At 47.0% G+C, this 72,089-nt stretch overlaps 1 protein-coding gene across 1 annotated transcript; it reads left to right on the top strand.

The window, feature by feature from the left end:
• Positions 1-15,748: 15,748 nt before the first annotated feature.
• LOC144150171 (protein arginine N-methyltransferase 5-like) lies at positions 15,749-71,476 on the top strand. The gene is made up of 17 exons (XM_077682011.1): positions 15,749-15,880; positions 19,200-19,309; positions 19,996-20,081; positions 23,160-23,291; positions 27,883-28,076; positions 30,829-31,042; positions 38,617-38,700; positions 45,822-45,893; positions 48,210-48,287; positions 51,972-52,027; positions 53,495-53,617; positions 56,943-57,118; positions 59,360-59,469; positions 63,407-63,500; positions 65,979-66,095; positions 67,562-67,626; positions 71,102-71,476. Exons 1-17 carry the CDS (start codon positions 15,792-15,794, stop codon positions 71,252-71,254), a joined length of 1,953 nt encoding a protein of 650 aa, XP_077538137.1. The 5' UTR covers positions 15,749-15,791; the 3' UTR covers positions 71,255-71,476.
• Positions 71,477-72,089: the final 613 nt, after the last annotated feature.

Raw genomic sequence — 72,089 nt, 5'->3', positions numbered from 1 at the left:
AAGGGAACGCGGTAAATTTAAAATGATTTAAGCAAACCTTTGGTGTCTTTACCTTTGGAGGAGCGCGACGCAAGCGGAACATGAGACGTGAGCGGGAAAGTGAAGGGAGGCATTTACGTGGCCAAAATCGATAATGACTGTCGTCTTTTGTCGGCATTTGCAACGAAAAGAGCAGATACGCGGCCAATTTTTTCACTCTGTCACGTTACCGTCACTTCACCGTCTTCCGTCATGGGCGATGGTTTCTCTGGCGATTTCTCTCCGAAAACGGTGCGGCGGTGACGGGAAGCCGAGCTCTCCGTTTCCGTTCCGTCAGCGCCACGGGACCACGCTCCGTAATAAACCAGGCAATCCGAAAACTATTTTTTACGGTTAAATTCAGCGACAAGTGAGCACACGTAAAAATCTAAGCCATTTTCTATACTTTTTAGATTAAGCACAGTCAATTCTAGGCTAAACTGATCACTAGGCACACGACCCTGTACACTGACGGAGAGCTCCAATACGAACGCTACCCGTTTACGTCTCCGTCGCGGTTTCTTGACGTGACGTTGCCGTTACGGAGAAGGTGAAGGCTGTGTGAATGATGGTTAATGCGTAACAAAAAGCTGAATGCTATCGTCTTCATGAAAGGGTCTGGAGAGGTGGGTTGCAGTGGTTTGCGGAAATATAAAGGAAAAGAGGCTTTCAAATACGCACCTGAAGAACTCCGGTGAATACGGACTTTAAATCAGAACAGTGCACTTCCACAAGACGAACTGCAGGCGGTTAGTTAGTTGAGAAAACTGCAGGTACAACGGAAGGCCGTGCAAACCACACGAGGGCACTTCGCAGAAATATGTATTACTCCGAAGCGAATACACGGCATGACATGCGTAAATGTATAATGCTAACGTGAATGCCTACGTAAGTGTCTTTATGCTATACTGTGATCCAAAATTTGCTAAAAATAATTTTCGTGTGTTTTGTAACGTGGTTCTTTAAACATTTTTACAAAAATCGCGCGGGAAATCATTCAATATTGTGTGTTCTGATAAAGAATAACCGGGCTATAAAGGAGGCTTTCTATTACCTTAGAGAAAAACCATGAAATCGAAGTAGGCACATTTTTTCGGTCAAATGTTTGCCACCGCCTGACCAAAACGTCACTTTGCGATTCTCCATCTTTACATAAAATAATAAAATCTTATTACGCCCAATAAGAATCGCTCATAAGCAGGTCTTCGCAAATTTCATTGATATGCCAGCAGAAAATCATGACATCTTAACCACTCACAAATCTCGGAAATATAAAGAATTTGCCAAAAGTACCGCGGTGTCTCAACGCAGAGAACATTTGCACCGCACTTTATCCAGCTGATGTCGTTTTAAGAGAAAATACAAACAGATACTTTAATTGGTGTTTTTAAATATACGACTGCCGGTCGACAGTGCAGTCACGCTCTATTAACAGATTCAGTTAATCCTATTCCCTCTTAATTCATCGTAATCCAACTCTATATACGGTATTACCGCATTATCCCATCTATCCTACTTACATCCTAACCAATGATAGGCCACATTATTTCCGGTTAATCAAGCCTTTACCAATTTCCATGAATTTTAAACCGCGTCAATTCATTTTGAGTCTTACAAATCCACCTTATTTCCGTATTATTACACATTATATAGATTGGGATATTTCATTGATTAACCTTTTCATAGTTTCAGCATCAATATTGTACTATAAGCGCGGATAGCGTGCTTTGGTGCGCTTATTGCATGTCATTAGTTTTCATACCCGAAGAATCAATGACGGTGTCATTCAAGGATATCGGTGAGGCATATAGAGTTGGGACTACAGCTGTGCACGGGCCGAAAATTTGGGCCCGAGCCCAGCCCGGGCCCACTCCTTACCGCAGTAGGCCCGACCCGACCCGACGAAGAAGGCCGACGGGCCGGCCCGGCCCGGCCCGAGACTTTAACCTTATAACCCGGGCACGGCCCGGCCCTTCTACGTGTTTCCAACCCAAATACTGCAGGTGCCCATGCCTGATTTGGGCACGTTTGGAAGCGAAAACTACGTAAAGGCAGTAAAATGCATCTTAAGGAAAATGATAACAGGCAAAACCAACGTTAAACGGGCAAAACAACCCCAAATAAACATAACAATCATGCACATATCCCTACCGCAGCTGTCCTTCGCTCAGCTAAATACGAAAGAATTGAAATCGACATAAAGGTGACCGAACCGCCCAACCTAAAAAAAAGATGAACCAAAAACCCACCAACCACGGACAAATTCATGGTAATAGTGAAAAATATTCAAGAAAAGTAGCCGAAACCGAAATGGCCCAAACCACTGAATAGTAAAAAAAAAAGAGCTGCAGCTCACCCACCGGGAAAAAAAACCACCCGGCATTTTGGGTAGAATTACATAATGTTCCATACATGAATTAAAACAAGCAATTAAAAATAGAATGGCACCTTGGGTATTTGAACCTGATTCTTGCGATTGCTATCCTGAAATGGAACCTGTATGCCAGGGGACCAGCCGGTTCATGTTTAGTCAGTTTATGATTCCTTTTCTCAAGAGTATGGGGGGCTGTCGGACTCGGTCCCTTCCTTTTATCGATGCGCAAAGTACATGCGTGCATTTATCCACATTTTATCGTTGCCGCTTCACTACGTTCTATACCGGCTGATATCGCTTATCTATAAAGTTCCAATCATATTAGGTGTTACTGTTTAGGCCGCAGTTGGCGCATTTAAACCACCCTACTCCCCTGCTGCGCTTTTCTTTTCGTCTTCGTCTGCCGGCCACGACGCCCGAGGGCACAGGTCACCTCCTACCACCAGCTACGCTCGCCATGATGTTTTCCCGCCGAAACAAAGAGCAAAACTAAAGTTGAATTGTCACCTCAGTCTTTGACAGCTTCACTTTTGTTGGCTCAGAGAAGGAAACGCAACTCTGGATAGGGCAATGCTACAGAAAACAGATGGAGACGCAGGTTTCTCTGGCAGTGTTTGCAGTTCAAAGTGTTCCATCTTGAAAATTTGTTTTCGCCAGAACTTAGAGGTGGAAACTAGTTACGCTGAATTGTCATTCGTTGTACTTCCCTAGGCGGTGTGTCGCTGAGCCGCATGTGTTGCTCAGTTCATCCTAAGACATGCAGTTGCAGTTCTCTCACACTTACCGGCTTGCCATACGCCCACATGTATGTGCCTCAGGGCCTAACGATAAGTCCCGTGTAATGTAAAAATAAACCTGAGCCGTGCTTTTACCGCGTCAACAACATGTAGTTTCTGTGATATCATATAAAACCTAAGTATTGCTTCACTGTGCCGGGTCAGCCCGAGCCGTCAGGACGGCCCGGCCCGTCCGAAGCATATACATTTCGGTCTGACTCCGGCCCGGGCCCGGGTGATAAGTAAGTCGGGTGGCCCGAGCCCGGCCCGTAGGCCGGGCAGGGCCCGGGCTTTCGGGTAAGCCCGAGCCCGTGCACACCTCTAATTGGCACTACTACAAGCGTTACCTGCGTTGGCGCAGTTGCAGTGTCTCCATTTTGCAGTAAGTACTAAATAAGCCATTGTGCAAATTTTAGCTCACTAACAGCTGATAGTTGATACGCCTAATATATTTCGTGAGCAGAATATAGTTAGAAATATGCAATACCCTAAAAATAATAATATATAGTTTTACTAGGTATATGTTGTATAATCTCTTGCAGAGGCTTTAAAAAACAGTTTGTTAATAAATCGCTTTGCAAAAAGGTTAGCTGGTATTTATAATTTTTTATGTATTACGCAACTTCATTGCGTTAAATGAACACACAAAATAAAATATTGTACTGTATAAATAGTGTTATAGTATTTAGTTTGAATATTCCTCAATTTGACGGTTTGCTCAATTATTCGTGGAGTTGTTAGCCATAAGTAGTGTGTACTGATGTCTTGACCAGTGTTTTCACCTGGAGTTCTAAATTTTGTGTTAGTTAATATTGCATAAGTGTGAGTGTTTACAATGTCAGTCAATCGGCGAAAGGAAACTCGTGCCGCAAAATCAACTGTGTATAACAACTGAGTATAACATTAAGCACACCAAAAGAACAGCGCGCTGGTTTCTTTGACTATAACAAATGGGATTTTCTGTATGTCTCATCACGTGTACCATCGTTCTAAGGAAGGTATTGTAACCACTTTTACTCTATTTTTGTGCTACTCTTACTAAGAGCTGCAAAAAAAATACGCCCATCTTCCCGCGAGGGAACCCTGATGTTATGCGACGCATCAGGGGGGAGCGTTTGGACTGACGCTGGTACTATTGGATTGCGTCAATCCACTCGCCGAAGAGACTGTCGCTTCCATCACGACTTCATCGGAAGATCTTGCACGGATGTATCGTCAAGCAAAGTCAAGTCAAGTGCGAGAGCGAGCGCTGGACTGATCCGGCGCCGTGCGCTCCCCCGCTTATATTCCCTCTTTGAAAGGAGAGGAGCCGGAGGGGAGAGTCGCGCGCATGCGCACACATGCGCGCACCCAGAGCAGCGAAGCGCACACGCGCAACTGTTGTTATGATAATGAGACGGAGTGAGAGTGTTGCGCACAGCTGTTGGAGAGAAGAACGGAGGAGAGTTGCGCATGTGCAGTGAGCGTGTGGACAACGCGGCGACAACGACAATGGAGGGACATACCCGAGAGCAAGGGATGCCTCGCATCTAAAATTTGCCGCAGCTGGAACAAGTGATGCCAGGCTAGAGGAACACCACAGCTGGTGCTGGAACTGCCTTCTCCCCACACTGACAGCGGGCCCCAGGAGAAAGGTAAAATCCGGGCCCAAGCGCTGCAAAGCCGTTTTGGCCGGTACTGTAAAGCAAGCACCACTAAAATATGCGTAGTCTTCTATTCAGTAGAAATGATCGTTATCCCTTTAGTCTTCGTCTTCTGACAGCACAGCCGCGAAGGGTACCGTACTTACCCGATTCTAACGCGCACTTTTTTTCCGAAAAAATAGGTCGAAAAATCGCATGCGCGTTAGAATCGGATACGAAACCGAAACCGAAACAGCGGAAATTTCGTCCCACCCATCGCCATCGCCATGTCAAGTTAGCGCTAAAGCTTTTAGCCATGGAGGAAGAAAAAGTTAGGAGACGGCATGACGTCACGCAGCTAGCCTTCGCAAGCCCAGCTCCGTTGAAGCCGCTCCCTCCGCCGTTTCTCTTTCTCAAGCCGCCGAAGTCGGCCCAGCACGTGACCTCCATGGTCGGGTGGGCCGGCGGCGGCGGCGGTCACCCGACTCCGGCGTATCTCTCGTGTTTCGTGTTTGGTTGGCGGTAGCTTTTCCCCGTCCTTCCTGCATTTGTTTGCTCGGTGATCTCATGCCGGCGTGCGGGCAGGAGTGCCGCGTATGTGCGAAAGACAAAAGCCGTGGAAAAAAAACCAACATATAGCAGGCTCGAGTTTCGAGCAGACGAAATTGAAGAGCTCGCGGCGGCAGCACGGTGGGGTCACGTGGTGCAGTGACGCCTGGGCCGACTTTGATTTTACTTTTTATGTATAGGCTTCACGTTTCTCCGGTAGCGCCGTCTCCTAACTTTTTCTTCCTCCATGCTTTTAGCAACGATTTTTCGGACGCAGGAAGCATAGGCTAGGCTTTTCTATCGGCGTTCACACAAATCGTCAAATCGTTCCACTTCAGCGCTTGCTAACAGCAATGGCAGCAGCGGCTCTCACGCGTTCAAAACGAGCTGTCGGCTGAAGCGTGCGCCTCTAGAGCAGCTCGCGGGATGGGCGTGTGAGGCGTGGGCCACGATCCATAATCGACCATGGTTGAACGTTAGTTCAGAAGTGTGGCATCGCGAACGTGCTTGACGGCATAGAGTTAATCTTGACGGCACCGAGGACGAGATGTTGTGGTCAGCGGAGAGCGGCGAGGAGTGAGATGAGTGAGATTACCTCGGTAAATAAATCACCCGTTTCTCTCGCATTCGTTTTTCTTGCACACACAGTTCCGTGCGCGTTACAATTGGAGGTGCAAGTTTTTTCGGTTTTTTGTCAGAAAAATCGGGTGCGCGTTAGAATCGGGGGCGCGTTAGAATCGGGTAATTACGGTAAATCCCGTTGTAGCGCGTCTTCGCTTCGAGAGACCTCCATTTCCGTGACAGTTGGTGGCCGTCTCCACGTGTGATTATTGAAGGAATTGCTTGACAGATTCTTAGTCATCGCCCTCTGAGCGGCATACCCATGGCGCACCAGTCGCTACACGACGACGGTGACGAAGCAGGGAGCTCCTGATGTGGCGTAAGACCACACGCAAGACAGGACAACGCTGCGCAATCCCCACGAGGCACGCGCTCACGTGCGCTCGCTAATCTTTTAACAGCAGAGCGGTTTAGGCTACAACAAATCCCTCCGGCGGAGACAGAAAACCCCGAGCGCACGTGAGCGCATACCTGGCAGCGACTGGACTGGACTGGACTGGAAAGGACTTTATTCACATCGATCCTGCAGTGGGCGGGGGTTTGTTATGACCCTCGTCCCGACGTGGCCGGTCGTCGCATCTTCTTCGCTACCCTAATAGGCGCAGGACCCTTTACGGAGTCCGTGCTTTTCGAGTGCAGTGAAGACCTGCTGGATGGCCCACTCTTGCTTCGTCTTGTCTCTTGATTCGATGGCTTCCTGTAGTTGTGCCGGGTAATCTTCGAAGCTGGCGCCTTCTGGGTCGGTGGCGCAGTCCCACATGATGTGCCACCGGTTGGCCGGCCCCTTTTTGCATACCTCGCATAGGCTGCTTGTGTACTCCTCTGGGTACATGCGGTGTAGTGCCGCCGGCGACGTGACCGACGCCGTCTGTAGCTGTCTGAGAATCGTCGCCTCTTCGCGGCTCAGGGCCCGATGGGGCGGGGGATATTCTCTTCTGGACAGTCGCGCGTTTTTTAATGCTTCACCGTAACCTCGGGCCCTATCTTTGGTCTCTGTCCACCATTCCCACTCGGGGCGGCTTTCCACTCTGGGGGCGCGGTGTGTTAGTGCGCGCGCCTCCCTGTGGGCCGTCTCGTTGTGGTTCGGTGCGTGCGACGAGCATTCGCCCGCGTGCGCCGGAATCCACCTGACTTCCACTCGCCGGCCTTCTCGGGTACTCGAATTCTTGATGATCTTGATTGCTTTGCTGCTTACGCGTCCGTTCGCCAGGTTTCGGACGGCTTCTTGGGAGTCACTCAATATTGTGTCGCAGTCGGCTTCGGTCATTGCCAGAGCTATGGCGATTTCCTCGGCCTCCGTGGCGTTCTCGCACCTTGCGCTCGCTGCCGTGGCTATTCTTCCTGTTCTTGCATTGATCGTGACCGCGACGTATCTGCCTTTGCCGTAGTCCGCCGCGTCGACGTATCTCGTTCTCGGGTCGTCGCCGTGTTGTTCGACGATGTAGTTGGCCCTCGCCCTTCTCCTTTCTCGGTTGTATTCTGGGTGTACATTCGTCGGTATGGGGCTCACGCGTATGTTTGCGCGCGTATCTGGGTCGAGTTCTTGCAGTTGTCTTCCCATGGCTCGGTGTCCTTGGCCCAGTGTCTCAAGAATGGTTCTGCCTGTCTTGGTTGACGATAGCCGCTCTCGCTGCGCCTCCAGTTGCGCCTCGATGAGCTCATCGACCGTGTTGTGGGTGCCTAGTTGCAGGAGTCTTCTTGTACTCGTTGACTCGCTCAAACCCAGCGCTCGCTTGTGCATCCTCCGTATCATGACGTCGATTTTGGCCTTTTCAGTCTGTGTCCACTGGTGGTACGCGACCGTGTAGGCGACGTGGCTTATTGCGAAGGACTGCACCAGTCTCGACAACGCCTCCTCACGCATGCCCGTCTTCTTGGTGGACACTCGCTGTAGCAGTCGCATCGTGCTTGCCGTCTTGGTTGCCAACTTTCTCATGAGGTTTTCCTTGTTGCCTTTGCCGTTGATGAACATGCCCAGCACCCTGATCTCCTGCACTTCTGGGATTCGTTGGCCCGTCTTTGTGATTATTTCTAGGCGGTCATATTCCCTCGGGGGCGGTGGTTGTTTGCCCGGCTTGCGGGGGGAGTACGTCAGGAGCTCTGACTTGGCCGGTGAGCACTCTAAGCCCGTCCCTTCCAAGCTGTTCTCGATGGCCGTGATCGCCTTCTGAATTCTTCTTTCGATGCCCGCGTCCGTACCACCGGCCCACCCGACGTGTGCGGCGCGATGTACCGGATACAACCTTCGTGCAGTGGTTTCAGTAACAAAATACTGATGTCACGTTAGCGCGTGCTTCGCAAGGTCAGCCCGTTGTTTACCTGGCTTGCACGTGGGCTTACGCCGCATTAGGACCTCCCGCCTTCGTAGCCGTGCTCGTGTAGCGGCCGGCGCGCCACTTGTCCGCCACGCCGAAGATGACGACGACAAACCGGTCGAGTCATATATTCAGAATCCACGCCCGCCAGGATATGGTCACCGCACCGGCTGACGAAGAGGTAGAGGTCTATCGTGGCGAAAACGCTCTAATAGAAGATTTGCCCTACGCGGTTCTGCTATGGCAAGACGGCAGTGAAAGAGAAGAGGATGCTTGCTACTGAGGGTGCTTGCTACACTGTACATCATTTAATAATGTTCACTTCACAGTGCCTTCCACGGCGGCTTTTCACTACTTAGGTCCGGTGGCTCCATCTGTCCTGGGATACGCTGTCAGTGTAGCAGAAGCTAGGTCGACCCCAGCTCTGCTGTGTCTCCACTTGCACCACTGGTGCAACCAGCGCCCATTTTTTATTCTTATTTTTTGCTAAGCCACAGCGAGAAGATTGTGCCCGATACCACGCGCCGGCGACGCGAGCGATCGCCACAAGGAATCCGCTCACGTGCGCCCGGGGTTTCTGTTTCCGTCGGAGAGATCTCTGTCGGTATAAACAGCTCTGCTTTTAAGCATTCAATCTCCATTAGAGTTTAATTTAAGGCGGCTTGAAAGCGTGGTTGCTGCATTGCGTACTGTTGCAACGGAGTCAAACCGATTCAAAAGTACAAAAGGAGGTACTCTTTATTGCACTTGAAACAAATATAAGAGTAGCCCCAAAGAGTCTGTAACAGCAGAGTTGTTTATTCTTCTGTAGTTACACCTTGGATCGTTACGAGAAAACTCAGCCCAGCCGAACGCCCGTGAGCATGGGGCCAGGGTGGACCACGTACGTGCCTCATTCACACAGCCGTTTTTCACGCTGTCACGTTACCGTCACTTCACCGTCTTCCGTCATGGGCGACGGTTTCTCGGGCGATTTCTGGCCGAAAACGGTGCGACGGTGGCGGGAAGCCGAGCTCTACGTTTCCGTTCCGTCAACGCCACGGGACCACGCTCCAGGGGACCAGGCAATCGGAAAACAAATTTTTACGGTTAAATTTAGCGACAAGTGAGCACACGTAAAAATCTAAGCCATTTTATTTACTTTTCAGATTTCAGCACGCTCAATTCTAGGCTAAACTGATCACTAGGCACACGACCCTGTACACTGACGGAGAGCTCCAGTACGAACGCTACCCGTTTACGTTTCCGTCGCGGTTTCTTGACGTGACGGTGCCGTGACGGAGAAGGTGAGGCTGTGTGAATGAGGGCTAAGGCGTAACAATATGCTGATTGCTATCGCCTTGATGAACTGGGCTGGAGGGGTGGGGGGCAGTGGTTTGCGGAAATATAAAGGAAAAGGGGCTTTCAAATACGCACCTGAGGAACTCTGGTGAATACGGAACAGTGCACTTCCACAAGACGAACTGCAGGTGGTTATAGTTGAGAAAACTGCAGGTAATACAGAAAACCGTGCAAACCATACGAGGCAGTTCGCAGAAAAATGTATTACTCCGAAGCGAATACACGGCATCACATGCGTAAATGTATAATGCTGACGTGAATGCCTACGTAAGTGTATTTATGCTATACTGTTATCCAGAAATTGCTAAAATTAATTTTCGTGTGTTTTGTAACGTGGTTCTTTAGAAATTTTCACAGAAAGCGCGCAGGAAATCATTCAATATTGTGTGTTCTGATAAAGAATAACCGGGCAATAAGGGAGGCTTTCTGTTACCTTATAGAGAAAAGCAGCGAAATCAAAGTAGGCACATATTTTTCAGCCAAATGTTTGCCACCGCCTTTGACCAAAACGTCACTTTGCGATTTTCCACCTTTTGGAACGGTGCCTGTGCACGTTATGGCATTTCAATTGTGCGTTTGAAGGCGTTTTTTTAAGCAATCACTCTATTACAGTATAAATATGTCACCCAGGCTGTATAAATAAAGCTATAGAATGTTAGAAAAACCTCCCAGATCATGCTTTAGTACGCTTATGTGGTCTGGTTTGCACTTGCTGATATCTCTAGTTTTTAACTATCTCCTTTTAAAAGGTCTGTTTGATACTGATGAACAAATATTTTAGACGCATTTTAACTACGGTTTACGACACATTTTTACTCTTCAACATACCTAGTTGATACAGGTACGATGAAAGTCCGGCAACGATAAGTCTCTACAATTTTTCGAGATAGTCAGTCCACCCTGCGTCCTGCGAAGATAAATTAGAGCATTAGGCTGATCTGGCCTTGGGAGAATAGTGACGAGGGGATTTATGATGCGCTTGAAGGCAGAAAACATGTTTGCGCCTGTAAACGTAATGAATGGTTCATTAAATCGCCTTTTAGGCTGTAATTATTTTTACTATGTCTTTTGTATTGCGGAGCATCGAAATATTATCCGACTGTTTGATTTCGAAGTTAGCAAAGTAGGCTAATGTACTGATTTTTTCTTGCTATTACGAAACTTCCTAATGCCTGATCAGGGTTGCTTGAGTTGAATACATGGATTCTTAATTGAACTCTCATGTAGTTGCCAGTACAGTACCTGTCAATCATGTTCGGTGATTTTTTTTTAATGCGATAGATTGTCCTGCGGTTGGTTATTTTTTTTAATGCGATAGGTTGCCCTACGGCATAGTAGCAATCATGTTCGGTTATGATCAGAGGTATCAGAATGGGCGGACTTTTTTTTTATGGGTTGCTGTTTTTACAAATATATAGGAAGCCCAAAGTTGTCGCTGAAATACGAAATAATAGTATTCAGGTTATTATTTTATGGAGAGTGATTTGTTAGAAAAAAGATCAAGCCTATTTTAATGTTTCCCTGATTCCTGTTGCGCTGCTGAAAATCCAATGAAGACCATTGGTCATTATTTACTGCCCAAAAGGCACGTTTCCATTCATAATAATAGTACTTTCCATTAACATCTATAATAAAGAGGTAGGTCGCGGGTTCGATTCCCGGCCGCGGCGGTCGCTTTTCTGGTGGAGGCGAAAAGCAAAAACGCCGTGTGTACGAGATTTTGGCGCTCGTTAAAGATCCCCAGGTGGTCAAAATTAATCCGGAGCCCTCCACTACGGCGCGCCACATCGCCTGCGTTGCGTCGGTGCGTGAAACCCTGCAATCAATCAATCAATATAATAAAGAGGTCCACCTATTTTTACATAGAAATGGGAATAAGCTCTCAATAAGTCAATTAGGGAACGCAGCTAAGGTAAACAATCGCTTGGAGGTCAGCATAAAACAACAAACATAAGTTCACCACGATAAATGCCTCTTCCGTAGTATTCAGTTACAATAGTGCAGCTATGTCTATGTCAGCAACGCCTTCGTAAGAGTTTTGTCCAGTACAGATATCCCACCACGCCGCTTAACCAGTTTTGTTACATAAAAATAACAATCATCATCATCATCACCATTATCACCAGCCTATCTACGCCCACTGCAGGGCAAAGGCCTCTCCCATTATTCCCCAATTACTTCCTCTCGGACCGCACTGCCGCACTCAGGATAGGAGATGCCACATTCGACCCGATAAATCTAGGAGCTAGAGACACGCCCCAGGGATCTGTGCTGTCACCGTTGTTATTTAATGTCGCCTTGCTTGACCTCCCCAGAAGACTCGACGCCATAGATACCCTTGGGCATGCTTTCTATGCTGACGATATCACCGTCTGGACGGGAACCGGGTCCCTCGGCGATATTCAGGACACACTCCAAAGGGCAACGGACGTCATAAATCAATACGCCAAGGCATGTGGCTTCCAGTGGGCGCCACAAAAGTCCGAACTCCTTGTTGTCCGCCCGAAAGCCAAGAAGAACATCAAGGAAGACATACAAGCCCAACTAGAGGGACATGCGATAATTCCTAGTCCCAGCATTCAAATCCTACGAGTTCACCCACAAGCAGACACCAAGAGTGACATCTCCCTAAAAAAACTGAAGCAAACTACCAATCAAATAATGCACATGATTAGGAGGGTGTCAACTAGAAAGAGAGGAATGAAAGAGGTGGATACCCTGCGTTTGGTCGAGGCATTCGTCATTTCAAGGATAACCTACATCACGCCGTACCTCTTACTAAACAAAAGCGACATAAATCTCCTCAATATACTCCTACGGAAGTCAGTCAAGCATGCCATAGGACTACCCATGAGCGCGTCCACAGACAAGCTGCTCAGGATACACAACACCGCAGAAGAATTGATCAAAGGTCATCTATCCCGTCAAAAGGCCAGACTCAGCCGGTGGGCGGCCCTCGACGCGATCCAGCAGATACAGATACCAACCTCCTGGCGCCAGTCTTTAATTATTCACCCACTGCCAAGAAACATGCACCCCACCCATCACGAGGCGAGAAGAGCATCGAGAGCTCGAGCGCTGAACACGAGCTTTGGAAAAGACGCCGGAGTCGTATACACAGATGCCTCCCGCTGTAGAGGCAAGCCATACGCAACAATAGTGGTATCGACCAAGAACGGTCTCCTTGTAAGCGCAACAGTCAAGACCACGGACATCACTGAAGCGGAGGAGATGGCGATTGTTCTGGCCCTCACACAGATGCCGGCACAAACAATTGTCACCCACTCGCAGCAAGCATATCGGAACTACCAATCAGGATGGGTGTCACCAGTGACTTTTAGATTGCTGCAGAACAAAATAGCAAATAGAAAAATCAAATTGGTGTGGACACCTGCTCACGCCTCCATGGAGGGTAACGAGTTTGCCCACCAACAAGCCTGCGCACTCGCACCCCAGGCAGCGGAGGAAGGCGTGGACTACTGCCCGCTTATCACTTTCAGAGAAATCACGCAGCACTATCGGCTAGAAAGACAGACACTCCCTCCACCTCATCCTAGCCTCTCTAAGGAGCAGAAGACAGTCTTTCGCCTCATTCAATCTGGATCCTTCCCCCACCCAACAAGGCTACACCTCATGTTCCCGGAGCAATACTCGGCCGAATGCAAATTTTGTAAAAAAACAGGATCACTCCGCCACATAATTGTGGAGTGCGACTTCAGCTCAGAAAATCCACCCCTCCTCCATCCCCCCACCCCATCTTTTAGGGAGCAATGGGAGATAATGATGTCCAGCTCCTCCCTAGCGACCCAGTTAGCGCTGGTCGACCGGGTGCAGGCGGCCATGGCATCATATGCTCCAGTGAATAAGGAACCACTCCCAATTTAGACGCTCAATAAATTTATTCTCTCTCTCTCTCTCTCTATTACCCCAGTCCTGTGCCAACTGTGCCCAATTTGTCCCGGCAAACTTCTTGATCTCATCCGCCCATCTAACTTTCTGCCGTCCCCTGCTGCGCTTGCCTTCTCTAGGGATCCACTCTGTTACCCTTAATGACCAACGGTTATCTTGCCTGCGCATCACATGCCCTGCCCACGTCCATTTCTTCTTAATAATTTCTACTAATATGTCCTTAACACGTGTTTGTTCCCTGACCCACTCCGCTCTCTTCTTGTCCCTTAATGTTACACCTATCATCTTCCGTTCCATTGCGCGCTGAGTCGTCCTCAATTTAAGTTGAACCCTCTTAGTGAGCCTCCAAGTTTCTGCCCCGTAGGTGAGTACCGGTAAGACGCAGCTGTTATACACTTTCTTCTTCAGGGACAATGGTAGGCTGCTATTCATTACCTGAGAATGTCTGGCGTATGCACTCCACCCCATTCTGATCATTCTAATTATCTCTGCCTCATGGTTGGGATCCGGGGTCAAAACTTGGCCTAAGTAGATTATATTCTTTTGCCACTTCCACTACTTCGCCCCCTATCCCAAACTGTTGTGCTGTCGTCCCGAGGTTATTAATAATTACTTTAGTTTTCTGCATATTAATTTTCAGGCCCACGGTTCTACTCCGTTCGTCTAGTGGAGAAAGCATGCTTTGCAATTCGTCCCCCGAGTTACTTAGCAAGGCAACGTCATCAGCAAATCTGAGGTTACTCTAGTATTCTACTCCCACCTGTTCCCCATCCAACGTTCTGAATACTTCTTGTAAGCATGCTGTGAATAACACTGGAGAGATTGTGTCTCCTTGCCTGACACCCTTCCTTATAGGTATTTTACTGCTCTCCTTATGGAGGATGATGGTAGCTGTGGACCCATTGTAGATATTTTCTAGTATTTTTACATGATGCTCATGTACTCCCTGGTTCCGTAATGCCTGAATAACTGCTAGGGTTTCGACCGAGTCAAATGCTTTCTCATAATCTATGAAGGCTATATATAGGGGTTCAGAATACTCAGCGCACTTCTCTATCACCTGATTGATCGTGTGAATATGGTCTATGGTTGTATAACCTTTACGGAACCCTGCTTGTTCTTTAGGTTGACTGAAATCTAAGGTTGCAGAAATTCTCTTAGCGATTACCTTGGTAAGTACCTTGTAGACGACTGACAGTAAGCTGATCGGCCTGTCATTTTTCAGGTCCTTCATGTCCCCTTTCTTATGGATTAGGATGATGTTCGCGTTCTTCCAAGATTCCGGTACGCTTGCGGTAATTAGGCATTGCGTATATAGGTTTGCCAGTTTTTCAAGTACAAGACGGTTGCGTTTAGGCTTGGTTTCAAGAATTGATCTCAAACAGTGGTTGATTTTACTGCGCTTTGCCTGCTACGTTAAATCGCTCGGCAGTTAGCGATTCCAAGTTACCCTGTGCATCTTCCAGCAAGCTGTATCTGTTCCGTGGTATCAACGTCTATAAAGTACTCGACATCTTGTTCTATAGGCCGTCGAGGAGAACCGGTCGTGTCAACCATTTCTCCAGTGGTTATTCATCCCTGCGAGTCACATCTATTTGATATTTTGTCTTTTGTTTTGTTTTTTTCAGCGTTTTAAGCACACCAGTCACTGTTCTGGCCCATTCGAAAATACGTGCTTCATTAGATATCTCAGCAGAGCAAACGAACACATGTGCCGGCAAAATCTTCGGCAAAATTAAACACGGAAACCTCGATATTCCCACGGCTGAAACGAAATAAACTCACTGCCTTCCAACTACGGCTTCGCACTTGCGGCAGCAACCAGGTATCGCTTTTGGAACGTGCATGACAGCTTCTAGTAGATAAGAAATTCGATAAGAAATTGTCGGCACGTACGTCGTGCGCGTTGGAGCCACCATGATACGTCATTTTGATGCCTGTTTGTTTATTTCGCTCAGGAGTATTCTTTGGAAGGTCCAGGTGGACTAGTTCTCCGGCCAGCAACAAATGTTTGACAGTTGCGTTCATTCAATGCTTCAACAGTGTCGTCTGCTACGATCAACCATCTAAGCGGCGATGGCCAAAAAGTTTTCACTGTAAAAAAAATAACATAAAATTGGACGAACTGTTTTATGTATTGGGGCAAAAATATAGCGTCAGAAAGACATTTAAAAAAATTTAACAATTACTTGTTTTTGCAAGTTTCCTAGCGGGCTCATTTTGTTAGGCTGGCAACGCTGTGTGCAGCACCCCGGTTTGTTTAAACATGGCGGACAGCAAGACTGTGTCATGCGGCGTTGACTTGCACTATGCGAAGGACTTGTCGGAAGCAATCATTTCTGCTTCACAGGCCGGGTTTGTACTTCATACATTTTCTACAAACGTCACAAATCGGGTCTTGAGTTCGTTTTTTTCTCTGCGTGGTTCGCTCGGTGCCACTGAGTGAAACACGTTGCCATGCTTCCGAAATCGAACTCAGTCTGTGAGCGAGCTTGTTATGTCATATCCTAGACATTGACGGAATGCCACAAATGTTAAATTAGTCTATAGTGTTTCGAGCAGCTATGTGCAACATTTGCAGAGGTACTGGAGTGTGCGTTCGCTGGTGAGAGCCACCGAGCGCGGAGCATAAACCTAGGCAGTGCGTTTTCGCACTGTCGCCGGCAGGATTCGTGAAACATATTTCAGCCAACGGTCACCCGCTATCAGTTCCCGAAAGTCACGGGACAGACTACCGGTTCACGGGACAGACTACCTTGACAAATTTTTCGCTGCTTTGTTGCAGTGTTTATTTTACTTGGCCATTGTTATCTCTTACGGGCACGTGACGCTGACTCAAGATCGTAGAGCGCTTCGAGGTTGCTCTGTCGACAGATCGCGGTCGCTGGTCGCTTCGGAGCTTTTGATAAGCTTGAAGAGAGGATCTGGGGGTAAAGCGCGTAAAACTGTTCAGCTACAGAGAAGGACGCAAAAGTCATGGCGGCGGCGAAGAGTGACGTGCGAAATTTTTCCGGGAAAATTTTCGAGGCACTGAAGTATGTAGGCAACGCGACAAAAAAAAACAGCGTGATAAGGTTATCTTTTCCTACCCCATTTATGTGCAAATCTGTTGACAAGTACTCGCAGTTTAGACAGCAATTTTCTGATTGATTGATTGTAGGGCTTAACGCGCCGACGCAACGCAGGCGATGAGGCGCGCCGTAGTGGAGGGCTCCGGATTAATTTTGACCACCTGGGGATCTTTAACGTGCGCCGAAATCTCGTACACACGGGCATTTTTGCTTTTCGCCTCCATCAGAAAAGCGACCGCCGCGGCCGGGAATCGAACCCGCGACCTCGTGCTCAGCAGCGCAACGCCTTAGCCACTGAGCCACCGCGGCAGGTGACAGCAATTTTCTCAAGAGTGCGTTAATTACTAGGTTGGAATTATCAGGTGATCATTTCGCAAGATTAGTGTCGAATGCGTTGATATCTAACGATAGTTTCGCGAAAGTTTGTCCGAAACCGACCATTCTAGGATACGGCTGCTGCAGGCAGCAAATTTTAATTTTAATTTTGCCACGCCCTCTTTGGGACCTTTGCTAAAATGACAACATTTCAAAAACAAGCCAGTCATTGTTAGGTTTGTCGCTGGTACCAGCACACGTTGCAGCTCAAGCAAATGTCAGTGCACAGTACACTTTCACCACTGTTCATTTTGTTCTCAATGGAAGATGGAATTTAGAAGAAGGAAAACGCACTCTGTTCCTGTAAAGGTTCAAGCAATTGTCTCGAAAAACTGAGTAATGTACGATCCTGTATAGCATTGTTGCACACCTTGTGGGTACATCTGGCTTTGCGGAAGTTTGGCTATGTTCGTTGCTGTAGCTGTCTTGTGTCGATGCTATAGTGCAACAGTTACCCGCTAGTGGCACCCCAAACTCACCTTGACGGGAGGTGTTGATGATGGATAAATGAAAATGGGAGGCCCTGTTTCTCTCTAGACCCATGCATTTCTGTACCATTAACGGTTGAATATGTGCGTGTCGTGTCGACGCTCTGTGAAGGCAGCACTTTTGTTTCATAGTAGATGTAAAATAGACTGATCCTTAAAGGGGCCATGCGGACAAAATACAAGTTTGTTTTATTCGAAATATTTTGTGTTTTAGAGTGCCCCCAGTGCTTGTCCAACAGCAAACGATGCCGTATTCACTGAGAAATGAATCAGCTTAGGTTAAAATTTTCATTATCCCGCTAAATCGTGTGTTTCTGCGACGTCTATCATGAAGTCGTAAGTGCGCGTATGCAAACGAACTTCCACTGCATCATTCGGCTGCTGCAGCCTTGCTTGCCGTCAGTCCTCCCCGATGGCGCTACCATACTCATCCACGGATCATTGTCCGCTGTTGCTTTGTTTTTGTCTGTATTTGCTCCTGGCTTGTTTTTGTTACGGTAGAAAGCAATCGTCTCGTGAAACATGGGATATCCTCGACAAACAAGGTCATGTACAACAACATCGCTTGCGCCAATCGGCCAGTGTCGTGTAAGGCAACTCTAAAGCAGTGGACTGCTGCACAGCTAAAAAAAAGCATAGTGCGCCCGGTACCAACAGCAGTGTGCATTGGTACTTCTATGTTTACGCGTATTTTTGTAACTTTCATTGTTTACCCCACTATTGTTACTGCTGTAGAGTGAACATGTATTGCATTTAAGCGAAAATAGCTGTTTCGGCAACCTATAAGTCCTGTCTAATTTGCGTCTGCTTTTGCCGACCTCAGCCAATCGCACAGCTGGCACAAGTGGCATGATGGGTTCTGTTGCGGGAAATGAGCCAGTGGCTCGCATGGCCATTCCCATTTTTTCCTCATTATATAGCTTGTTTAAGTGAAGTGTGCGTTAAAAGGTGTGTCAGTATGATTCTCAAGAGGCAGCCTTTCAAATGAACCAAACTTGCGTTGTGCCAGCATGGCTTCCTTAGAATAGGAGCCAACAAAATGTTGGTTTCAAATAATTCAGAAGTGCATTCTGCATGCCACCTTGCCTGCCAGACCTTCTACGTAATCTCCCTGTCCTGCAAGCAGTCTCTTCAGATGGCCAGTAACACGAGCGTCGGAACTGGTCTCAGCTCCTCTGTCAGAAATTGTCCGAACGACGCCCATGCTCATCTTGCTGGCAACAAAAGCACGGACAATGGTGGCCGCGCTAAAGGAATGAAAACACGTGCTCATTGCTGCAAGCTGTTATGATTATGAACCACAGAACTGTGCTGCACTCTCCATGTGGCACGTATCTAAATGTGTGTTTTTTCTTTCGGTTCGTGTTTAGAATTTCTCGCTGCAATTTGACACGAACTCGCTGTCCGCAGCTTATCAGTTTTGTAGATGAGTGAATTTCTTCAAGACAAGCGCCTAGGAGATACGAGTGTCACAGCTTATCGGGTTTGATGTGCGAAGCTACCCCGGGGCCGTGAGGCTGCCCGCAGTGGAGGGTTCCGGATTAATCTCGACCACCTGGGGGATCTTTTAACGTTCGCCGAAACCTTGAATGCACAGCATTTTTTCCTTCTGCTTCCATCAGAAAAGGAGCTGACCACTGCGGCCAGGTTCGCACCTGGGTTCTTGGGCTCAGCAGCGCAGACCCGGGATACTACTGTGTTCATGTAGTTTTTTGTTGTGCCTGTTCCTATCCCTGGCAGGTACAAATTTGTGGCATGCCCCATCAACCATCCACGGGCAAGGCCAAATTTCGATGCCAGCGGGGATTCGAGGCAGTTTGTGCGACCCGACCTCGTGCTACCTTCTCAAGGTGAGTTTGTCTGGTAGTTTTCTTACGGTTAGTGAGAGAACAGAAGCGGAATGTCCCCGGTTTCTGACGGCAAAATTCTGAGGGTGATCATGTGAAGGTGATTGAATGTTCGGCATCAGCCGTGACCCCTCAAGGATGTAATGTGCCATCATGGCCTGTACAGAGAAATACGACGTATGATTTTGCGATTTCATGTATTTCTTGTGCGGGTTCCTTAATTAATGGCTGATGTGTTCTTTGTGGGCTGGTATGTAGTGTGGTGGTAACGGTACCAAAAGGGGTGTCCAGAAATTGCATTTGAAACCATGCATCAGTGGCCGTAAATCTTTGTGGGGATACTGTGCTCGTTCCCTGGTATATTCATAGGTGTGCACTCCGGATGCTCGTGATGCGAGCTTTTCAATTCCTCCGTTCTCTGAAAGTAAGATTCCAGTTAAGCGTTCTATCGCAAGCACGCTCTCGTAAATCTTGGTCTTCCTCTGGGATACGCACTTCCTATGGTCGTCGCATTGTGAACAACTGATTAGAGAGGTTCAAGTAGTGTTAGTTGTTAATGGTGTACAGATGGAGAACTTAGTGTGTTAACATTGTTTTAATTCTTCATTTTTAAATACGAAAAGTGGTAGCGCTGTTTTCATGTTCCCATGACACAATTGCTTGCCCATTTGTTTCGTCTGAACGCTCAGATTGGTCCACCTTGGTGACTGCGAAGATCTCCGAATGGATCGATGTGGATTCGCCGGTTGATAGTTTCAGGAAGATGTCTGAAAAGGCGAGTGTGACTGATCCTTTTATTATTTTTCTTCCTTTTTTATTGAGCTATATACAGTGATAGCTACCTTCAATGCAATGGTCTCTGTGTGGTAAGGCCTATAGCGGGCCGACATAATGCGAACAAGAAAATATGAACGGGGAAACACAGGCTGTACGATTTCTTATAGCGGAAGCCAGGTTGTCATGGGACTGTGTTAGAGTAGTGGAATGCAGTATTAGCTCTTGGGATATATCTCGGTACCTAGCCATTAATTCCATTACCACACCCAGGGTTTTACTCTAGGGGGAGTTGAAATTTTGACAAGAAATATGGAATATACTAACATATAAACGAAAGATATAAAAGAATGGATTTAAGTAGATATAAATAAATGAAAATAAATAAATGAGAACAATTACATATCTGAAGAATTTAAAAGGGTAGTTGTGGAGTTTTTATTTTGCGCAAGAAAAAGATTAGGCTTTAGAGCAGCTGCCTTAACATATAAAATTATCCTGCAGGAGGAATACAATAATGGACACACCTTTACATAGCAACAGCAGCAGCAAAAAAAAAAAAAAAAAAAATAGGGAAGCCTTCCTGCCTTTGCCCGAAGCCATGGACCCAAGTTTGGAAGTAGGATGGGAAGGAAGGGACGATGGGAGATCTGTTGTGGGAAGGAAATACAAATATGCATTCTACAAATACAAATATGAAATGCATTCCTGACTTAATTCTTTTCTGATAAAGTCAAGCAAAGTGTAAAGCACGTGCGGTCTCCTCACGACCCTTCATTTTCAAAAATGAAAAAAAAAAACTTTGCAGTACAGCTGACTATTATTTGCTGCTATAACAGATGCAAAAAAAAAAACAAGGCTGTTCATCTGTCTACCAACTGTAAACTATGGCTTGCACGGCGAAGCCAGTTTCAAGCAACAAAGATAAAGCTGAAACTTGAAATACGTGTGAATGCGAAAGTTTAATCAAATTTGACCTACCTGCAAGTGAACAAAATCTGCTAATATGCGTTGACACAATTTGCACCGAGTAGTCAAAGGAACCCATATTTCTGGAAGCCTATTCGGTGCGACGTTGTTTTGATTTGAAACTAAACAGTCGGAAAGGCGGCGCCATGTAGTGTCTCAATGTAACGCTACCGTGCGTACCTAAACAGCCCTGTTGGTTTCAATGCGTGGCTGAAAAATCTCCCAAGACCGCATATTTAAATGTTGTTTTAGCTGGCGACAAGTTTTCAAATTCCTCTTCCCATCTCACTTGCAGTTAAAAGAATGTTGCCACATGGCTTACTATCAGGCAGGCCAGCATTAGTTTAGGCAGCACACTTGGAGCCACGAAGACAAAACACAAGTTTGGTTCATTAAAAAGACGGCCTCATTAGAATCATACTGACACCACTTTTAACATAAACTTTGCTCAAATAAGCTAATAATTAGGAAAAAAAGGCGATGACCATGCGACCCACATGCTCATTTCCAGCAACAGAACCTACGATGTCATACCAGCCTGCTCTGCGATTGGCGGAGGGTGGCAGAAGCAAATGCAAATTAGGCTGAGCTCATTGGCGGATCCAGAGGGGGGGTCCAGATGTCCTGACCCCCCCCTCAATTTGGGAATTTGTAACACTAGAAGATGACCCCTCAGGTCGTAGAAAAAGTCTAGTTGAATATTTTTTTCTATTTCTTGTATTTGTGGTTTGAAATTTTTCAGTGAATAAAAGAAGGCTACTATCCTCATCATCCTTTTTATCATCATCATCATCACTGGTAGAAGCTGACTCCCCCTTCAGAAAAAACTTGGATCCGCCCCTGGCTGGGCTTATAAGCTTGCAGAACGAACTATTTGTGCTTAAATTTAGGGCGCATTCTTTTTAAAGCAATAAGAATTGTGGGACGAACAGTGGAATTTACGAAAGCACATGTAAACATAGAAGGACTGATGCGTACTGCTGTTGGTAGTGTGCGCACTATGCTTGGTTTAGCTGAACAGCACTGTGGGGCTTTGGGGTTGTCTCAGACGACACTGGCCGATTGACGCAAGCAACGGTGTCTCTTACGTGACCATATTTGTTGAGTGAGCACCATGTTTCACGAAACGATTATTTTCTCCCGGTACAAAAACAGGCCAGTTTTAAATACGGTAAAAAACAAACCAAAGGCAGAAAACGGCTTGCCACGGCATGGTGGCGCCATCTAGGTTCAGTAGCATAAACAAACGTGCGAACGCCGCCGCTATTGCCCGGCCGTGCGCAATCGGCTGTAGTAGAGTACCTCAATGCCAGCGCCGCAGTACAGGGTGGAGACACCGTTTGAATGGTCCCGTGTCGCCGCAATTGGGTCAACATGCTCAACGCATTGTTCTTTTCGTTTCCCACGAGACCCAGCAACGCGAAACAGATAACAAGATTTAAACTTCGCCAGTAAACCGCGTTGTGCGGTGGTGTCCAGATGGTAGACGTTACCGTACCGGAACCGTTTTTACGATCTGCTATGACTCTCAAATGACTTGCTTCGGTGGCGAGCAAGTAGCCCAAAATGGCGGCGCAAGCCTATACGTGTCTCCACCCTGTACGGTGGACGCGTGAATCAAGGCATCCTTGGCTGCACAGCGATCGGTTCCTGTGATGTCATGGCAGACCACAAAAACACACGATTTAGCGGGAAAATCAAAATTTTAACTTAAATTGATTAATTTCACAGTGAATAAAGCATTGTTTGTATCCGGACAAGCGCTGGGGGCACTATAAAACACGAAATCTTTCGAATAAAACAAACTTGTATTTTGTCTTCATGGCTCCTTTAAGGCTGGTGAATCTAAAAATTCCACTTTTGAGCACTCTAGGGCCCCATCAGAGAAACCGTTTCAGTTTCATTTCAAATAGAAAGCATATACTGCGCGAAAATTGGTTGGCTGTCCCTTGAGACATTTGTACATACTTTGCAGCTGGAGCTGCAAAGGGCCTGTGGTGCTCGAAAAGGTGTCACAAAAAAAAAAAAGAATTTCATACTGTTGAAAGGTCCTTCCGAGTCAGTGGAATGGGCTGACTCGCGTGACAACTGCCGCGTGATCTGTGTGCAGTTTCTGCAGCAAGAGCTCTCATACGCTGCCCACCTGGGAGTCCCGGCCATCTTGATGAAGGTCGAGAGCTGCCGTTGCATCAACCTGGCCCGGATACTGACCGACAGCCTTGCAGCCGTGGGGAACCACCAGGTGCGGGTTGACTGCTCTCTCTCTCTCTCTCTCTCTCTCTCTCTCTCTCTCTCTCTCTCTCTATATATATATATATATATATATATATATATATATATATATATATATCCTCTCTCTCTCTCTCTCTTTCATCTCTATCTCTCCTCTGTGTGTGTGCGCGCGTGTGTGTGTGTGTGTTGTGGCTGCAGGCTGCTGTAACAGAATCTGAAACCGACCATAATGATGTCGGTGTAAGCTAGGTCAGAGTCCTTTAATGCTTTTCTGGTCAGAAAACTCCGGCCGAAAATTGATATAAAGAAGAAAGCTTTCGCTACGAGCGCCACCATTTGTAAGGAGGCCGCGAGACGCCGCCAGTGCTGGGATTATGTGCCCACCGCTGCCGAAGTTCCGAAAAAATCAGTGGGGGCTGTTACTCCTCTTATCTCTTCTTTAGCGTCGTTGAATGCATCAGTGCCACCTTATAAAACAACTCGAAACGGGATCCAGCATCAGTGAGGAATGAGAGCCTGAGAGCTCTTTTCTTTTCTTTCTTTTTCTTTTCTTTTTTATTTTGCACATATCAGTTTTGTTGATTAAATGCTGTAATATTGGGTTTTTCGTTATCTTTTGCAGCGTTGATGGTGAAACTTTGTGGTATTTCTTCAACTTTTTTGATTGATTGCCGAGGTGCCGAAAACAGTGGTTTCGAATTGCCTACCTTGTGAGTCGGGTAAAACGATCCCCGCACATTATCAGTTGCTAAGTTGCTTTGGCATTTCTTTATTCTCGCTGCAGAAATTGGTAAGGTATGTGCTGGGGTTGCGCGATAAAGAAATATTGCCTTGTACTTGAATGGAGGCTATCACAGTGAGAGGGAACAACCATCTTTAGCCGACCTTTGATCCCAATGCTGTCTTGTCGTAATCACCACCCTGTTTGGGTCAATGGCAGGATGAAGGAATCTTCAACAGAACTCTGCTCTTACTATCTGAATTCATTCTTAAAGGGACAGACAACCGATTTTTGTCGAGTATATATTCTCTATCCCAAATGAAAGGGCATCACTTAAAGCACCTTGACGAGAAACGGTTTTGCTGATAACGCCCTAAAACTTTATAAATCGAATTTTTTATCTACGAGCCGTATGTGTCCCTCCCAAAAATGATGCTGGCAACCATGACATAGAGTAGCTCGGCAACATACTTTTTTTGTATGCTAAATAAAAAACGATATTTAAAAACTTGTTCCTCGCTAAAAAAGTTTGAATCGCAGGCTTTCCTGTTCCTTTATGTGTTTTTTTAATGCAACGGTCTATTTTGCACGAACGTGCCATCTGTTGGGATAGACGATAGGTAGAATCTGGCTTCACGTTGTGGAGGCGGGAAGTTCGATTTTTCCCGGCCGCGACGTTTCTTCTTTTTTTTTTTTTTTTTTTTAAAGCTGCCGTTGGCGTATTTGGAAACTGAAATCAAATATTTTGGCAGAACAAACGCCCCTGACTCAGGCAGAATCGTCAAAGCTCCTTCGCTGGGTCTGTTTACTGAACGCTGCCGTTGATTCTGAGCATGGTGGCTCAGTTAGCCACACTGAGAGGCATGCTGAGAGGCACCCAGCGACGGCGGGCGGCGTGTCTTTAAAAATTTCAGAATAATGTTTATAAATACGTAAGCAATTTAACCTTGTACAAATATTTGTGTTAAAAGGTGTTCAATACGTAAATAAGCGTTTCAGCAATTACAGTAGCTGCTAGGTTTGCAGGTCACGTGACAGGGACACATATTGTAGTGTCAAGTTTCGACACTACAAACCGCCACCCTTCCGATTTCAGGAAGTTTGCTGCCAAATTAAAATTATTTCCGCCAGTTTGTTTAGAAATTGCTTGTTGTTATCGGGCTATATAAAACGCTGGCTTTCATATGAGCTAGAGAGCATATACGCGATAAAAATCGGTTGTCTGTCCCTTTAACACGTGTGCTGTCAGAATTCACTACAACTGATCTGTCCATTGAGCTGTCTGCTACCCTAATTTCAGTTGGGATGTCTTCCGCCCGAGTTCGCTCCGTAAACCAAGACTGCCATTTCCTATCTCTGATGATTATTCCTATCATGCTTCTCTTCGTGGCTCTTTTGGTCAGACTTAAGTGTACTTTTGAGGTGCTCAGTAAAGGCCGAAAGTTTGTAGTTGGCTCCACTTGTTCCACGTTTGTGGGCGCTCAAAATACTACAAGTTGCTTTGAAAATGTGACCTATTATAGTACATGCTAGCAGAACAATTTGTAGCAGTTGAGCTCACTGTTGAAGGGGAGTGCGTCATTGCACTAGTTATGGCTTGCATCGCGTGAAAGGCCACGCCTTTTTTTGTCCTCTCCTCTTCAGAACTGGGGCAATGCAGTTTGTGTCATATTGTCATGAATGACACTTAAGACTTTCGAGAAGGTTTAATAGGTACAAACTAAAAACTGCAGCCCAGAGTCCATAAACACAAGTGCTTGTTCGTTCGAGCATTCTCGTTTCTCTCACTTCTCTCACTATCACCTCCTCAAAAAAAGAAGTACTTTGGGGAACAGGTGGCAATCTGCTTTGCATTTCTTGGCAGTGAGTCACTTTTAAGAGCATTTTTTGGTATCACTTCTTGCTTCCAGCGAAATAGTCGTGCAGGTATCGAAAAATCAAACTTGTGTTTTACTACTGGCCCTCAGTACCTCAGTCAGCTCCATTTCAGTCACGAAAGATGTTTTTTGAACCAGAAGACTGCTAGAAGTATAAAAAAACTTTCAAGTTTTTCACTGCAGTGTCATAATATGGGCCAACATTGAACACATGGTTATGACTGTGTTTACTGCACATTAGCTCTCAAGTGATACCATCAAACCATACTGAAAGCCCACTACAATCGCCGAGTGAAGTTTTTTGGTGGTGAATCAGGTCGGTGGCTGCCAGTTGCCCAAACAAGATTCTGTGGCGTCATGGAGACGTCGCCATAAAGTGATGAGGGAGTCTCCACTGCTTCACATGTTTTCTTTGTTAGTATGTTGAAACCTGCGGCCGCTTTTCTGATGGAGTTGGAAAGCGAAAACCTCCACGTGCTCGAGACTTTGGTGGGTGTTGAGGATATGGTCAAAAATTATACGGAGCCTTCCACTACAACAAGCCTCATTGCCTGTGAACATCGACACGTTAAACCTCATAATCAATCAAATCAGTTATTAGTACAGTGGAGCCCACTTATAACGACACCGTGTATAACAATATATCAGACATAAAACAATATACAGCTATGGCACCGTCCGCTTTCGTGTGCGTTCTATGGTGAAATAAACAGGTTGTTACAGTGCCCCAGTGCTGCAATATTGGATGTAATGATTGAATCTCGTTACAGCGTGCACCGAAAATGCGAGCTGCCGCTGGCTCTTTGTGCCGACAACATGTGTCGCGATGTGCCTCACATCCCGAAGGGGGAGAGCAGCTTTCTTTCCAAACCCTCCTTCCAGCGGCGCTGCTTTGGCATCATCGCCGCGCCCACTCACTCGCGTGTTCACCTATGTTCACCTGTTGCGTCACGTTTGCACCACTTTTAATTTGACTGGGTGCCTCTTCAACTGCCTCCGTTTTTCCGTGGAAGGGACGTCAGGGCCACTGTTTTAGAAACGTCCGAGTGCCTCACTGAAGAGGCAATCGTTGCGCGGATACGTGCTGCAGACAGTGCTGACAGTGATACTCAGAGAACACGGTTGTGCAGCCTACTCAGGTATCATCTTTGCAGAAGGCCCGATGCATGATACAGTCCCTCAGGGATTTCCTTTCCGCCAAGGATCTTTCGCTCAGCTAGGTGAAGCACCTATGGATGCTCCTGAAAAACGTATGCGAGCTTCCCGTGAAACATGGAAAGCCCACTGACTATGGCATCTTTTCTAAAAATAAGTAGTATTAGTACGACCTTGCTTGCATGCGAATGAAATGTTTTGAGCTCTGTTTTGCCTTTTTGTTTGCACAACCTGCTTATAACAACTGTTGGTTATAACGATGGAATTTCCTTGGCACTTGAACATTGTTATAAGTGGACTAGACTGACTCTTGATTATTTTTTTTATTGCAGTTTGTGATAAAATTGGTATCATTGCTATCAAGACAAGGTGGTCTTTTGAATTAACAAAACTGGTATCTTGTCTGCATGGCCCGTTTGATTGTTGATTGATTGATTGATTATAGGGTTGAACGCGCCGACGCAACGCAGGCAATGAGGCGCGCCGTAGTGGAGGGCCCTGGATTATGTTGACCGCCTGGGGATCTTTAACGTGTGCCAAAATCTCGGGCACACAGGCGTTTTGGCCTTTCGCCTCCATCAGAAAAGCGGCCGCCGCGGCCAGGAATCGAACCCGCGCCCTCGTGTTCAGGAGCAAATCGCCTTAGCCACTTAGCCAACACAGCGGGTTTCGCGGCCCCTTTAGTAGTTCTGTTAATAGCTTCAACAGGGGTTGCGCAACAAAAGTCACTCAGCACCTTGCACAAGCTCTTTCCCCATCATCGCTCTGTTCTGTTTTCATTGCTTCAGTTCATGTTTTTGTGCTGTTTTTTTTTCTTATCAAAAACGAAAGACATGCATCCTGTGCAGTTCTTCTACCAGGCTTGGGTGATGGTGCCCATGGAGTCCAGCATTGCGCAGACTCGGAGCTACCTGTGCCTACCTTCTGCGGAGGGGGAGCAGCGTGCTCAAGACAATGACGGCAACAACGCCGGGGACGCGGAGCGTTGTTCCAACTACGGCGACCACGAGGACTCCGTCGGCGACGACGATCCGTGGGAATGGTACGCTTTAGTGTCGACGTACGCTACGTGGGCACCCATTTTGCGATGGCCCTTGCCATTGCTGCACTGGCCAAGTACTGACCAGTACTGGTACTGGCAAGTACTGGCAAGTACTGGTGCCAGTATTGGCAAGTACTGGCAAGGCAAGTACTGGCACAGAATTTTTACTTTTTTTTTTTGCTGTTATGGGTGCCTATCAGCTGACTAATCACGGAGTGACACATTAGACAGTTCGTTGCAAGGCCGCAAATAATTATTTACAGCCTCGTTTATTTGTGCAACTTTCGGTTTGGCTGAATGAACACTGAGGCGGCCGCCGTGACAGGAAGGAGCTCGTGACGTTGCCGTTCTTGTTGCATCGAGTCCAGTGTGGACGCGCATGCATCTTTACTATCTTCACCTGCTCGTGCAGTATGACATCAATCCTAAAACCGTGATGTAATACACATGGCGGAACAGTGGGCACCAACCGCAGTGAGTGCATTGGCTGATCACGAGGGCCCTCACGGCGGCAGTTTGGGGCCAGGAAGACCAAATGGCATCATGCTGATGCCGATTGTGAAAGAATATCCGTTCCGAGCTTTCTTGTGCGCGCAAGGATTGGCATGGATTTAGAATGTGTTCTACTGAATGCTTGCTGTTGAAACCTGCTGGGAGATATCTCCGTACACAAAGGAAGCCTTTTTCGTAGTTATCTCTGCTTTGAAATTTCGTGTCAGTATCCCTTTAAAACAGCAGCCTTATAGAAGCGCACTGGTGGTGGAAGCTTTTTTTTTTGCTTTCCAGCCAATTTTGATGAAAACTCCACGGGCTTGGTCAGTTTCTTTGGGTGATTTCTAATATCCACTTAGTTTTGATGTACGGTAATTTGTTGTCAACATAAATAAAGCTTCCTTGATTGTTCTTAAGAACACTAGAAGAAATCTAGTCAACAAAAAATTACCAGCGAGGCATGAATAGATGCCACAAGTTGGGGAGAATGAAATGTTCAAAGCAGTTTTTTTGTACAGCAATTGCATGCAAGTTTACATGAATGCTAACTAGTAGGTATAAAGTACTCCTGCTAGCCAATTATAAATAACGCCGATTAAACAATCATTGTAACGTGAAATGCAAACTTTGTTCGTCTTATTGCAAGGTTTAAACATTCAGCTTCGCGCTGCAAAAGAAGTGATCTTTTCTAGCTGCACTGCATGCTAGGATGTACTTTTATAGAATTTCCTATCGCTGCGATACCATTCATAGTGAAGAAGTGAGAAGTTGTGCAAAAATTGTTATTTTATGTTCGTCGAAATGCGGCCTGTATGGTTTTTATAAGTACCTGGTAGTGTTCAAGTACCGACTTTCAGAGGAAAAACTGCAAAACAAGAGAAAAGTGATAGTTAAAGAGACAGTGTAGACCATTTGTAACGTAACCGCTTATAGTGCAGGACCGGATATAGTAACAGGGGTTTGCCTGGCGTCCGGTAGGCCTCCCATAGAACTCGGTGCATAAGTGTACCGCTTGTAATGCAGTTGCCCCAAAGCACCATACCGTTTATAGTGAGGTTTTTTGGCAGGTCTGCTTATTGACCGGTGCAGCTGGGGCATTGTTTTAGGGTCACATAAAAAAAAAAGAAAAAGATCAATTCAGCCTGCTGACCCAGCCCTAGCTCTCTTCTCTCTTATAAATGAGGCTGAAAGAAAAAATTCTCCTTTTAGATCGCGTGTTTCGCTTGCACTCCCTTGAAAGCCACAACTGCCCTTGCTGTCGGCACGCAAATTTTCAAATAGTTGTAGGAAAGCAGTAGATATTTTCCAAAATGGACACGCAGAAAGTGCAAATTATTAACCGAATGACGGAGTTCTAATTAAGTGGTTTTAAATACATTGAAAGGATGTTTTAATTGACCGAACGTACGAATTGTCAGAGTTTGAATTACCGCGAGTCTACTGTACACACTTTGAACATGAAACGCTTTTAGAATAATACTGCAAATGTGAGCGGTGTGAGTACAAGAGTTATTTAGATGCAAAATAATAAATATAAACACGAACAGCCGCGCGCTGCTCTGCAGCGCCGCGCCAAGGTCAACTCCGGGCTGTCGTTGTGGGGGAAAACTCTGCTCTCTCGAAGTCAGAGCTGTGGCCTTTAGAATGTAGCCGGACCTGTTTACAACAATACATGCCCGCAATAGAGCGAACGGAGAAGAAAGTGAAACTCAAGGGCGCACACCTGGTGAAGGTCAGGTCCAGGGGCACTTTCGCGGGCTGTAGGAAAGTCTGACGTATCGAAGGCATCTTCTGTGATTGTGCGGCTACCATCATGCACAGATTCAAGCTCAGTTACATAGGAATCTGTTGAAATTCGCCGTTCGCGCGAAGCGGCGGCGAACGGCGGCAACGCCACAACTGAAACCACTAGAGCTCACCTCTTCACTGGCGAAGGACATTTAAAAACCCCCACGCAGCGGGTAAACGAAACTCGAAAGCAAAACTGCTAAAATACTTCCTCCTTTACCATTTTGATGGCTTTAGAGGTCCAGAAGCGCTCGGAGAGCACCAAAATTTGAATTTGTATTCATCGATAGCCTGCTATCGATGGGAATAGGCACGGTCACCAAAGTGTTAGCAGAGGGTGGAGCAATACGAGAGAGGTTGGCTGAAAGGAGAAGAGAGGCAGCTCAGCAGACGACGGTCATCTTTCGACAACATTTGCAGTGGAGCAAGCAGATACGCAGCCAACCTTTTTATCTTTGTCCTCCTCCGACAGGTGGAGCGCCTTCCGGAGCGTGTGTGGTCCTGAGAAGCGGCTGGGCCTGGTGCTCCGCCTGACGGAGCAGCTTCCGTCGGAGCGGAGGCTGGCCCGCTGGCTGGGGGAGCCCGTGAAGTGCATCGTTGTGAGCACCGCCCTCTTCGTAAACAACAAGAAGGGCTTTCCCGTCCTCACCAGACCTCACCAGCTGGTCGTGCAGAGGTTCTTCAAGGTGGGCCCCCGATTTAAGTCTGAGATCTGTCTAGCCCGACCCCAACCTTCATCGCCTTGATTTGTGTGTAGCCGTGTGTACTGTAATAAACTAGGGAAGCGCGTAGTCTGAAATTTTTGCACCAGAAATTTCCATCATTGATTTGAAGAGCAACTGTCGTCTTGACATTTTTTTTATTGCCTTGTACTGTTCTTGTTATGCATGCGTGCATGGGGTTGTCCATTTCTGAGTAAAATCTGATGTCTCTCCCCCCGGGGACGCTTATCGAAATTCGGTTAGACTGGATTCCTTTCTTAGGATTTGTCGTTCACAAAAAATAGTTGTCTTGTAACGTGGGGGCTGGAGACGGAAGGGAAATTCTTTTGGTAAAATGAAAATGCACAATACGATGTAACGCCTAGTCGTACAAGTCCTAATTGAGAACATAATTTTGTCGTCGTAAATCACTGAATCTAAGAAAATCCTCGTTCTCGTGTGGGTGTGTCTGAAAGGCGTAGCTAGAGCACCACAAATTTGGTTGTTCCAGGCTACATATTGTTCCAAGCAGTCTTCAGCTTATGCCTTCATTCATAGTTGCTATTCATAATTACACACTGAGTTGTCCAGAGTGTCAGTAGGGAGCGTGCAAGTTTGTTGACCTTGTTTTCGGGCAGTAGCTTTTTCATTTTGTTTACATTGCCGGAAGGAAATGCTTTGGGGAAGAAAATACATTGCCTGGAGCAAATTATTAATAGGACTGATTTAAAACCCCATGCCTTCCCTTGGTTTGCGCCTTTGAAAACTGTGCCCATTTTTCCGCCCAGAATTGGAAGGTCACCGAGACTACAGAAAGCCCTCGTCAAAACAAAATCCCTTTTTCGAACTGTTTAACGATCCCCACCAAAGTGTGTAGAGAGCTAGTCGTACCTGCTTTTAATCAATCATTGCTTGTAATGAAGCCAGTTTCCTTTCCTGAGGTCTTAAAGGGGTCCTGAAATGCCTTCCGCCGATGCATGGATGTACATGTAACCAAATAAAGCAATGTATTAGCAATCTCCTCCTGCAAGAATTTTGTTAAAGCGATGAGTATTAGCTGAGAAATCGTAAATCAAAAACCGCGAATTATCGTCGCGCCGTATTTCCTCCTCCTTTCAACTGTTTCTTCGCTGTTGGCCTCCCCTCCCATGATGCTCCGCTCCTCAGCGGTGACGTACTTCCGCTATTGCGCTCCCACAGACTGCCGTCTGCTACGGGCCAGCTCTTTCGGCTTTTTCATCTCTGTAGACACCATGGAGACAGGCTGGAAAAGCGAACGAATGACCTGGCCGCATGTGTGCGGCCTGGCCTTGCCCTTTCGCGGTGTACGTAGCTGCAGGGCTGCAGTTGGTATCGGCGGCGAACTCGCAGCCGCGTGGGGAGAATCGTGCGCTCGTTCCCTTTGGTGCGCCGCGCACTGTTTATCCAAAAAGCGCGGTCTCAGATGTGGCTCCGCTGGTGCCGGGTGTTATTTTGCGGCGGTTGTAATTCCTACTACCGGAGGCATGTGAAAAAAGACATTTTCAACCGACACAGAACCCGTGCACAAAACGCGCCGGATCGGATCGCTTTATCAGCGGCGATGAACGGGAAGGCGCAGAGCAAACCAACGCCGCACTCGATCAGCGAGAACCCGTGTTCTGACAAGCTGCACCCATGTGTTGCATTCAACACTGACGGGAAAGCATTTGTTTGCACTTGTTTGGATAGTCGTAAAATGTCCAAACACTCCGGCACTCCGCTAGCAGATCAGCCGGCGAGACATTTCGGAAAACATTTGACAGATGGCGCCGTATGCAGTGCTGCCACTCCTGCGCCAAATGCGCCAATTTGCGCCAAATGAGGTATCCTGCGCCATCCTGATAAAAAACCACGATTTTGCAAGCAAGGGCGCCAAAAGTGCGCCAAAATTTGTGTTGCGCAAATCGCGTGCAGCCTGTTACAAGCACTACTTCACAGTGGTCTCTAGACATGTATAACTAATTCGGGTTGATAACTTGAACTCCCTAGCACCCGTCATCGTGTTTGCCGCGGTGAGTTTGGTTGGCGCCGTCACTGTACCGCCGATACAGTGTTTTCGTCTAGCAAGTCATTGCAGCGCTGGCGTACCACGGTTAAAAACTTTCCTTCTTGCTGTAGTTTGCAATAATTCCTGCTATAAACAATAGATAGTTTTAGGTGGCGTTTATTGCCGGCCCTCTCCGCTCCGGGAGCCAGTGGGAGCGCCGTTTCGCGGCATGCGTGACGCGCTCGGCTGCAAGCTCTCGCTTCGCTTGTTGGGCTCGCGGAGGGGACCGCCGCAAGTGAAGCGGGCTGTGAAAAACGGCCAGTCTCTCTAAAGCATGAACCTCATGGAGCGTTTTCTGCTCGCGAAAACGCGCCGCGTAAGCACCCATGCCCATACGCTGCGCGCGGCGCGGCAATATGGCAGCGGCTTCGGCCGCGAAGTGGTGTGGGGAGCTCGAGCGACCACTTTTAAGTGCTCTCTAAAACATCGCTCAAGGCATGCACGAAGTTGCTTGTGGGGTAAAGGAGCTTATAATGTGGGCGAAATCGGTACTGTAAAACATCATCCGCGTCGCTAGTGAAAGCGTCCATGCAATACCTGCCGGGGTGGTAAGCCTAAAAACCGCCGACGGAGCCAGCCCGCCGTGACCTGCGGGCTGTCTCGAGCGCTACAAAACCGCCGCCATGAGGCACGCGCCTCCCCATTGGGGCAAGTCGCCAGGCTTCTCCCACTGTCGCGCGCGACGCGCCTCATTTTCTAAGCCGCGCTCGACAGTTCGAATCGTCGACGCGGGCGTGAAAAAAATCGCACGCACAACGCCGACACGCACGAATCGCATGCAAAAGCTCCATGCGCATTTCTCGTGCACATTTCCAGATAGCGTGGAAATGCGCACGAGGACTGATATCAAGCGCCTGCATCTAATAAAATGAAAAAGTAAAACACGAGGGCTTGCCTCAACAATTAATAAACTAGAAAAGAGGCGGAGAGGCGCGTTGTTTTTTTGCTAGGCAGGTTAACTTGTCGAAGCCTTTCAAAATTCATTATCGTGTTGCAGGATGTCTTTTATCCACACGAGAAAGGAACTAAATACCTTGCAAATTATGTTTTGTTGCATTTTTGCTATTGCGTGGATACTTAATTAGGGGATTTAATTGCATCAAACTTCTGGCGACTTCTAGCGACTGTTTCGAAATAAGTGGAAAAAAAATCCCATTGCCCCAGGAATGCCAGGTTGGGCTATAAAGAGCCTAATTTGGCTACTTTTTCTTGTGGTTGTAGAAATTTTCTTTATTTGCTATATGGCTATTCTTGGGCTATTGGGAGAGCTGACTGTGAAAGCTATTTTTAATGCATGTTTGAGCCTGCCAACTATGAAGCGTTTTCAGTAATTTCTTGAAAAAGTCTTCCCCTGGTAGGGACAAGGAGACCATTATTCTTCAGTTGTGTCGTCCATTTGTGATCGCATGTGTGAAAATCACCTTGAAGCCCATTCAATGGCGACCTCCACATCAATTACTAGACGATACTGGTCAATTTTTAGTGCTGAGAGATGCTTTGGACGCATCTAGCAGTTGATGTTTAGTTGCTCCAAGGTGCTCCAAAACTGGCATTTAGGTGCTCCAAATTGCTCCAAAATTAATAATATACTGATACAAAAATTGCTCCAAATCACCGTTCATCAGTGGCACTACTGCGTATGCATTAGTGTGTCGCTACGCAAAACTGATGAGACGCTCTACTAAAACTCCCATCGCGGTGTCACGTAGCGGGACGCAAAAATTTAGCGTTTAGCGTATGCAAAGGCCACAAACGCTGTACTAAAACTCTATTAGCAGCAAAATAGCGTGCGTATGTGAAACCGCTTGCGTTTACAAAGCTGCACGCCGAGCGCGTACGTTTCAAACCTAGTGACATCGTTTAAATACACTGGCAAGCACAGTGTAACGTAGTCAGATATCAACCGTATGCTCAGGCAACAAGCAAGAGCTTGTTTTATGTGGGGCGGAGATTGCGCATAAAGGCCCGTTCGCACTTGTGATGAAAGCGAGTGAGAGCGGCAGGAATTCCGTCACTTTGTCGCGCGACGATCGTTTTTGTCGAATGGTCGGGACAAATTTTGGTTGCGCGACAGAATTCCCGTCGCTTTCGCTCGCTTTCGTCGCAAGCGGGAATGGAAAGTTCTGCCGCTGCCGTCTGCTACGCAGCTCGGAGGTAACCGCGCGATCTGCTCGGGCCGGATGAACGCGCACACTCCCGCACGGCAGTGCCCCAAGCGGCAGACGGCCGCGTACATCGCTCCCGGCGCCCGCCTGGAGCCCGCCCTCGGCACACTAGCCAGTATATTTCAGGCACTATAATGGAGGAAAGATTTTTTGCTTCCGATGAACCTAGTTCTTTGCCCCTGTGTTTTTAAATACGTGAAGTGGTTAGCACGTCGTCCTCACGCAGCTCTGTATCGTCGTAGCATCGCTGATTGTCCGAACGAAGCTTGCAGCTAAGCCAATGCAGCGACCGAAGCTGTGTGTGTGTGTGTGTGCATCGCCTCCTGTGTGTTGTGGACGCGTTCGTTTCGCGATGAAATGCGACATTGTACTTCTGCTGGTGGATAGTGCTTCCCATGGTCTGGATTATCTTTCTCGAACGACGTACCACTCAACCTCGCATGGGGTATGTGCAGTGTGCCTGGCTAAAAGCCTTCTCGCTTGCGCGCCAGAGTTGTGACTTGCTGCTCGTCCCCGCAAACCGGGTGTGAGGTGAGTGCCGTATTTACGACGGGCAGGAGGAGGCAACTCATCGTCTGTCAATCGCGGGTCAGACTTGCAACGCATGTTGTGACGTTGCGTTCGTTCGAAACGCATCTCTGGATTGTTTTGAAGTTGAATAACATGTAGGCGTCAAACCCGGGCATTCGGCTCAGGGCGTTCTCTGCGATTGCACCAAAGAAGTGCCACGGGACTTTCTTTATGGTACGTACTCACGTAAGATAAAATCCACGTCGTGTTATGGCCGTGTTGCATTCAATACAAACGGTTAAGCGTTTGTTTACACTTGTTTCGTTTGTCGTAAAATGTCAGAGCACTCCGGCACTCCGCTGGCAGATCAGCCGGCGAGCCGACGCTGAGCAGACGATTCATCTCTTTGCCGGAAGTGCGTGAAAAAGCCGCCCAATAGCAGGATGTCTAGCTCATGACGAACATCTGGGAATCGATGATGTAGACATGTGAAGATGGCGGCGTCCAAAAACACGAAGGAAAGGGTGAGAAAAAAGCGACAAACTTTGCAACAAAAGTGTGAGCTTTCCGCTGCGCGTAAAAGAGTAATACTTGGCACAGGTGACGTTGGCGACCCAATCTAGCGATTGCGCTAGTTCATTTAGTGTGCTCAAAATGCCTTTCAGGGCCCCTTTAATTGTAACAAGGGTTCACTGCTGAATGCTATAACTGAATACTATAACCACCACCTTGGTTGACAACCAGCTTCAACCAAAAGGTGACTATTGCTGTTGGGAAGCGTGTGCGGATTTACGCCACAAGGAAATCCATGAAACATGACATTGCAGTTTTGCATGGTTTTCCTTTCTCTGGTGGAGGGTCTCACATTGGAAAGACAGGCATGTGTCATACGATAAAAGCGTGCATTATTTGTGAAAAAAACCTCAGAGCTTCAAATATATACTAGAGGGAAATGTGGCGCTAGTGTTTAATTAAGCAGGCAAGCCGTGCTTCAGCAAGCCTGCAGTCATGTGCCGGGTACGAATGTTCCACTTGTCCTTGGCATGGCCTGCCAACAAGCTCGGATGTTGTTGCCTGTGGCTGCGGAAAAGCAACAATGTTATTGTAAAAGATCATTTAATGTTGTTTCGTTATGTTAAAAAAAGATCTCCAAAAAGATTTGTTTGTCAGGGACTATTTCGGGCCTGCATGCTAGACGAACGAGAAAAAAATGTTCCCATTTTTTGGCAATTTTGGTTTTGAGACCAGAAAAAATCTGTGTGGCTAGCCAAGCCAAGCCAACCCAAGTAGGAGGGGGCATTGCGAGGTGCTATGGCGGTGCCCACAAGGGCACGCGATTTCAGCGACAGATTTTCCTCTAGTAAATATTACTACGGAACTGAATGTCAGAAACCAAGCCCTCTTACATCTGAACGCTGCCGCGCTTGCGAGTGTTTTCTGAAGTTCAAGGAAAACAAGGTGTTTGTTTCGATGCAAAGAGGCATGAACCCGAAACATTGCAGAGGCTATCCTCGTTCTAGGAGAGTAGAAGCGGCATGTGTGTCAGTCATTCTTCAGTGGCTCTGAAGTCTAGCAAAGCATGCCGTCTCACAGCCACTGTTTCAGGCTTGTAGCGTTGATGTAGACACTCTTTGCGGGCATAGGTGGAGATAGTGATAATAATGCTTTATTGTCGTCTGGGTGTGTGTTTTTGTCTTTGTTTGTTGTGTGTTGTATATTATTATTATTTTTTTCTGCCACAGAGCATTTGGAAATTGGTCACTGTTGGCATTTAACGTGTGAATGAAGCGAAGAGAAGTGCTCCACGCAAGAAGTCGGGCTGTTTCGTCATTTCTAATTTTGTTTCCAAAGTGAAGTTCTAGAGTGAATGGCAAAAGCATCGAGTTGGCTGAGCACAGGAAAGCGTATAAAATTATGGACCTAGACAGGCAAAGACGTTGAAATCCTTGCTGGTGAGATATGGAGCGATAGCGAATCACCGAATGGAGTTGAGGAAGTGACAGAGAGACACAAGTAACGTCGTCTCTACACTCCATGGCTTCTGTCAGCGTTTTGTCGATGTTTGCTGGGCATTATCTGGCTGTCAGCATTGCCTGTGTGGACTCCTGTGTAGCTGGATGTGTATAACCTGGACTTGTAATAATTTTTAAAGACGATAGTTTTTCTGGGGCTACTTAAAAACCTGAAAATCTTGATCTGCCCGTGTGTTGGTCCCTCGATTCGGGCACCTGCCAAAAGATAAAAGAATGCTGAATCGATAAGTTTATCTAGGCGAAACTTCTCCCAACCACTGAATCTGAAACCTGCCAACATTGTTGAGCAGAATGAAAATGTTAGGCACATTTGAAGCAAGACATCGGTACACAAGTAGTACTTGCGATGTTGTTTTAATTAAAATACGAGGCTGCTTCATTCAAATAAAAAATACTCTTTCAAGACAATGTTTTGACCCAAAAATACAAGAAGTGCTCGCGCTCAATCCTAAACGTCTTGGCAGCATTCCAAGAAGTCCAACAGTAACGAGTGGTTACAGTAGGTGGCGCGCGAGCACTGGAACGAGGGAAATCAAGTTGACTCGGGGAAACCTCCACCCTGTTTATCTTGGGAGGGGAAGAAGTGTGACTGGTGGGCTTGGAAGAGCAAAGGCATTTACGTAAGAGGGGTGGCATTCGACGACATTTTCAGCAAAAGGAGATGTGCGGCCGATGAGGGACGGATAGTTGAGGCGTTCTGCACTAACTGGCCATCCAACCTGCTAAAAATGCGTCTTAATGAAACGCTTGCATTGTCTGTCATTGTTGTCTAACCTGTCGCAGCTGAACTGCCAGGTGATGATCGAAGGATGCTGCCGCCACGACCACATGAGGCTCTACTACCAGTACATAGAACACCTGTACAACGTGAGTACTTTGGGTGGTGGCACTGTAGCATGTGTTGCTTCCCCTAGAAGCCTCTCGACTCTAGTTACCGTAAATACTCACTTGTAATGCAATTTTTCCCTCCAACTTCTGGCGTGTTATATCCTTAATCTACACTCAGTACTGTATGCGAATCTGAGAAATTTCTTTGTTCAGATATAACAGAAAGCAGTAGCAGCGTTGTTCTGTTATCCCGAAGACAGCGGTCATCACTGCGGTGGTTTTGATCACTGCCGAGATTAGGCGGAGTTTTCTCGTAAGCTGAACATCTGTGGCATTTTTCCTCCCTCTTTTTCTCATCCTTTCTTGTCTGTTTTCAGCCCTGTTACCTATGGTGTCTTTCCAACCCCCCTCCCTTTTGCGCTGTCGGACAAGCCCAAACCGCCACGTTGAAGTGGCCGATGATTTGAAGTCAGGAACTTCAATTTTTTCCGAACATCAATTTCGGTCTTGTTTGGGTGGTGACTTGACAGTTGCTCAAACAACTGGCTGCACTGGTAGCGAATGACTGCATTACAGGGCTGTGTCGTACAGCAGCTCGTAATCAGCCCAGGCAGTCTTCTACATCCCAAATTGCCTGTCACCCTCAACAACTGGCTTTGGCATGGCTGTTGTGTAGTGGAAAAAAATCCGCTGAAATTTCTGATTTCTTACATCACTCACTCTTTTACTTGCATTGCGTTGAGTGGAAAGTCGTAAACCCCCTGGTTTGTGTTTAAGTTCTTAATTCCTGGAAGCACAGGACCTCTAGTGTAACCTGTCGCATGGTGATGTGTTATTGGTACGTCAACTTTTAATACAGTGGAATCTCGGTGATACGAATCTCAGGGGGCGGCAAAAATATTCGTATCACCCGAAAATTCGTATCACCAGAAAGCGAGAAAAAAATAAATTTTCTGCCCTTTGAAACGTGCCGCACACGCGACAGGCAGCGGCAACATGGCGTCGGCTCCTGCCGCGAAGTGGTGCAGGACGCTCCAGCGACAGCTTCTAACATTTCTTTAGAATGCTGCTCAAGGATCATGGTCATTGCTCATGTGGGAAAGGAGCTGATAATATGGGCGAAAACTGCCCTATAAAATGTCATCCGCGCCAAATATCTGTCGCGGAGGTGGCCCAGCAAGCTCCCCTTTGGCGCAAGCCGTAAGGCTCCTCCCACTGCCGCGCGTAGCAACGGAGGCGAAAGCTGCCGCCGTGGTACAGTAAACAGCCGGGGTGCCGAATTGCAGTCAACGCGAGCGTCCGAAGAACATGCCCATCGCCGACGCACACGAACCTCGTGCAAAAATGAGCCATGCGGTTTACGCATTAGGCAAGGGGCCTACACACAAGATTTATTTCCGCGCAAAGAACTGCCGGATGTCGGATTGTGTCTTCTTTTCTGCAAGGTCAGCCAGCAAAGAATTTTGGAAGGAAAAGAACTGTGCAGAAGTGTTTTCGCGCACAGTGTCCGATGCCACCGCACGCCGCAGAACGTCCAGTGCGTGCATTGTTTCCGCTGCCGTCGGCGGCTGATCGTCGCAGCTGTTGCCGTTGTCTTCGTCATCGCTGCTCGCAACTTCAACCTGCGACGTTTGCACATCATCTGCAATGTCTGCAACACTTCGCAGGCCGCAAGTCGTCATCCGCAGTCACGAAGTCGTCGGCGGTACAGTCCACGCCAAGTTGGTCCCAGTTTTCGATCTCGACGGAATCCGGCTCTTGCGAAGCGGTGGCCAAACAGGATCTGGAGATACCACACTTAGCGAAGCAGTTGGCAATCGTCGTAGGCAACACACGCTGCCAAGCCATCACAATGAAATGTAGAGCATCGAGGAGGTTGATGTGCAAGTCTTCATCCTTGCGGTCAATTTTCGCCAGGAGACTGCGCACCAACAAGCTCTTGTAGTGGTGTTTGGCATTCTTGATGATGCCAGCATCAAACGGCTGCAAGTGACTGGTTGCATTTGCCGGTAAAAATACAACTTTAACGTTCTGCAGCGTCATCTCCTTTGGGTGCGCTGGGCACTGGTCCAAAATCAAAACAATCTTCCTGTTTTGAGAGCTCATCTTTCTGTCCAGGTAGGTCACGAACTCCAAAAACAACGACGACGTCATCCACGCCTTCTTGTTTGCCTTATAAAGGCAAGGTAACCGCCCGGCTACCTTGAAGCACCGCGGCTTCTGCGACTTGCCGATGACTGTGACTTGCACCTTCTCCGATCCGTCGGAGTTGCAGCAGAACAGCACGGTCACTCGCTGCTTGCTCTTCTGCCCACCATGGCAAGCTTCGCCTTTGAAGCACAAGCTTTTCTCGGGCTGCAGGTTATAAAATAGCCCAGCCTCGTCCACATTAAAAATGTCTCGAGGTTCGTATCCCTCAATTAACGCGGGCAGTGCTGTTGATATCCAATCCTCAACGACGGAGGCGTCGACCTTTTTGCCTTCGCTGCAGACGGTCTTGTAGGCAAGGCCATGCCTGGCCTTGAACCTATGGATCCATCCTCCGGAAGCCTGGAAGTCTTCGATGCCGAGCGAAAGTGCTACGTCCGCGGCTTTTTCGCGCAGCACTTTACCGTCAATGTTGACGCCCGCTGCTGTGACATCTTTAAACCACGTCAGAAGAACTTCTTCTAAGAACTTCTTCTAACTTCACGTGATGGGACGTTTTCGCCTCCTTCTTGTTTAACCCGAAGAGCTGCACATTGCGCATTATCTGGTCGCGCTGACCGACAAGCGTTGAGAGAGTGGACGCCGCTAGACCCAACTCTTTGGCGAGGTCTGCGTGCTTTTTCTTCGGCTCCTCATCCACTTTCCTCAAAATTTCTAGTTTTTCCTTAAAAGAAAGCGCCTTTCGCTTTCACGACGTCGTACCTTGGGGTGCTGACATGGCTCTTGCGGGTCGGTGCTTGAGAAGACACGAGTGCGAACAGACGCGCGCACTGGAACTCCACACACGTAATCGACGGACAAGTGGCGCAGGAAACACGGCAAGACGACAAGCAAGGCGACGACAGGACAGTCAGAGCAGTCAGCGCGGGGCAAAAAGGGAAGCGAGGAATGCGGAGAAGGCGAAACAGCGAATACTCACCATCAGAAACAAGAGGGAAGGCCTGGTTTCCACCCCCGGCCGTGCTTTATTGACAAAGTGTAATACAAAAAGGAAGCTAGAGGCACCCGAGCTGCAGGCAGCGCAAACGAAAGTCGCAGCGAGAAGAGAACGGGGCGGGAGATACGAGAGGGGAGAGAGAATAGTCGTAGGGAGGGTGAAACGTTCGCCTCGTTCGGAGCACCTCTCTCCGTTGGCGGGGGAGAACTATAAAAAAAAAATGCTTTTGGGCCCGCAAGCAGCCAAGGCCGCGCGGCCGCACCAAAACTCCCTCTTCCCGTCCTCCCGTCCACGCCGCGGTCGGCTGCTCGCGGCTCGCGTGTTCGTATCACCCGCACCGGAGTAATAAATGTGTACGGATCATCCGAATTTTTTTACATTGCATACAATGCATTTTGGCTGGGGAATTTTGAAAATTCGTATCACAGCGAAATTCGTATCACCGAGATTCCACTGTATTTGAAAATTTGAAATAGGGCAAAAAGAAAAAAAAATTGAATTCTGCATTTTCTGGATATGGCATGAAGGAGCGTGGGGTTGTACTAGTAGCCTTTGAGTGTGCTGCTTTGTGCATTTTGTTTCAGCTTCTCCTCAGCCCTCCGTTATTTGAGCTTTTATTTGATCGTGGGTACCGCTTAGCCTGTTCTGCGGGGTCTGCTAATGTTAACACTCCCAGGAAGTATATTTTTTAGTGTGCTAGCAGTTTTAAGGGTCTCAAAACACTGTTCTCAAAACAACTTCTTTTAACTTGCAAATAAACTTTGGGTAACTTGTCAGTTTTGCTGCTTTTTTTCCCACTGATTTCAAATATGCCATTATTTTTTCACTCTCTGAATTAGTGTCCGAGATAATTAGAGATAATTTGCCATTTTTGGTCAAACAATAGGCAAAACAGTGTTGGTCATAAAACTGGAATCTTTATATTTTCTAATGCTATGAACACTGGTGAGCGCAGTAAGAGAATCGTTTTTTTTCATGCATCGCTTGGAACTAATTAAGCTAGGGGGAGCATCCCTTAAAAACATACGACTAGGAAATCGGGGCATGCCGCAGGGATCAGTCTTATCCCCTACCCTTTTCAACATGGCCATGATAGGGCTCCCCAAGAGACTAAATAAGATAGAGGACCTACGTTACACCATATACGCAGCGATGGGTACATTGAGGAAGTCCTACAAAAGGCCATATGCGAAGTCGGAAAATGTCTAGAGCCAATAGGACTAAAATGCTCTGCTGAAAAATCGGAGGCACGGTTCATTGTTCCAAACAATTTTAGGAAGGCATCTCGAAACGATTATGACATAATGCTGAGACCCGGTGGAAGACCGATATCCGCGGTAGAACGTATCAGGGTACTCGGTCTACACGCCCAGGCAAACGGCAAAAACACAGAGACAATTAGGAAACTAGAGAACAGTACAGAGCAAATCTGTAGAATGTTAAAATGCATGTCCAACAAACACGGTGGGATGAAGGAAGCAAACCTCCTCAGGCTATTTCAGGCCTTTGGCGTTAGCCGGATTCTGTTTGGTGCCCCATTCCTGAAACTCACCAAGGCAGAGAAAAGTAAGCTAGACATTATCATAAGAAAAGGAATCGAAAGTGCATTGGCACTTCACCCGAACACCTCGACGGCCAAGATACTCAGCCTAGGCATCTCGAACACCCTAGACGAGCTCATCGAGGCGACCAAGGCGTCGCAGCAATAACGACTGCTAGGCAGTAGAACAAGTCTGAGAATACTAGAACGACTGGTCTACAAATCCAGAGAGATTGCTAAGGACATGAAGGACCTTCCTAATAATGTTAGACAAAAGCTAACGATATCGCCCCTACCGAGGAACATGAATCTGGCATATCACGAGGGCAGAGGTAGGAGCAGGGCCATCGCCCTGCAAATCAGAAACGGAGGCACACCAGACGTCCTATACACCGCCGCCGCAAAAGACCTAGGAAAGAAAGCTTACACGACAGTGGCAGTAACGGACGACGGTGTCCCGCACTCATGCTGCACAATACTTAGTAGCGACACGCAAGAAGCAGAGGAGGCTGTCATCGCCGTGGCACTGACTAAGTCAGGAACAAGGGTGATAGTTAGCGACTCTAAGTCAGCCATTAGTAGTTACGACCGAGGCAGGATTTCCAACGCTGCCAGGAAAATTCTCGCTAATGCAAAAGTGACAGCCGAACAGGTGACGTTTATCTGGGCTTCAGCTCATCGGGAACGAAAAAGCGCATGCGGCCGCCCGAGGTCTTACTTTCCAGGACGATCGCCGGGGATGCCCTAGACCCGTTTCTACTACCATCCCCGAGGGTAGACGAACTTGGAAATTTTTGCGAAATTACCCAACATTATAGACTAGTGCGTAAGGTATTTCCCCCGGCTAATCCACAGCTTAGCAGGAAAGGAGAGGTCTACTGGAGGAAATTACAAACTGGGGTCTTCGCAAACCCTTTATTATACAGCAAATGGCACCCCAAAGTATACGACTGTAGGTGCAAGAACTGTAACGGCGTCGTGGACCTCATCCACATGGTGTGGACGTGTCCCTCTCACAAGAAACCTCATAGAAATGCTGCATCCTGGGCTGGGAGGTCCTACTACTGAGCCGGACCTCAAGCACTCAGCGCAAAGTCATCGGTCTCGCCTTAGAAGCCGCCGTGTCCCAAGGGATCCCGGCCGACTGATGGGGGGGGGGGGGGGGGCACAGAGGTTACTCTGTGCTTTTGACTGGTGCAAATAAAGTTTCGTATGCATGTATCTCTTTATTAAAGGGACCCTGCAACACTCTTCATACAGTGCAAGTAAACCTGCGCGACGTTTAGATTACACTGCCAGGAACACCCGAGCCAAATATTATGTGCGCACGTGAAGCGGTAAGCAAGCAAATCGCCGTGAAAGACGCGAAAAAACCAACCGCGCTCTCTTCAGTTCTCCTCATTATGCACCCCTGGCATGGCCTCTGCGATGTCAATCGGGCCATGGCTGTCCTGGCTGTCCTATTGGCTGTCGCTGGTCAACTTCGTGGCTAAATTCTGGCATTTCCTGTGACGATCAGCCGTCGTAGGCGCTGTGTATGAACCTCTTCTATGTCTGAACCTGTCCGCATACTTTTGGTGCTTCTTTTGTTTTGAGTGCGCACAGATTTCGTGTGACGAACTAAATATTCCGCTTTCAACGAGCCCACTCGACAACAAACATTTATTGCTTCAAAAACGCCCTACCAGCCTGAGCGCTTGCTTGCGAGCAGGCCACCATGCCTGCTGTTTTGTGGCACCAGACTGGAAATTGACCCTGCCACTAAGTGGAGCAAAAGAGAAAACTACCCGGCCTGTGACATATCAAAGGCCGCCAAACAGAACACCGCGAGCCGCCCCCCTCTCCGGGAGAGAGCGCGCAGCTTTCGTCGCGTTGTCCGCGGTTGAGTTGAGAGGGAACAATTATGCGCGATTTCTCATCGCGCATAGTTTCGGTGATAGTGAATGGATTTTCATAATTATTGCGGGAGGAGATTGCTGAGATAATAGACTTTACCCCAAAATACATTCCGAGTAGTCGATGGTAAGTGTTGCAGGGTCCCTTTAAACTTCGGTGTTTGAAATGGGCACTCAAAATGGTTCCTTGCCACTGGTGCCCCCAAAGTTTAATGAGCTGTAAAATTAGTTCTGTGCGATGCCTCAAAAAACTGCTTTGATTATTGCACTCACCAGGCTTGATAGTACTGGAAAACATAAAGACTGTAGTTTAATGCCCAACCCTGTTTTGCCTATTGGTTGACCAAAAATGGCTAATTCTCTTAGTATCTTAGTAACTAATTGACCAACTGAAAAAAACAATGGCATATTTGAAATCATTGGCAAAAAAGCAGCAAAAGAGACAAGTTTCACAACGTTTACTTGAAAATTAAAAGAAAACTGGTCTTACGACCAGTGTCCCCCCTTAAATTCACCGGTCTTTGTTCTGAGCCTTTGTAGCGGCGTGCTCAGTAACTCACTGTGTTGGCTTCAATTGTAGACGATGCCTGAAGATGACGTCCTGGGGCAGTTTGCCAAAGGCTACGAGGATTTCCTCCAGATGCCTCTGCAGGTGAGTTGGTGATCTCGTTCGGTCTTGTTTGCTCCTGTTCAAGCACGTGCGGAGATATTGACGTTTGTTAAACTTAGGGGGGGGTTTAGAACACTGAAGCTACTCCTACACCTAAACTGATTGATTGATTGGATTGATTGATTGATTCAACGATTGATTGAATGATTGATTGATTCATTGATTCAACGGTTGATTGATCGATTGATTGATTCATTGATTGATTGATTCAACGATTGATTGATTCATTGATTGATTGATTCAACGATTGATTGATTGATTCATCGATTGATTGATTCATCGATCGATTGATTGATTCATCGATTGATTGATTGATTCATCGATTGATTGATTGATTCATTGATTCAACGATTGATTGATTGATTGATTCATTGGTTGATTGGATTGATTGATTGATTCAACAATTGATTGAATGATTGATTGATTCAACGATTGATTGATTGATCGATCGATTGATTCATTGATTGATTGATTCATTCATTCATTGATTCAACGATTGATTGATTGTTTGATTGATTGATTGATTGATTGTAGGGTTTTAACGCGATGAGACGTGTCGTAGTGGAGGGCTCTGCACTAACACCTGGGGATCTGTAATGTGCGTCAAAATCTCGGATCAACACACGAGTGCTTTTGCTTTTCGTCTCCATCAGAGACGCAGTCATGAAGGCCGAGATTGAAGGTGCCTCCCTGGGCTCAGCAGCGCAATGCCTTAGCCACTGTGCTGTCGGGGCCGGTAAACACATTGATGTGTTTTGGATATTCATTGAGGGGACGTGAACCTCTGTACCTTTATACAGTTGCACTCTGTGCAAAGATGCCTGGTATGCGAAAGAAAAGGAATAAGAAACAGGGTGCACAGGTGTTGTCATTAGTATGCATTACATGACCCGTTTAGGGGGCACACTGAAAGCTGGAGTGTCTGCAAAAGAAAAATTTCACGTCCACCCAAAATGCAGTCGTATGGCTACAAAAATAAGTTCTATAGGTTTTTTTTTTTTTGCAGCTGTGTAGCTGCAATTCAGGCAAATGCAAAATTTTTTCCTTCATTAAGGAGTTCATTTATTCATTCACCCGTTGATTCACTCGCTCATTTGCGGTGAACCAGTTTGTGAAACGTGTTATTGTGGACTCGCTTCTCGCTCACAATGGGTGAATGGTGCAGAACGGCTGCTGACGCTAGTACACGAAATCAAATTATAGTACGTCTGGTATGACATTGGCAGAGCATTTGGCATGTGTGCAAAAAACAAACAGAACTATCAGATTAGGTGTTGGCTCACAGCTGATTTTGTGCGACTGATCAAGGCATTAGAGCCGTTGGAGGAGGGAAGGGATTAGGGGTTTGTTTCACGTTCCTTGCATAGGTCGCGGGTTCGATTCCCGGCCGCGGCGGCCGCTTTTCTGATGGAGGCGAAAAGCAAAAACGCCCGTGTGTACGAGATTTCGGCGCACGTTAAAGATCCCCAGGTGGTCAAAATTAATCCGGAGCCCTCCACTACGGCGCGCTTCATCGCCTGCGTTGCGTCGGCGCGTAAAACCCAACAACCAATCAATCACGTTCCTTGCATGTACTAATCGTTGCAGGGGCTGTATGTTTGTGGTTTATGCGCATGTATCCATTGTGGCACATTGCTTGGACAGCGAAGCTGGTAATATTTTGGAAATTGGGAGGGAACTTGCTGACAGTGTTGCTTTCGTGTCCTGGGTTCTAACTTTTTTTCAAATCCATTTCCATTATGCCTATTACCGGTACTCGCTTACGGGGCAGCAACTTGGAGGCCCACTAAAAGGATTCAGCTTGAATTGAGAACAACTTAGCGAGCAATGGAACGGAAGATTATATGTGTAACATTAAGGGACAAGGAGAGAGCGGAGGGGGTCAGGGAACAAACGCGTGTTAAGGACATATGAGTAGAAATTAAGAAAAAGAAATGGACGTGAACAGGGCATGTAATGTGAAGGCAAGATAACCGTTGGTCATTAAGGGTAACAGAGTGGATCCCTAGAGAAGGCAGACGGTTAGATGGGCAGATGCGGTCAAGAAGTTTGCAGGGATAAATTGGTCGTAGTTAGCACAGGACTGGGATAAATGGAGATCCATGGGGGAGGCCTTTGCCCTGCAGTGGGCGTAGATAGGCTGGTGATGATGATTATTATCGTGGGATTAACTCAGGACTGCATTAATCTAGTTAGCCCCAGCTCGCATCCGCAGGTTTTTTTCCTTCTAGTTTGACTTCTCACACTTCATTTATTTTATTTATTTATTTATTTATTTTTTCATTCTTCTCATTTCAGCCCCTGATGGACAACCTTGAGACGGCGACGTACGAGATTTTTGAGAAGGACCCAGTCAAGTACACGGAGTACCAGAGTGTGAGGACCCAGATGCTTCTTCTTCCTCCTTTTTTTTTTTTTTTTCTTTTTAACGTGTTGAGTGAAATATTGATTGCTGGTGGGCGATAGCTGTTGAGCTGTTTATTATCAGAGCTTCAGTCACGATCCGCGACGAGCTTTGATGCACAGTGAGACATGTGCGTTGGACCAGTGCTGCCTGTATAAACATTGCCTGACGCGTCACGCGCTTTTCAATAGGAATGGTAGGGATGCTTAGTTCAGGCACTCATCCGCTACGTGGCGCGCGCCGGCGGACATCTCGACTTACGTCACTGCTCGCGAGTCGCAAACGCTGCACCGTTCTTACGACGTGTGTCTGTCAGCTTGCCTGTTGGGTTTCAAGAGCCGTTGCGCTCACATCTTAGCCGCTACGGGGCACTAGTTCTGGGGCGCACTGGGGATCTCGTCCAACGTGTCGCTTGCTTCATACTTGCGCAATTTTTTCAAAGATAACTAACAAAGGTGGAACTGAAATAGTGTAAGAACATATTACTTGTCGGGTAGACAAATATCGAACGGAAAAACGATATTTTCGGATGGTGCAGCCATTATTTTACGTATGTTTTTATCTCAGGAAGATTGAGGGAAGAAAAAATTGCATGCACATTTTTTGTTCAGGCGCTCACTTCTACCATTACTTTCCTAAAATATCACGTGCTTGTAAATTTCAGAATACTATAGAAAACAAACGGATAAGCAGCTGAGGGGTCCGCCATGCTGTCCGGGCGCTTCTACAGTACAGTCCACAATTTTAAAAGTACGTACCGATGCGGAGTGCCAACAGTGGGGACAAAACAAGAACTAAATGCGGAGGAGACAGAGGGAGGATGGCCCACTCAGAAAATATCGGAGCCCGTGAACCAAGTAGATAAGTGTGCAAAGCCGGCATCAGCCTGCGGCAGCCCAAGTGATTGTGCTCCGAGGCGAAGGCAGTTTTATCAGCGACAGAACAAGACAGACAGGCATGGTGAAAATGAAGAAGGCGTAGGAGCGCCTCCTGGGGCATGCTAAACAAACTGTCAACTATTTTGTATAGTTTCCAAGAAGCAGCGCTGGCCGGCGGACATGAAAGAACGCAGGAAGGCTACAGAGCGGGAAAGGGTAGGAGAGAGCAACAGGAGAGCGGCTGTTTGGCCATTTTTCGCTCACGCGTTAGGCAATGTTTATACAGGTGGCTTTGGTTGGACTAAAAGCTATTGTGATGAAACTTAGCAATTGGCAGTCAGAAACCTTTACCCACTTTCCGACCATTCTGGTGCGCAGCTACCGTATTTATTCGAATCTAGGCCGGCCCCGATTCTAAGCCGACCCCCGAAAGTCCGACGCCACGAAAAAAAAAAAAAAAACTTACCTCGAGTGTAGGCCGATCAAAAAGGCTATGTTAGCGTTCACAAAAACAAAACACGTTTATTGAACATGAAGATGCGGTGCTCATTCTGAGTCATCATCGCTGCTAGCCTCTGAATGCCATCCTCGTTGCGGCTCACGCAAATATCCTCTCTCGTTGCGTCCTCCAACGACGGACATTTCTTTTTAATCCACGCCGAAGTCCCGCCCGGCTTGAACGTTCGACGACAACTCCGCGGCTAAAACAACTTTTCTTTTAAAAGCAGCACTATAATGGCACCGCTTGTTTGGTGCCACTGCGCCATCAAAACCAAACGCCACACCGCAAGCAGGCTACTATCCGAACAGTTCAAAATGGCGGCATCGCCCCCAGCTTGGCTACTGGCTCGTCTAGTAATGGCTACAATATTTTCTTTTCTGGGTGGCGCTAGCTGTGCGCCACTTCCCTCAATTTCACTTGGAAATTGGCGCGTGTTTCAAAATCCTCGAATCCAAGCCGACCCTGGAGTTTGATATATCAGTATTTCAAAAAAACTATTGGCTTAGATTCGAATAAATACGGTATTTTGCCAGTTTCTGGCACTGGAAAAAAAAAAAAAAAGAGCGAACTGTGCGAGAAAAACGTGCAAGGTATTTATTTTTTTCTTTTGCATTCTGCTTGCACCTTCGTTACCGATATTTGAGCAATGTGTGAAACTGCTCGAAGCATTCTCCTGGGTGCAGGCCATTGATTTACTGCAGGTTTTGCAGAAAGGCACAGTTTCCCAAACAGCGCAGTGCTTGCTGCTTTGGCCTGGGAGCTTGTAGATGAAATGGCTCATCTCGTGTAGCCTTTCCTTGCACTCCACACGTGCAGACGGGTCCCACTTTTTGGCTTGAGCCCGTACGTCACCCACCAACTGTTGGATGAGGTTGCGGTGGTACTGCAGGTGTCGCTGATCTTTCTCGCCATGATTCTGCAGTTCTGTGTGTCTTGAAGCAAAACTATTGACAATGGAAACTTGTAGTAACCGGGAAAAATGATTTCCCCACCATTTCATTGTCTTTCAACAAATTGCGTAGCTCGCTGAGATAATCCGCACGGTGCTGTGACCACTGCCATCGTAGTCTTTGTCACTCGCTTCTGTCGGACCACTGTCATCACTAACTGATGGAGGCACGCAATTCTCATCGTCGCTGAAGTCATCATCGCTTTTTCTAACTGCACCGTTGTAGAGCGCACGCAGTGAAAAAGTGGCCATGCTTCTCAGCAAACATCTCGTATGTGAAAACGCTCGGGAATTCGGAAAGCCCGTTCTGAGCACTGTGCTGCACTCTGATGTGAAAAGAAGAAAACGTCAACAAAGTTCGCTTATTTCTCAAGAGATGGCGCATCGTGTATACAAAGAATGTGGGCGCATCATAGTGAGAAAGGCCGCAAAATTTAGCCTTGAGCACCCAAGTCAGGCGTACTCCAACAAACGGACCCCTGCGGCTGCGTTGCATTTTTTGGCAGGCCCCGACAACGCTGTTATATCAGGACAAAGCAGACTTTTTAATGAAACTTGTATTTTGTGTTCACGGCGGCTTCCTTAAACTCTGCTGCCTGCCATCTGGTTTTTGGGTGGTATGGGGGTGGAATGTGTGCCCTACCAGGAGGCTGAAACTACATTACAGCAAAGCGAGAATTCTGATAATTGTACAGCTACCACTAATGTTCGATAGTGTGGGGGCCAGTTCACAGACAGTGACGCATGCAGGCTGCTGGAACAACAGAAAAACCTCGCAAGTTGGGTTTGTTTTTTAACGTCGCACGAGTCCGTTTTGGTTCACGGTTTCGGTTTAGTAGAACCACTCGATCTGCCAGGTATGCAAACTATGGTTTGGCGATGGCATTTGTGGGCTCTCACTAGGCAGTGTTGTACACACTTATTGCAACACGTATTTCTTCGAACCTGTGCTTCAGTTTAGGATGCTACCCAGGATTACTTTGAAACGCCAGCGTGCCCGGACCTTGGGTGTCAGTTTCATGCGCATTACCAGGAATGGTTGATTAACGCATGCATGGACCAACGTCGAACGCTAGCTTGAAATCTTATTTGATGCAAGTCTGAACAGTTGAAACGAGATTTCAAAGTGGAGTTAGGAGACTGACAGTGTAAACAATCGACGTGAACCCAAGATGGGCTAGAAAAAAAATATGCAAATCATGCTAGAGAAAGAAGATGGCGACACTTGAGTGGAAAAGCAGACAGGTCTTCAGGCTTCTGTTTCGTCTGATAGTGTTGTTTGAGATTACTGCAAATCTTGGTTTCCGTTCTTTCCCCTTTCCTGCAGGCTATACATCAGGCACTCGTGGACAAAGGAGCCCAGGTGGGAAAAGACACAGAGATGTGAGTGCCTTATTGTGTACACGCATGCGTGCGTGTATATATGTATCCAGTGGAACCCCGATACTACAACCTTCAAGGGACTGCGTGAATGCATGGTATGACCGAACGTCATACGATTGGGGTACGACAGGCGAATGGTGTGCTAGTAAATGGTTTCACGCGACAGGTGGGCCAAGAACTTATTGAAATTACTGTATTGACGCATTCTCGCGTAATTTGTGAACCCCTAACTGATATCTCAAGTTTCTTAAAAAAAAACTAAAAACTGAAAGGACCCTCCCCTCTTTCCACGTCATCTGCACTAGCCCGCCAGCCCTGCGCCTCACGCGCATGAGATAAGATGGGAAGGATGATACCGCCAAGCAAATTGAGAGGCAAGAAGGCGAGAGTGTGAAACAGCCAAGGCCGCAACCCAGTGCCGACAGAGTGTGAAGTGAAACGAACGATAGTACGAGGTGGCGATGGAAGGGAAGGCGGGAAAGGAAGGAGCGAAGCGACAATCACCGTGGGTTGTTGTGCACGTGTTTTAATGCTCATTGGCTTGATTGGAGCTTCAAATGGATCGGTCCGCTGGCCACCTGGACTTTGACTTCTTGTGATTAGTGCATTGGCGTTGAAGGTTAGGGTACTGCCTGCCAGTACTCGTCTGCTTGCTTGAGTCTGTTCAGCAAGCAGTCAGGCCCACCTGCAGGCCTTTGCACATCAAGCAGCATCAAATGGGGTTAAGAAATAAAGGTTGGGACGAAGCAGCGAAGCAGCATACAAGGTGACGAAAACGTCGACCTATCCTTGCCAGCATCTGTCGTATGAAGCGGACAGCATGCACCCAAGCGTTGTATGATTGGGATTTTCGAAACATTGTTCCTATGGGGAGTTCACTGGGACCACAGTGATTCATCGTAAGATGTGGGTCTTTGTAACATCAAGGCACATATAATCGGGGTTCCACTGTATTATCAGTGCATGTTAACATTAAGGTGAAAAGATGAAACAGAACTACAGGCCACACTACAATCGCCCATTCATGTTTCTTGGTGGTGGCTTAGTTCGGCGACCATCAATAGCACAAACAGGATTCTTTGACATCCTAGAGACTGCTTCATCTGTTTTCTTTAATATTTATTTATTTATTTATTTATTTATTTACTTACTTATTTATTTAATACATGCTGCAGGCCCATTTAAGGGCCCAAGCAGGAGGGGCATAATCAAGGTATACATAAAAACACATATCAGCAAGCAGGTTATCTCAGTTATCTGAATATCTCAATTATTTGTTGGAAGTTTTTGATAAAGTTGGCGTCATTGTTATCGTGACAGAGGGGTGTTTTTAATGAACCAAACTTTAAAAAAAAATGTTTCTCTTCATGGCTTTAGAGGGAAAAGGGCGCAAGCTTCCACTTTTGGTTGTGTAGCGAGATCCATCTGAGGTAACTGTTCCACTTTCACCGCCTTTCAACCTCGCAGCGTGGTCATGGTGGTGGGTGCTGGCAGGGGTCCCTTGGTGACGGCAACTCTGAACGCGTCTGAGCGCGCCCAGCAGAAGGTTCGGGTCTACGCCGTCGAGAAGAACCCCAACGCTGTGGTCACGTGAGTGTCGTTTCTTTCCCGACACTCTCAGTATCATTTGTTTGAATGAGATGCAACGCTGCGTGCCGGGAACACAGAAGCTCTCGATGACAGTAGACAAATCAGGGGTTTTCTGTCAGACGTTGTTTTTCACTTCCAAAGCAATCTTTAACCAAAAAACCGTGTTATGTTTTAAGTGAACAGCACTTTAGGGGCTCACCTTCTCGTCGTAGCTTGCTCACTGGGCCAAAGTAGAGCCGCACGGCGTTCCGTTGTCGCGGCATCCCACAGAGGATTCGCAAGCCAAGCAGTTTATATAGGCATAAGCATTTGAAACTCGTGAACCGCTGGCGCTTGTCCTACATCTCCCCGTTGTTTAGTGCAAAGAAAACTGCAGGTAAATTTGAGGCAAAATATACGTAATAAACCGGCAACGCCCACGTTCCTTTAGTTAGGAACACTCGTTCGGTTGGTTTTCACGATAGTAAGTGAAAAAAAGTGGTGGTGCAACGCCGGCACATGCGGTAGGAAAAGCAAGCAGAAAAAGAACGTAACTCCCGCTGGCGCAGTTTTAGGCAGGGGGCGTGCGAGCACTGTGAAGGCGGGAAATGTGAATTGCATGGGGTGGTAGCAGTGAGCGGATAACAGCGGTACAGCCCATTAGGGCAAATCACTGCTCGGCACTTCCGACAGCTTTCACATTGAGTGGAACGGCTTTAATTTGTTGTTGGTTTCTTCCAGTCAGTGTTAGCCTCTCGTTTCATCTCACTTTTTTCTTTCTGGTGCGAGGAATCGTTTCAAAATATTTCTGGCTCCCTTTGTAAGTTTTGTCTAAAGTAGGGGCAAAAAATAGTACTGCTGTCCTTAGACGACCGAGCAACGGCAGATAAAACATTGTGCAACATTTTAATTTCTTCGTGTTAGCATGCCATGATGCCACTTTGTTCCTTATGCCTTCTTCTCCCTCACACTGTGCATACTTGCAGTGACTGCGTATAAGCAAACAACAGGTTGCTTTGAACTTAGAGCCGTCTAGCCTATATTTAAGCTGTCTTTTCTTTAAACATTAAAATGCACAAGATTAGCAGAACAGAGAAGTTCGTAGCGTTAACTGAAAACAGAGGTGCGTTATAGTTTCAGAGAATGAAACTAAACCAACATTTTCTTTTTTGTTACGTGTTTTCAGACTAAAACCAACTTCTCATCTTTGAATGGAGCATGCTGCATTTACTCGCATATTGTATGCAGTATTTTTTTTTCCCCAGAAAGTAATTGATTTGGTGCATTCTTTGATGACACAGGACAAGTATTCACACCTTTTTTTTTTTTTTTTCTTTTTTGCTTGCGATACTGATTTAGCAACAGTCCTTGCACACAAGTCGTTACTAAGTTTTGGGATGACCTTCACTAACCTTCATTCCATAGCAGCCAATGGAAGTAGCACAAATTCAACTCAGTCTTGAAACTTGTTGGAATCAGAAAATTCACTACCGTGCATTAGAACTATGAAAACGTTTTGGTTGGTTGTCCAACGATCGCCATGTTAGAAACTTCGCATACAAAAGACCTTGAGTCCCTTGAGTGTCTCTTCTAACGAGGTTTTGCTGTATTTCTAAAACTTCTTATTGGTGCACGATGGTTGGCAAGTGACGATGACAGTTGCCATCAAAGGCTCACAGTTGATTCCCAAACTCCCATATGGGCCCGTTGTCCACATAACCTGCGATTCCCACATACCGACTCAGGGTGCTTTTGGCCAGCAAAGAAGACAGCTGCCATCATAGGCTGACAACTGATTTGCTTGTTTAATTTCGATGCAGATTCCCATTGGCATAGTGCCCTTGCATTCAGGATGCATAAGCAGGGTTAAAGGGACCCTGCAACACTTCTGATAAATGCTTTCACTCTTTCCTTCGCGTCTGGAAGCACTGCGAAAGCTACAGTTACCACTAACAACCGCGGCACTGCATGATTTGCTCGTCAGAGCAGAACTATCCGTCTTCCGTTTCTGCTTTGCTTTGTGGCTTTTTTTAAAGCTGGCTATAGAATGCGTTCATAGCTGCAACTGGAGGAAAGCCGGTCAATAGCCGCTACACCGCTGTAATGACATAATTCCAGTGGTCGAAGAACACCAAGACCAGGAAAGAGAGAAAAGTATTTTGAGCAAGTTTCTGAGTTATCTCATGGGCATAGAGCAGTAAGTTGCGGCTGAGGTACTTTGCGGCCCCCTAATCTAAGTACTGGGTGTGTTGGGTGACTACGTTCTGCAAACATTTAGGATTTCGAGAAAAGTTGAGAAAAGCTTTGCAGGGTCCCTATAACTCGTTCAGTACAGCGCCATAGGCCATCGGACGCCGGTGTCCGATAATTTGAAATGTCCCGCAAACGCTAAAAACGGCGCCTGGTGGACAACTAACGCCATCTGGCGTATTTATTGACAACTTATTTTTCGATTTTATTATGTTTTGTTGATGTTTCGTGTACAGAGACCGCGCCAAGAGTGAAATTTGAACCCGCGATAGTGGCGAGTTGTGTGAAAATGGCGTCTGCTGTATTTGGGCTGTATTTATAAACAAAACGGGCTTCCTATCTGACGACTGCGGCTTTACACATTGATGTGTAGGGTCTGGACAACGTATGGTAGGAATATTTTGCTAAATGCACCGCGTCATATCGCGTTATCATCTTCATGATAGCCTGGCACTCGTGTCAGATTACCGCTACGGAGCGATGCGCGACACTTCTCAAGAGCGCTATTTTTTTCTGGTTTTTTACCACTAAAGTGAAAAGGATTTTGCGTCAGAACACAAAAGTGTGCTTGGACGCATGACCGGCTTACACTCGCGTGGCTTCGAGGAGTGGCACAGCCGTCAGTTCCGCTAGGTTGATGGGTCCAAAAATACAAACCTTGGTGTACAGTGTTGATATATATATTGAATCATAGCCAAGAAATGTAGGAACAATTTGTATATCTTAGAATTCCTAAAATAATGTTTAGGCTCATTACAATCGCCTATATACGTTGCGTGTATACTTTTTTGTGCATTTTTCTCTGATTATTTGACTAATAAACTGTAAGTAATTGTACTTTTCACAAAACTGCTGGTATGTGTTTGCAAGAGCAATCTATAAGCTACAATCGCATGCATAGCAATTCTAAATGTGTCCACTAGCTCAAGAGAAAAAAATAGTTTTGTGGAAGCACTAAAAAATCTGCCGTTTTTCCGCCATAACGAAAGAGTTAAGTGCCACCAGTAATGTTTGGTTGCACTTGAGAGCAGAGACCTCTACACTGTCATAACTGACACATGCCTTCTCTCTGTCCTTCCCTCTTCTGCATGCCCAGCCTGCTCACCCTGAAGGAGGAGACCTGGAAGGAGCGGGTGACGGTCGTGTCGTGTGACATGCGCGACTTCGAGGCGCCCGAGAAGGCCGACATCCTGGTGTCCGAGCTCCTGGGCTCCTTCGGGGACAACGAAGTCTCGCCGGAGTGCCTGGACGGGGCGCAGCGTTTCCTCAAAGGTGACCTTCTTGGCACAGCGCATGTTTCTCAGGGAAATGATAGCACGGTACTGGGCAGTCCCCATCAAAAACGTTCTCTTACAATTTAAAGCTGGCTTGGGAGTGCATGAATGCTATTGTATACGTGGGCTTGTGCGGGATTGGATCTCTTACATCAGACGAGAAAGTGTTTGACATTGCTTTCTTCATCGCTTCATCCTATAATTCATTTTTCCTTCTCTTTCCATCAGTATGCGCCCACAATAGCGATGCTTCCTTATAGATCTGCTTCACTGTAGCTGTGCTCCACTATGGCTTGAAAACACAGCGCTGACTCTTCAGGATGAAATAAAAAAGCGAGTACAGATAAGCAAGATTGGGAACACGAGAACGAAGCACATTTTGCCTCTGTGCAGCTTTGTTGGAGGATTTTGTTTTTGAAAGTGGGATGGTTGGCAGGGTCAGTGGACTCTTCCATTGCCCCCTGTCTGGATAAACCCAGAAATTTAGTGGAGAGGTGTAGTGGTATTGAAGACGAGCTCGTTTGAAGTTACCGAGTAGTGTGCGTTAAATCTAGCAAAATGGAGCGGCTCATTTGAAGCTGCCGCAATATTATTATGGATGGTGCCAATCTTGTTCTCTTTCAAAGGGTGGTGTTGTATAAAGGATTTGCACTTGAGGTGATTATTTGGTGTGTGTGCAGAACAGTTATAAAAAAAAATCAAAGCCCCTTTCCTAGGAAAAAGATGGTTAAAATGCGAGGCTTTCTCCCACACAAACTAAGTGCAAGTCAAAGTCCAAATTCCAAACTGCTTCAACTATGTCCCAATGGCAGTATCAGATACACGTTGGTTTCATAAAGCGAGGGAACCAGATTTGATTCCTTTTTCTTTTCATTTTGGGACACTTGATGTGTCTTTGTGGAAACCGATCATCGTCGTGTGCCCCCCCATTGTGTAAAGTTAGCTTCCCTGCAGTGTGTTTTTCTTTATGATCGCCATCAGTAAAGCAAAGAAAGCTTTGGGGTTGTGCGCCCTCGAAAATGCCTTGTTACGGCTTTGAAAGTTCTTGAATAGTATCCTTGACTTGTCGCTGAATCCTGCACGGACCCTGGCCGGACGTCATTTCATCTAACTACATAGCCAGCGCAACTCAGGTCCTTCGCTTGCCTACAGCTACACAAAAAAGGGAACACAAGCACAAGAGTATGTACAGGAGCAGCCTGTATGTCTGCCTCTTTTTCGTTTGTGTTCCTTATTCTGTTTAGTTGTAGTCGAGTGAAGGATACCCCCAACATGTCCAGACTGCTAACCTTATTGCAGTATACACTAGCTTATCCTAATTTCAGCTGAATTATCTTTTGCCTGACTGCACTCTCTAATCCAAAACACTCTTTTTCTGTTCCTATAAGCAGTACTCCTACTATAATCCTTCTTTCTGTAACCTGCGGGGCCAACTTAACTTTCCTCTCAACGTGTTTAGTAAGTCCTGAAGTTTCAGCGAATCTGTGTAAGGTAGCTCAAAATCCTGTGTGCTAATTTTTCCCATGGCTGATTTTTAAAATCTGAACCTAAATGTGTGTGTTTAACTGGTCTCAAAAACATTTTAGAGCTGTGCATGATACATACTATTATTTTCATTATTTTCATATATTTTCATAACTACATTGTTAAGTGCAGAGAACTTTAGGGGCTCACCTTGCCGTCATAGCTCGCTTGCTGGACCCAAGTGGAGCCACACAGCGTACTGTCATAGTGGCGTCCTGGCGAAGCGGCGTCCCACAAAGGCTTCGAAAGCCAAGCAGTTTATATAGTCATAACCATACAAAGCTCGTGAATTGCTGCCGCTTGTCATACATCTTCCCGTTGTTTAGCGCAAAAGAAAACTGCGGGTACATTTGAGGCAAAATATGCGTAATTAACCGGCAGCGCCCGCGGTCATTTGGTTAGGAACGCTCGTTGGGTTGGTTTTCACGATAGCAAGCGAAAAAAAGTGGCAGTGCAACGCCGGCACATGTGGTAGGAAAAGTAAGCACAAAAAGAACAGAGCTCCTGCTAGCACAGTTTCAGGCAGGGGGTGCGCGAGCCCTACCAAGGCGGGAAATTTGAATTGCATTGGGTTGTAGCAGTGAGCAGATAATGGCACCACAGCCCATTGTGGTGAATCACTGCTCTGCACTCCTGGCAGCTTTCGCGTTGAGTGCGTCTTCATTTTCTTCTGTGCCGGTTGTGACGCCGTTCCTGCCTCCTCGCCTCCTTGCAGACGACGGCATCAGCATTCCGTGCCAGTACACATCGTACCTGGCCCCGATTCAGTCGCACAAGCTGTACTCCGAAGTGTCGGCACTGCGCGACAAGGACAAGCACCCGCTCGTGAGTAGTAGGGCCGCCTAGCTCTTAGCTGTTGGCCGTGAGTGCATTTGAAGTGTCTCTTGACGGAGGCAGAAGATGAAAACGCCTGTCCATCTCGATTTCGACGTCTGTTAAGGGGGGACGCGGGTCTTAGAATGGTCAAAAATGGCCAAAATATCGATTTTGAGAAAATCTAATTTTTGGAATTATTGTACCTTCAAGCACCTGCCATCAAAATATCAACGCGAAATTCCATCGGGAAATACTCTAAAATCATGTTTTGAAACGCCTCGAGGGCCACGAAATGCCCCGAATTGGGCAAAAGTTGCTTCAAATTCCCGCGCGCCCCGCGGGCGAAGCAGCCGACCGATCGCCGCCATCTTGGTCTTGTTTTGAAGCTTGTTTCTTTGTGCGCATTTTGCGATATCTCAAAATGGCGTCGCTTGAGTAGAACGACCGCCCTTGCCAGTTTTCTGAAGGCACCTTCTCGGCCGCCGATTGGCTAGAGCGGGCGCGCGCGGTTTGAGTTCGCCGTACGACCCCTCCCATTGATCGGCGCGACTGCTGTCATGGCGGTCGCCATCATGGCGTCTGCTACGCTCGTCTGACGGAGTCCGCTCTTCTGGCGCAGCGCTCGCTTAGAGCAGTTTTTTTTACAGTTTCCTCTAATTCTTCCATCGCGTACTTTCGTGAATGATGCCAGGAGACGTACGTTTGAAGAAGACGACCCGTCATGCACACGGGAAGCGAAAGCGTCGTCCGCCTATCCCAAGGTCGCGTGGTGCGACTTCGGGCCGCTCGACTCCGCCGGATGAGAATCGTTCGCCGCCTCGTATTGCCTCGCCTGCCCCATCGCCTGACCAACCACCTCCGGACTCCATACCTGGTCCAAGCACGTCCTGCCGGCTTGTCACGAGGTATTACACGGCGGAGGAAATCGCCGCGCGTACCGAACACGCGGACTAGGTGAAGCGCGGAATGGAGACAAAGTCAGCAACGTAGCGGAAATTCGACGTCCTTGAAGTGCATTTGGCGCACTCAGAGAAAGAACCCGGACACAGATTCTGTCTTAGTAGATTTTTCAATGCTGTAGGACCTTTTTGCACACGTCAGGTGCGGCAAGTGCGGGATTGCGGCGCCGGATTTGACGAAGGCTGAACGGCAGTACGGCCCCGCCGTGAAGGTCGAGGTGACGTGCTCGGTTTGTGAACACCGTGTGGAACATTTTCCCTCGACAAGGACCGAAGTATCTTGCAATATCACTCCTTTTGAAGTGAATATGAGGGCTTTAAAAGTATTCAAAGCATCGGGAAGGGGGTGACTGCTCTGTCAGATTTTTGTGCTGGTATGAACTTGTCCCACAGAGGCCTGCACCACAAGACATTCATTCCAAGCGCACTTGAGGAAAGTGGTTCAGGTTTGCGAGGACACTGCAGCAGCCTCTGAAGCTGATAGTGTGCGTGCCATCAAGGACTTGTACTCGGACCTTGGTCAGCCGCCAAACAACGTAGATGTGATGTTTGATGGCACGTGGATGACAAGGGGATGGTTGTCACACATTGGAGTGGGCTGCATCATTGAAGTGTACACCGGCTTGGTGATTGATCATGTAGTCCTCTCTAACTTTTGCTTAGGTTGCGCCATCGGACCCAAAGCTTCAGATGAGGGCTACGAAGATTGGCTGGCAGACCATGAGTGTCAGCGAAACATTGACTGTGGTGCAGGACGCATGGAGGTAGAGGCAGCCCTGATAATGTTCAAGCGCTCGCTCTCCAAGAATGGGCTGCGGTACACAACCGTGATGTCCGATGGAGATAGCCGCACCATGCACGGCTTGAAGGAAAAAGGCGTCTATGGGTTTATCCCCATAGGCCAAGAAAGTTTGCCTTTCGGCTACATTTATTTTCCCCAAAAGACCCTTTTGAGGCCAACAACATGATGCATTTGCGGAAAACACACTGCGCAGTGTCCCACCACTGTATCCTCTCAAACTTCCAGCATAAAAACCGCGAATGAAATAGCCTCACCAAAGAACAAAAAAAGGGGGGCACCTAAAGCAAGTTTCACCCTCACACTTTTGCCGTACACAATATTCTGGGTACCACAGTGCACTGTAATAGATGATGGCACTTCACGAAGGACTGTTGCAGTTTTCACGACGCCAGCAAGACGCCACCAGATTTCACAACGCTAACAAAATGCCAACCGATTCGAAGTCGATAAATTTTGCTAAATTCCTGATGGGGTCCGTTACTTGGCCTTTTGTATCTCCAGTTCTAGTTGACATTTTTGGAATCCAAAGACAGATTTGAAAATGGGAAGAACATGTCTTTGTTACTGGGAAATTTTGAAGCTACACTACTGACGGTTCATCTCATAACACATGGCCAAACTTCAAATGCAGTTTTCTCAGTTTCATATTTTTGGTCACTTCCCTCAGCCTTACGCAGCTTTTTGGAAACTTGTTTTTGCTTCATAAGGTCAATCTTGGTACCATTTTTTTCAGTACAGCCTGAGGCAGCCGATGACATTCTTAGTTTTTCTGTTTAGGCTACGCATAAATAATGACTTGCAGTTATTTTGATGAGCCAAAATATCCAATACTGCCATTTTTTGTACTTGACATATTTTTTTAGGATGCCGTGACTTTAGAGAAAAACGAAGAATGTCATTGGGTATGGGAACTCTCTGGCTATCCATTCATGTAATTAAAAGCGACAAAATGCAATGCGAAAGTTCATTAAAGCTGCGTAAGAAATTACGTAATTGTGGTTTAGACTTTGTATGATAACTTTTGAACTAACAGCACCAGCTCAAATATAATTGCATATTTGAAATCTACAGAGAAAAGCACATCCGTGTGCAAGTTTTCATAAGTTTCTACCCATAAATAAAAAAGTTAGTTTTAAGACCCTCGTCCCCCCTTAATTAATAGATCTCCTGCAGGTGGTCGAAATTCATCCAGAGCCTTATGCCATAGTGCACCTGGTAGCCCAAATGTAGTTTTGGGACTTGAAAAACCCGCAAGTTTGAAAATTTTGGGGCAGCTTTAAAACTGCACACTGTTATAGAAGCAGATGCCACGAAATTTACTGATGCTTCTTTGCGCAACAATATTTGTGTATAATATACATCATTTCGCTGCCCCCCTTCACTCAGTTCTTGCACTGGTAAATGGCGTCTCAATGACGCCGTTCATACTCTATCTTGTCCACTTTAGTTAACTGTACGGATAACTGTTCTTGTAGTTATTTTTCATTTTTCCTCTGTGTTTATGCCAATGCAATGTAATTTATTTTTGTAATTTTTTAGTGCTTGTTGTGTTGTATTTGTATTTTTTGTGACACCAATTTATTTGTGACACCCCAAAAAAATTGTTATGCATTTTGCATCTGTTAATACTGTCACGTAGCCAAAGACAACGCAGCTGTTTTGGAGGAAAACAAGTTTATCGGAGCGAGCTTGTGCTCCCCTAACAACTCAAAGACTACACAGGTGGCGTAGCATCACTCAACAAAGTGACGTGTGCTGGCGCGTGTCCGCGAATCAATTGCCGCGGTGTCTGCTCTGCGGGCATTGATCTTTCAGCATGAGTGTTATTGAGCAGTCGATTTACATCAACCACACTGTAGATAAATGAGGACCATTCTAGACTAGTCACGTTAGGGCGACACATTCTCCCTATCACATGAGGTAACAGGTGCGGCATGAGAAAGACTGAAAGAACATGTGTTTCGCTTGGGACACAGATAACGCAGCCGGGCGCAGCCGGGCGGTAAAAGCGAAAACATAAACAAATTCAATGCATGGTTCACAGCAATATTGGGCAGAGTAAGCTACCTGTTACAGTGCTGCAAAGACGCACCATTGTCAGTTAGGTAGTGTTGGAAGTTGATGTCGAGTGGAACCCTGTTGACCGGGTGTTGTCATGACTATCCCCTCCCTGGCGTGTTTGCAGACCCCGTTCGAGGTGCCCTACGTGGTGCGCTTGCACAACGTCACAGTCCTGGCCGAACAGCAGCCCCTGTTCACCTTTGTGCACCCCAACAAAGGTGGGAACATGGAATTCCGAGCGGAGTTCCGCAGTAAAATGTCAAACAGCAGCGTGTCACAAACTAAACCCTGCTGCTACTGCCTACTGACCCCCCCAGATTCATTAGGGCGGTGTCATAGAACGCACGTAGATGGTGTTCGTGCCATTGTTCGTGTAATGCTAACATGAAGTATCATCGCATTGTCTGTTGGGCTCACCTGACCAAACTCAAACTCCTATGGGACTTACTGATTCATGATGCACGGGCTTAAAAGCCATCCTGCACCAACAGGAAAAGATCTGCAGATCCGTGAAAATGCTATTAGCAGCCTATATTGCTTGTTTTTTGTTTATTATTATACCATTTCTATACTGAAATAAAAAATACAACTCTTGTTGCTACACAGTGAACGGCATCTAGTGCAGATTAGCTAGACTAAAGTGCTTCGTGACGTTTTTTTTTCTTTCAGTACAGAAGTGATGTTCTGCTAAAGTCAGCTGCCGTACTTATTCATTTATAAGGCAGTCACAGTTATAACGCGAGCGTCCAGTTTAGAGTGTTAAAAAAATTGCCAGATATATAGACCGTTCCATCGAGCGAGAGGGAAACGTACTCTCGCACTCATTGGTTGCAGCGACTGGGCCGCCTTTCCCCCTCTCTGGAGTGTGCGCGCCAATCACGGTGGGCCTAGCGCGGCTGCTCCTTTGCTTTGGCTACACTTTGTAGGCATTGTGTGTGCGGGTTTACCACTAATTTATGCATTATTTTAATGAAATGTTGCTAATAAATGAGCCAGACTAGCAGCTTGTGAGTTGCGCACTTTAAAGCACACAAGATTTTTGGCAATTTTCTGCCACTACTCCAAAGTACACGTACTTTGGAGTAGTGGCAGAAAATTCTTCTACCTTCTTTCCAAACTAAAATGGGCCTCTGAAACTTGCCTGTGCCGCAGGTGATATTAGTTTCATCTCCACCGTTGCAGTGGTACATCGCATTGCGGCATACCCAGCTCCAAGTGTTACGTGGGCTGGCCTTGGCGATTTTCACAGTGACTACTGCCTCCCTAAGGTTTTCCCTTTCTGCAGCCAAACTCAGAGGAAGTGGGGAAGGGGGCTACTGAAGGGGATTCCACCTCCCTTCTCCCCCCCTCCCGGACTCGAGCAAAATAAAGTGCACTCGCTCACTTCAGCCAAGAGTTCACTCTACTACCCAAATGTGATGTCTCCTTGTCGGCAGCATCAAACCTAGATAAAAGCAGCGCAAAAGCGAACACTTATCTGGTTGCCCAATGGCAAACGCTTAATAAGTCCTTATATGATGCTCTCCAGGAGCTGTGTTGTTTTGTTGGATTTATGTTGTATGTACATCAGTTGCAGGGCTAAATTGTGCTGCAGAGCAGCTTGAAATTCTAGAGAGAGGAAATTTTGTTTATAGTTGGCGGCAGTGGTGGCTGAGGCTGATGTGTTAATATATCGATAAGATTTATAACAAACTATGTAATATGCCAAATACTTACTAAGTTCACCCAAAACTACCTGTATTAAACCCTGTAGGGATATGAAGCTTAGCAACGTTAAAACTTGGGCGAGTTGGTGGTGCATGTTGAACCACAGCGCAAACGACGCACAGGGATATGAAGCCAGAAGTCTGTTACACTGACGCATGCTTCTGCTTGTTGCCCATGGGCGCCGAGCGTATCACGGTTAGATCGTTTGAACAAACATCAGTTTTTGCAGTAAATGAATCAAAATACCCGCTATATGCGATCCTGGAGACACACACACAAGCAAAAAAAATTGTGACGAAGTATTGGAAACATATGTTCAACACGGCATCGTTTACCCACTCTGGAACACGCTATGTCAAGGCGAATTGCAGCTCCACCGCGGCCCAAAAAGCCGCAAATTTAAGCCAGATTGTTTAAACTGGTCCTATGCAACAACTTTCCCATTTGAGGTATATTACGGAAAAGAATGTACAACGTGCTACAGCGAAAAATTCACCGAGCCGCTGCTGGCTCCAATGCGTCGTGGAGCAAGCGCCCAAGCCAGCAAATTGGCCAGCTATGAGAGGGCGCTGCGCATGCAAGATGGCGGCTCCCTTGTTTGAACAGTCTATATACTGAGCCTCGAATATACTGAGCTTTATACTGAGCTTTGAATATACTGAGCTATATACTGAGTTTCGAGACTATCGGTTTTGAAAAAAAAAAAAACCTCACCTTATATTTGAATAAATACGGTATTTATCACTCTTGCCCTTATTAGGTGACTGTAGTGCAAAGTTTGAAAGTGTTTCAATGTTTCTTGAATTTTCTCGGTTAAAAGAATGTCTTTCATGGCTGGAATGGCACAGAACAAAGGCTGGTTCTTTCAAATTCAGCGGTTACGTTTTGGCTTATGGCAGTGCAGGCTTGCTTTACCACATTGCATTGACAAAAAAAATTAGAAAATAGTCCACAACTTTACTGTATTCTTACTTATTCATTTTTTGCAGAGACTCCGTTTGACAACAACCGCTACAAGGTCCTTAAGTTTGAAATCCCGGACAACTACCACCTACATGGATTTGCTGGCTACTTCGACACAATTCTGTACAAAGACATCAAGCTCAGTAAGGCTTTCCATTTTGATGGGATATTTTTTAAGGCCTCAGCGTGCCATTGTGTGAACAAGCAGGGTTGTCATTGTGTTACAGTCTAGTCCACTTATAACAATATCCAAGTGCCAAGGAAATGTCATCGTTATAACTAAAGCCCTAGCTTTCCGCGCTTCCGCGAAAAATTGCGGAAATAAAGTTTTCTCGCGGAGATCCGAAAAAAAAATTTTAAAAGTGTGGCGCTACGTCCCCAAAACGATAGTCAGTGGAATGTGGTGGGAAAGGGGTATTTTCAAATAATAACGGCAAAATGTTTTCTATTATTTCTCTGAAATGTTTTTACTCTTAAAAATAAATTTGTAGCTGCGTATTCCAACTTTATCAAACAATAAAAGTAGTTAAGTGGCGCAGCGTGCGCCATCACCCAAATCAAGGGGCTCAGCCATAGCCGGCCATAGCCGTAGTCAACTATCCATCTAACGCGAACAAGAGTAGGCACCATCTTTTGCTGTATTCACGGCGGAGGACCGGCCCTGCCGGCTTTGTTTTTCAAGGTGGTGTGAGCGGTGTCGAGATGGCCCTTTCAAAATCTCATTTGAGCAAGAAAACAGCCAAACAACGCGCTCGAAAGTACAAGCAAGCCAGCTTCTACGAAGATGGGGGAATCTTTTTTTGTGGAGTCGCGTGAGAACAGTTGACTACCGTCGCAAGTCAACTATTGACGAGCACATTGAAATCAACTGACACCGTAAGAACACCGACTCTCACAAGCGAAAATGTGAACAACCATCAGAAGACGGCGCTGGGAGTTCGGGAACAGCTCCTAAGCAAAGCCAACTGCAAATGCTGGAGTCCGTAATCACCGCTGGTGAAATGCAAGCTGCTGCACGGAGAGCCGGCAGCAGCTTGCATTTTCGGTGCATGCTGTAGCAGGATTCAATCGTTATATCTAATATCGCATCACTGGAGCATTGTAATAAGCAGATTATTTTACCACAGAGCGCATGCAAGGGTGGACGGGGTCGTATATATTCATCGTTGTATCCGATATATTGTTATAAACCATATCGTTATAAGTGGACTCAACTGTAGTTGTCGTCCAATACAGAAAGTAGCCTCTGTGCTATGACTCGTGCATTCGATTCTAGCCGCAGTGTTTCTTTTGTTTCTGATGGAGGCAAAAAACGAGAACGTGTGTGTGTTGTGTGTCAAGTTTCGGGCTCTCGTTAAAGATGCCTGGGTGGTCAAAGTTAATCTGGGTCCCTCCACTACGGTGCAGCCCGTCTGTAGTTTCGGCGCATAAAACCTCTCCAAAATTTGGAATAGTCGGACCATAAAGGCCTCAGTGGCATGTCCCTTTGGAGAACCAGTTTGCCCTAGTTCCATGCATATTTTGTGTTTTTGCACCGTCAAGGGGTGCGTTTGTTGCGCTAGTGCCGCATGCAACAATAGTGTTGTTTTCTGGTTTTTCTTTTTCGTAGGTATCTGCCCGAACACCCACTCCCCTGGAATGTTCAGCTGGTTCCCCATGCTGTTTCCCCTCAAAGTGAGTATCGGTCCAACCTGGTCACCGTCAGATTCGAACGGTGTTCACGCCTCTTGAATGAACCTGCTTTATTAGCCTCCAATTGGGTGATGATCGGGGGTAAAAAGGACGCTATGCATAGGAGACAGTGAGCGGATTGAAAAAAGGGTCAGGGGGGGGTGCTTGCATCTTTGCCGATTCCTTCGGAAGAAATGTTAACCCTGAGTTTCTTTTCCTGATTATTTTCTCCACTATGTCCTGGCAGTATTATGTTTTACCTGTCAATTATAAGATAAAATATGGTGCCACAATGTCTCAAAGCCAATCATGTGCTGCGTGAACATACATGATTTCCTATTTTTACCCGCCGTGGTGGCTCAGTGGCTAAGGTGTTGCGCTGCTGAGCACGAGGTCGCGGGTTCGATTCCCAGCCACGGCGGCCACTTTTCTAATGGAGGCGAAAAACGGAAACACCCAAGTGTATGAGATTTCGGCGCACATTGAAGATCCCCACGTGGTCAGAATTATTCCTTGAGCCATCCACTCTGGTGCGCCTTGTCGTGTGCGTTGCATCGGCGCGTTAAACCCCACAATCAACCAATCAATCAATCATCATTTCCTATTTAATTATATCCCCCTGTAGTAAAATACATACCAATAAGGCGTTCCTGTAGCTGAAAATTCATAAAGGCCTAGCCAAAGTTTCTGCTACAGATTATGCGGAGTTGTCTTGCGAGTTGGACTGTTAATCAATCAGGTGTTTTCTGGTAGTTTTGGCAAGTGCCCAGGCTGAACTGCTTTGCTCACTTCAAAAAAACATTGTCATTAGGCTTAGCATGCAAAGCATGCAAAGCAATGTCGAGCGCTGTTGGCCCCACACTAACATCGTCCCTTTTCCCCCACGTTTAACTTTGTGCCTGACACGAGTGCCAGGCTATCATGAAGGTGATAGCGCGATATGACGTGGCGCATTTGGCAAAATATCCCCACCCTATGTTGTCCAGACTCTATACATCAATGTGTAAAGCCGCAGTCGTCAGATTGGAAGCCCGTTTTGTTTATAAATACAGCCCAAATACAGCGGACGCCATTTTCACACAACTCGCCACTATCGCGGGTTCAAATTTCACTCTTGGTGCAGTCTCTGCACGCGAAATATCAACACATAATAAAATTGAAAAATGAGTTGTCAATAAATACGCCAGATGGCGTTAGTTGTCCGCCAGGCGCCGTTTTTAGCTTTCGCGGGACGTTTGAAATCATGTCTGTGTCCGATGGCCTATGGCGCCATAAGGAAAGAGTTAAGTAGAGACGTTTTTAATGCGGCCAGTCACAGTTTCGTTTTCAGCAGGTGCCGCAAAACATGAGTTTTGTGTAAACAAAGCTGTCTACGTGACCATCGGACGGATATCACAGAGCAGAGCTGCCGTAGCACTGTTGAATCCGCGTCGCTGGCACTTTCTGCAAATGCCCCTATGTACTGATCGTGTCAGCCGCTTAATTAAAAAGCGACCATGGACGTGATGCAAATGCCGTGAGTGCGAATTGCTGCCGCGGCTAGAGAACGACGCGCGACGCTCGAGACAGTGGGTGGGGAGACGCGCATTGGCAGCAGCCGGCCGGTCTGCCTACAGGTCTGCCTACAGATGTGTTAGGCTTGACGCTGCGGCAGATATTCGATTGCCGCTCTCGTAAGCGGTGAAGGTGACGATTTTTAAGGCATTTCGCCATTTCATCATTAACTCCTTTCTCGTATGTGCAGTCGAACACGGATATAACTCCTTTCTCGTACAGTCGAACACGGATATATCGAACACGGGTATATCGAATTCTCGTCTATATCTAACTCATAAATTATTCCCTTGAAAATTCTGTGTAAAAGTATAGGAATTCGTACGTTTATATCGAACCGTATTTTTCCCTACATTGGGTATATCGAACGCCGCGCGAGCCGGAAGGTGCTCTTCGGCGGTCGCTGCACCCCCGATTAAGGTTGAGGAGGATGTGGAGCATGCGCGGTATGGCGAAGACTGGCTCGCGGAACTAAACCCCCCTACCGGAACGAATTTGCGCTTGCCCGCTCGCGCCCCGCTACCGGCCGCCGTAGCGTTAGCGGACGGAGCCTGGTATGCTGAATCTCTCTAGGCACAGAAGCCCGAACGCTGGGAAAATGTGGCAGTGCGAGGTAGGGATGCCCCGATTGGGGCCATACATATGATGACAGGCGCTTGGAGCGGCATGAAGAAGGAGACCGTGGCCAACTGCTTCCGGAATGCAGGCTTTGTAACGGCCGAACTTTCAGAAGACGGCGACGACAACGGCGGATGCATGGGCGACACGTTTCGTGAGTTGTCATCCCTTTTCCCGGCTGCTGTTCCAGCCGGAGTGTCTGCCGACAACTTCGTGAACGCTGACACCAATGTTCAGGCTGTTGCGAGCCTCAGTGACGAGGATATTGTAGCTGCGGTTGCAGGCACCCAGGCTGATAGCTCGAGTGGCGAAGATCGTCCGGACGAGGAGGCGGCTACACGATCGTACTCCGCGGGTGAAGTGGCCACTGCGTTCAGCTTGATTCGCTGTTGTTGCGATGACATGGAAGGACCTGGGCTGTCGCACCTGGACAGGCTCGAGAAGATCGAGACCAGCGTCTTTAATTTCATTTCCAGGACGAAGAAGCAGGCCAAGATCAGCGATTTTTTTTTCACGGAAATAAAGCGTCCGGTTGCGTCGTGAGTGCGGAATTAGTTGTCATTCATGAATGCGCCGATCGGTAAGTGATCGCCCGCCATAGGTGAGGTCTCAGAGCCCATATTTTTTATATCGAATTTTTCATATATCGAACTATTTCGCGATCCCCTTGGAGTTAGATATATCCGTGTTCGACTGTATAATGCTTGAGTCCCATTTCCTGCAGCAGTAACAAGCTATCGCTCGAGCTACTTGCACCGGCCTGCGCCACTTCGCGACCATGGCCACCGCTGGCGCAGCAACCGTGTGGCTCGCTCAGTGTGCTTTCTGTGTCCTCAGCGCGTTTTCGCGTCCGTTGTAATAAAAAGCAATAAAAATAAAGTGCCTCGGATCGCTGTAGAACTTAGGTCGTGGCCAAATTCGCGATGAGCCAACAAAATCCCGGCATGTCCGCTGCCAATGATCGGATCGTTCGTTGCTCGAGAGCAGAAGTTCGAGCTGGCAAGAAATGCCGGCAGTGCAGAAGCAGCCAACACAAACTCGTGGCGTGCTTGGATGTTGCTTATTTACTCCACATCCAGGAAATGTCGATTGCGCGAGGTCCTCCGCTGGCTGCTCGGTTGCGTTTCGCACGCTTTAAAACTGATTTTAAATACGTGCTGGTCTGTATCTGCCGCTGATATTTTGCAGACAATGTATGTGTGGTCACACCAATCTATCGCTGAAGTTATCTCGCCTTCGAAATTTCGTGGCAGTACCCCTTAAAGTGTCCTTGCAAGTTGTCGATTCTATTTGTGTCTCTCTGCAGGCCCCCGTCCGTTTGCACAAGGGCTGCACGCTGGAGATTCACTTCTGGCGCTGCGTCGGCCGCAGTAAGGTCTGGTACGAGTGGCTCGTGGCCAGCCCGGAAGTCGGAACAGTGCACAATCCGTGCGGCCGCTCCTATACTATAGGACTGTGATCACCGGGGGGAGAAAGGGGGGCTGCTGCTGCCACTTCTTCAAGAGGACTGTCGACTGAAAGCTCATACCTGGCATTGTCCAAGGAGTGCATGAAGCTGAATGTACAGTGTTGCTTTCTCGAGGATGGAAGACATCAGTGGGCCAAAGTATGGTTGGTCTCAATGCTCAACAAGTGTTGTTCACCATCATAACATTAATAAATTATCCACTTTGTTGGTTAACTCGTGGTTTTCTATTATTGGAGCTACGACGCGTCTGGGTAGTTTATAAATTGCGCTTTACAAATTGTGATTTGTAAAGTGCACCTATCTCACATTGCTCTGCTCTGCTGAGGCTAATGAGCGTTACTTTAGTTTTCTGCATATCGATTTTCAGGCCCGCAATTCTACTGTGTTGATCCAGTGCGGTAAGCATGCTCTGCAATTCATCCCCCCGAGTTACTTAGCAAGGCAGCGTCATCAGCAAATCTGAGTTTACCGAGGTATTCCCATTAACTTTTGCGCCCACCTGTTCCCAACCCAATGTTGTCAGTACTTGTAAACATGGTGTGAATAACATTTTAGAGATTGTGTCTACTTGTCTGATGCCCTTCTTTATGGGTATTTTGCTGATATTTTACTTTAGAAACTTATAAATTTATAAGTTGCAGTTTAGGAAAATTTTGATGTCTCTAATATGGCTCAAAACACCTTTGGAACTTTAGAAAACCAAATTGCCGAAAGTGGAAATCGTGAACCATGGGCGTACGTAGTTGCCGCCGGGAGCCGTGGCGACGTCCTGTCACTTTTGAGTTCACGTCAGTGTTAGACCACACGGTGGTACAGTTGTTGGAGA

Source organism: Haemaphysalis longicornis, unplaced genomic scaffold (assembly GCF_048455015.1).
Source record: "Haemaphysalis longicornis isolate Haplotype H1 unplaced genomic scaffold, Haemaphysalis longicornis Haplotype H1 scaffold_8, whole genome shotgun sequence".
Classification (NCBI taxonomy): Eukaryota; Metazoa; Arthropoda; class Arachnida; order Ixodida; family Ixodidae; genus Haemaphysalis; species Haemaphysalis longicornis.
This window is presented reverse-complemented; position numbering and strand designations above follow the sequence as displayed.

Excerpts from the sequence above, each read along its gene's own strand:
- LOC144150171 (XM_077682011.1), top strand. The coding sequence starts at position 15,792 with ATGGCGGACAGCAAGACTGTGTCATGCGGCGTTGACTTGCACTATGCG. Across the intron at positions 53,618-56,942 it reads AACCCCAACGCTGTGGTCAC|CCTGCTCACCCTGAAGGAGG; the intron begins GTGAGTGTCGTT and ends CTGCATGCCCAG. Across the intron at positions 57,119-59,359 it reads GGCGCAGCGTTTCCTCAAAG|ACGACGGCATCAGCATTCCG; the intron begins GTGACCTTCTTG and ends GCCTCCTTGCAG.